This window comes from Phoxinus phoxinus (genome assembly GCF_949152265.1).
Source record: "Phoxinus phoxinus genome assembly, chromosome: 23".
Classification (NCBI taxonomy): domain Eukaryota; kingdom Metazoa; phylum Chordata; class Actinopteri; order Cypriniformes; family Leuciscidae; genus Phoxinus; species Phoxinus phoxinus.
Genome location: NC_136898.1, coordinates 27,464,820 through 27,536,908, shown reverse-complemented (window position 1 = coordinate 27,536,908; position 72,089 = coordinate 27,464,820). Strand labels below are relative to the sequence as shown.

General features: G+C 41.0%; 2 protein-coding genes across 5 annotated transcripts in view; one reads left to right on the top strand and one right to left on the bottom strand.

Moving 5' to 3' along the window:
* Positions 1-25,793: 25,793 nt before the first annotated feature.
* apbb1 (amyloid beta (A4) precursor protein-binding, family B, member 1 (Fe65)) lies at positions 25,794-65,053 on the bottom strand. Of its 4 annotated transcripts, none has more exons than XR_013796192.1 (15): positions 64,707-65,033; positions 57,940-58,681; positions 55,067-55,257; positions 54,928-54,984; positions 54,777-54,853; positions 54,436-54,496; positions 54,209-54,355; positions 48,774-48,901; positions 47,340-47,454; positions 43,844-43,916; positions 43,583-43,663; positions 41,996-42,111; positions 33,608-33,784; positions 27,123-27,336; positions 25,794-26,726 (listed from the first exon to the last, which is right to left on the bottom strand). XR_013796192.1 is itself a non-coding variant. In XM_079600267.1 (15 exons), exons 2-14 carry the CDS (start codon positions 58,670-58,672, stop codon positions 27,175-27,177), a joined length of 2,118 nt encoding a protein of 705 aa, XP_079456393.1. In that variant the 5' UTR covers positions 58,673-58,681; positions 64,707-65,044; the 3' UTR covers positions 25,794-26,726; positions 27,139-27,174. The 4 variants fall into 4 exon arrangements, 3 of the variants coding, with proteins under 3 accessions (XP_079456393.1, XP_079456394.1, XP_079456392.1); XM_079600267.1 differs by having other exon boundaries at positions 27,139-27,336; positions 64,707-65,044; XM_079600268.1 differs by having other exon boundaries at positions 27,127-27,336.
* Positions 65,054-69,400: 4,347 nt separating this feature from the next.
* The window catches only part of LOC306991978 (uncharacterized protein), a 7,380-nt gene continuing 4,691 nt past the window's right edge, over positions 69,401-72,089 (top strand). Inside the window, exons 1-4 of the mRNA XM_079600319.1 lie at positions 69,401-69,854; positions 70,837-71,288; positions 71,539-71,631; positions 71,793-72,089. The exon at positions 71,793-72,089 is cut by the window's right edge and continues 84 nt beyond it. Of these exons, the coding sequence (XP_079456445.1) occupies positions 71,024-71,288; positions 71,539-71,631; positions 71,793-72,089 (655 nt within the window). The 5' untranslated portion in view covers positions 69,401-69,854; positions 70,837-71,023. The remainder of the gene's footprint in view (positions 69,855-70,836; positions 71,289-71,538; positions 71,632-71,792) is intronic.

The window sequence follows — 72,089 nt, the reverse complement described above, 5'->3', positions numbered from 1 at the left end:
TTCCCGCTGGAATTATGTTCCGCCCGGACCGGTGTTACGGTAACACCGGCCCACTTCCGGGTTGCGCGTTATGTCACCATAACAACCCTGATTTGACCGATTGACATCTGGTGCGGAGGATGTGATGTGGCGATCTGCGAGAGGATTATGGAGGCGGGGCAGCTCTATAAAAAGGAAGTACAGAGGCCATGGAAGCAGGCAAGGAAGCAGAGAAAGGAGAGGAGAGGAGAAGGGGTGCGGACGATTCTTCCTGTGTGCTCTCCCCTCGGAGGGGGGTGGACTCCTCCTGTGTGTTCTTCCCTCGGATGTTTGATTTCTTCGGATGGGCTTTTCCTTTGGACGTGTCCCTCGAGAGAAGTGGATTTTCCCTTGCTACTGAACTGATGTGTGAAGGTAACTGAGGATTATTGTGGGGTTGGCTGTGCGGCTGTGGAATGGATCTAGTCACGATTAAATCGTCCTGAATGGAGATGTGGGAGAAGGAATGAGATGTTGCTGTGAGAGAGTCAGTGAAGACTAAGCTACGCTTTATCCTTGGAGGACCGATAAGTACCAAGATCCGAACATTGTTTGCACATATGTACCTGCACCGAGACTGAACATTGACTGTTAACCTGTTAGCCTTCAGCGCCACTTTTGAAAAATCCCCAGAAATAGCATACCCAACCTAAAAAAGATTCAATTAATTGACCCTTTGTCCTAAAAGCTCAAGTACGGTCTCATTTGAAAGCTGACACCTGGCACTTTATTGGAAATGTAGAATGAATTATTGTCATAATGAAAAAAAAAATATGAATAGCTTCAAAGTTGTGTAAGTTATTAGAAATTTATTTTTATGAAACATCTTCATGAAAATTAAATTGAAGTTGGCCCGTCAGCACTCTAGAAATGCACTCCAGCTAAAGACACATGTCTGACCATGTTATATTTAAAATTTGAAGGTGATAAGTCTAAAACTCTGTATTTTGTTAAATGTTTTTCAAGATCATCTCAAATGACTTTATTTTGAATTGACTCTAAAATGCAAACTTGTGTTTATTGTCATCTATTAGCATCTATTCAGTTTATTGTCTCTATTGTTTTGTGGTGCAAACGAGCCCCATTCAGTGTCACTCTCTCCTGCACACATTTACACCTTTCCAGCCGGCTTATGGCCATAAATATTATTTTCCTTTGTCTCCATTATAATCGCTAACGACTGGCTAATCACGGTGTTTCACCCCCTAATTTCTTTCATAATCTTCACTTCACATTTGAAACTGTATCAAATGCCTTTCTTAAATAAAGAAATATTTCAGTAAGCATTCCGATTTAGAAAAAAAATCATAAAAAATAACAGCTAGATGGCAGGTGCAACTAGAGAGCTAGCTAGCATGTTAGCTTAGCACACCATCAATACACGACAATTTATGAGATTAAAACCCTGTTTGAGCTCCAAACTTACTTTATAGTGCAAGTCGAGTGTTTTAAATAATCTTCTATGAGCTTATTTGGCTTCAGAAAAGAAAATCAGACAGAAAATATATGATTTGATATTATTCTGCACTATTGTAAAGTCTATACCGATTAGCATTACATTATACATATAATCTATTATTATAAAAATACCTGACATGGCTCGAAGAACACAGGTAAATCAAATATCATTGCAATCATGTTTATTGTCTTCAAAACATCTTTATCTGCATGTTATAGCGATCTCTGAAAGCTAACGTTAGCTGTGTTTATGTCAGTGACGTCCTGGAAGGTCACAGGTTATTTCTTCTTCGTGAGCTTTCATATTTGGAAAAAACTGTGCAAATGGCGCCCTCAGCCTGCTGTATGGATTGAAAACACAGTACATCAGAGTATCCAGCGCTCTTTATGTATACATCGACGCATTTGGATATAAATTCAATAAATATTATTCCTGTCTATAGAAATATGATGTAAACCTATGATAATATATCAATATTTCTCCAAATCTGCACATTTTTGAGCCAAAAGCCCTGAGGAACGTTGTTTTGTCACGCGTTCTCAAGACAACAGCACCGGAGTTTTTTTCTGAATGGAGCAGCTGACGCTCATAATTCATATTAAAGGTATCGACTCATTTTTTCATTACATAAATCCTGACACAAATTAAGACATAACTGTCACTATAAGTTTCTCAGAATACAATAGTGGTCAAATACTGAAACGTGAGACTTATATATTTTTAATGATGTATAGTTTGTCAAGGTAATAACATTAAATCTGATAGTAACTTTGAACTATTTAAAAAAAAAAACGCTTCAGAGCGTCCTCGCTCTGGTGAAGGTTAACAGGTTAAGCGAACTAAGCACGAGTGTCGCACCGCTTGGGAGAGCGGGTATTGAGTGAGTCATTGAACCCCTGTCTTTCTCTTCTATAAGTGCTGATTCCCCGTGCTAGTGACGGAGTACCCTGACTGCCTCGCTACTGGGTGTGCCCGGAATCCAGCTCGACATGGGAGCTGGCGATCGTGGGGTGAGTGCTGGCCTTAATTCACCGAGTGTGGTTATGCAGTGTCTGAAGTGGAGAGTTTACACGACGATTGCTTGAAGTGGGGTGATAGAGTGGATTGAAAGTTTCATTGTCTTAATTCGCCGTACACTCATCATTCTGAAAGCCTACCCCTGTCTTAATTAACAACCCGGAGCCCAGTAAGAAGAAGTTTTTATTGTTATAACTTGGAGAGCTGTGCATGTTGTGTTGAATCCTGTGGTACAGAAGACGGATCCTTCTGCGGAGACTTCCTGTAACTCCTGTGGAGGACAAAGAGGACATTAGCAGCATCTTTCATCGGTTTTGCCGGAGCACCCCTCTCAGCCGTAAGCCCCCACCAACGAATAAAGAGTACGTACCTGTCTTGATCCTTCCTTTTGTCTTATAGACGACTGATCTCTCTGCCGAGACGTCCTGTGACGCCTGTGGAGGAAAAAGGGGACGTTAGCAGCATCTTGCATCGGGTGTGCCGAAGCTTCCCTCTCAGTCGTAAGCTCCTCTTACCTGATTGGAATATACCTACCTTCGGGGTAGAAGGCCCCGTCCGGGCAAAACGGCCGCCTGCACAGTGCTACGTCCCTCCGGCCCTTCGGCAGAATCCAGTTCTGCTGGAACCTCGGGAAAGGAAGACTGACCGGAATACGCGCCCACCTAGGAGGACCGTTGATCGGCTCCGCATCGTGCGACAAGGCCCGTGCGGCCCGAAGAGTGCTTCACGCTTTCCTGGGTGTCCAAGGCCCGTTCCCGTCCTGGTGTGGGGAACACGGAAGAAACTCTTGAGACTTTCCTTTTAGACTGATTTTACTAAATAAAACTTTGTTTTACTTTTATCCTCTTGTCGGTCTGGTTCCTTCTGGCACGCTCCCCGGGGTGGTCCTTGGTCTCAGCAGGGGAGGGCGCAGCCTGGTTACGGCCCCCCCGACCTGTGACAGAGGGGAGAGGGGAGAGCACACAGGAAGAATCGACAACACCCCTTCTCCTCTCCTTTCTCTGCTTCCTTGCCTGCTTCCATGGCCTCTGTACTTCCTTTTTATAGAGCTGCCCCGCCTCCATAATCCTCTCGCAGATCGCCACATCACATCCTCCGCACCAGATGTCAATCGGTCAAATCAGGGTTGTTATGGTGACATAACGCGCAACCCGGAAGTGGGCCGGTGTTACCGTAACACCGGTCCGGGCGGAACATAATTCCAGCGGGAACTCAGTTCCGCTTCGCTTTCGTCACCTCGTGACACTATTGTTGATTATGTGGGAGTAGAACCGGGACCGTGTGTCACTGATGGACTTGCTGTAGGCCCTCTGATGTTCCCGGTAGGCTAACTTATGAACAGCAAGTCCTGAGTCCTTGAAACGCCGTTCAAGGACACGACCTGTTCTCTTCTGTAGCCGTAGCTCTCTGGTGTACCAGGGGGCTGAGCGTTTGAAGGTGACGGTTCCGGACTTGATTGGGGCATGACGGTCCAGGAGGGTGCTGAGTGATGAATTATTTATGGTTACGGTAACACCGGTCCGGGCGGAACATAATTCCAGCGGGAACTCAGTTCCGCTTCGCTTTCGTCACCTCGTGACAATAGCCCTGGTAACTCCAAGCAACTTTTCTCAACCATAAATAATCTCCTCAAACCTCAAATCCCCTTACACTCAGATAACACGCAGGAGCGTTGCAATATCTTCATCTCCTTCTTTAAAACAAAAGTTGAAAAGATCCGTTCCCATCTCTCCAGCCCCCCTGCCATTCAGCCCCCCGCTGTATCTGCTCCCTTGTGCCCGCCACCTCTTTTCCCTATACACTCTGCCTCCCCAGTTGCATCCGTTGACCTTCAATCTGGGACTTCACAGCTCTTCTGCTGTTTTAAGGATATCACACAGCACGACATCGAAGACCTTCTAAGGAAGATGAAGCCCTCCACCTGTGACCTGGACCCATTTCAGTCAGCTTTGATAAAAAGTCATTGCTCTGCAATAAGTCCCTTGATTACCAAAATCATTAATCAGTCTCTCCAGTCTGGCCAGGTCCCTACTACTCTGAAAACCGCGGTCATCAAGCCATTATTAAAAAAGCCCAGCCTTGACCCCGAAGATCCTGCAAACTACCGCCCCATTTCAAACCTCCCTTTCCTGTCAAAGGTGCTGGAAAAGGTAGTTTCTGCTCAACTACACAATCATCTCATAACTAATAGTCTTTATGAGAAGTTCCAGTCTGGTTTTCGTTCTGGCCACAGTACAGAAACTGCCTTGGTCAGGGTTACCAATGACTTGTTGATGACGGCTGATGCTGGCTCTCCATCACTTCTTATCCTTCTTGATCTCACCGCAGCATTTGACACCGTGGATCACCATATTCTTTTACACCGTCTTCACTCCTCCATTGGTCTCTCTGATACTACTCTGGCCTGGTTTACATCATATCTCACGGACAGAACTGAGTACGTATCTCTGGGTGGTGTTAAATCAGACACACACTCTGTCACCTGTGGTGTCCCTCAAGGATCAGTCCTTGGCCCCACCCTCTTCACACTGTATATGCTCCCCCTTGGTGATGTCATCAGCCGGCATGGTATATCTTTCCATTGCTACGCTGATGACACCCAACTTTACATTAAAACAAACCCAACCCCCTCTGCAGCTCTTTCCACACTTTCCACCTGCCTGGAGGAGATAGAGACATGGATGGCGGCTAACTTTCTGCAACTCAACAGTTCAAAAACGGAAGCCATTCTTGTTGGCACTCCTCACCAGATTAGGTCATCCACCATCACCAGCATCACCTTCTCCGGCCACGACATCCATCTCTCATCTTCAGTGACAAACCTTGGTGTCAGAATGGACCCTCACTTGACCTTTGAGGCCCACATTAAACATCTTTGTAAAACCTCCTTCTTTCACCTCAGGAACATAGCTAAACTTCGCCCCATACTCACTTTCCCCGATGCAGAAAAACTTGTCCACGCGTTTGTCTCCTCCAGGCTGGACTATTGTAATGCACTCCTCATCGGGATCCCAAGCAAGAACATCCAGCAGTTGCAGTACATTCAGTACTGTGCTGCTAGGATCCTGATGGGCGTACGGAAGTACCACCACATCACACCTATCCTCAAGTCGCTCCATTGGCTTCCTGTCCAGTACAGGATTGAATTCAAAGTTTCCCTTCTGTCTCACCAGTGCCTTCATGGCACTGCCCCCTTATATCTCAAACAACTCATCACTCCCCATTCCTCATCACGTCATCTCCGCTCTGGACAGGCCAACCTCCTCCAGCCTCTGAGGACAAAGCTTCGAACTATGGGTGACCGCGCCTTTTGTTCAGTTGCACCCAGTCTGTGGAATGCTCTTCCTGTCCATCTAAGGGCACCTCAGAATGTGGACTCTTTTAAAAAAGGACTTAAAACCCATCTTTTTAGAAAAGCTTTTTATGGCTAAAATTTTTATTTTTTATTTGAATGTCTCTGTTTTTAATCTGTTTTACATTGTTGCACTTTGAGGTCATTGAATTGATGTAAAGTGCGTTATAAATTAAATGCATTATTATTATTAACAGCTACTACACTAGTTACTAATGATTTAATCACTGCTCTCGATAAGAGACAGCACTGTGTATTTGTTGATTTGACAAAAGCGTTTGACTTAGTGGATCATGCCTTACTGTTACAGTAAGCTTAAAAGTATAGGCCTCGGTAATTTGGCCGTGGGTTGGTTTAAAAACTATTTATTGGATAGAACTCAATGTGTTGCTGTAGATAATTACACCTCATCCATGGTAACAGTCAGGAAGGGTGTCCCGCAAGGTTCTTTACTGGCACCACTTCTTTTTTCTATTTTTATTAATGAATGGGGCAGGGAATACAATCGGCGAAGCTACATTTTTATGCTGACGACACAATTATTTATTCCACCGCCTATTATGACTATTGAAGACCTGCATATAGAAAGAATACCAACTTATAAATATTTGGGAATATGGCTAGATGAGAAGTTAGCCTTTGATGTTCATATTAATTACTTGGTCAAAAGGCTTAAGCCAAGATTGGGTTTTCTTTTTCGGGGAAAAAAATGTTTTTCCTTTACAGCCAGAAAGAGAATTATACAAAGTACTTTTTTACCTATTTTAGATTATGGTGATGTTGTTTATATGCATGCTTCTACATATTTATTGAAAAGGCTGGATGGTGTTTATCATGCTGCACTGCGTTTTATAAAAAATTCTTGTTCATGTAGGCTACTCATCATTGTTTGCTGTACAACTATTTGGGTTGGTCATCTTTGAAGGAAATCACATATGTTAGTATTTATTGTGAAGACATTGATGGGTATGCTTCCAAATTACATTACTAGTCTTCTTTGTTTATGTAGAAAGAACTATAGCACCAGATCATCTAATGGGATTAAATTAGTTGTACCTAGGGTGCACTCAGAGCATGGAAAATCCTCTTTCTCTCACTATGGCTCCATGGCTGTGGAATGAATTTCAAGCCATTGCTCCACTAGAAACAATTCCTCCTTTGAATATATTTAAAACTTTACTGCAGTATAAAATGAATGAATCATGTTGCTGTTTTACTTAATTTATTGATTTAAGATAACTATTGTGCTTTGACTGTCTAGAATGTCTTATGTGTTATATGTTTATGTGTGCCTTGTAATATGGCCATCTTGGCCTGGACTCCCTGGAAGAAGAGATTTCTTTTAATCTCAATGGGAAAATAAAGGATAATAATAATAATTGAACAGAGGATACAAACAGTCTTTACAACGAATACTGCTCTGTTGCCGTTTTCTCTTTTGTTTTCTTTCTTCCTCTGTGCAGATACCACTGGATGACTGTCCCGAGACCCATATGCATCGACCTCCTCACCTGCGTATGAAGCCACAAACTTCCAGAAATCGACTCGACCCACTGCTGAGCCAACTATCACAAAGAAAAAGAAATACACAACGCAGAGACTTACCTACGGGAACTTCAGTCATCCATTCAACATGATCAAGATTGTCACACTACTAACCATAGGGTGACCAGACGTCCCGTTTTTCCCGGGACAGTCCCGTATTTCAACTCTAATTTTAGTGTCTCGACTTATTATGAAAAAAAAAAATTCTGAGTGATAGCGTGCGTGAGTACTCCTCTCATAGGGAATAGCTTAATAAAACTAGCAAATCACCTCATAGTATATTTTAGAGAAAAAAAAATCCCATCCAATAAGAGAAGGCAGAAGGACAATTCCATCCAATCACAATTCCCTCCATCAATCTCAACTTGCAGTTAGTTAGTGAAGGCGGAATCCGACGTCAAGTGTAACGTATACGAGACGAGACCACGGATAAGCTTAATTGACTCACTCAAGTTCAAAGATGTCAACGACGATCTTTAGAAAGAGTTTAAATTTCTCAAAAGAGAGTCACAATTAGAGGCAAGCAAATTAAGATGCGACATTTGCGGGGCTAGCTTTACCATTGCTCACGGAGGCTGAGCCGACATTACGCAGCATATGCACACAAAAAAGCACATGGACGCTGCTAAAAGTAAGTGGGCTACTCCAAGTGTCAGCGAATTTTTTGTGAAGCAAAGTTGCGAATCTGATAAAGTACATGCAAGTGAAGGACTTTTTGCATACCATTCTGTTATTCATGGCCATAGTTTTCGGTCAGCTGACTGCACTGCAAAATTGATTAGGAAATTGTATGATCCGAAATTTTCTTCAGCTCGCACTAAATCTGAGGCTATAATATGCAATGTTCTTGGTCCTTTATCAGAGGAAGAAGTTCAGCATGATTTGGACAAGTGCTCATTTGTCACATTAACTGTGGATGCATCCAACCACAAAGACCCTTGTTCCCTGTGCTTGTGCGATACTTCAGAGGGTGTAAAGGTCAAGATAATCGAATTTTCATCTCTGCCAGGTGAGACATCGGATTTGCAAACTGCCTACATTTCCCATGTCATTGAAAATCATGGCCTTGCTCAGAAAATAGTTGCTCTTTGTGCTAACACTAACACAAACTTTGGCGGTGTTAAAAGAGCTGGTAAAGGCAACATCTGGAGAAAGCTGCAAATGCAGCTAGGAAGGGATATTCTGGGCATTGGCTGTAGTGCACACATTATCCACAATACCCTGCAAACAGCAGTGGATTGCTTACCGATTGATTTGGACTGTTTTGCTGTGAAGTGTAAGAATAAATTATGTGGATGTCGAAGATCTCAAAAAATGAAGTTTATTACAGCAAAGTAGTAACAAAGTACAGACAGCACTTTGGGTTCACCGGCGTCAGAATGAACCCAGAACATCCAAATCTCAAACCTTTTATCCTAATACAGTTTACAACTCTTAAAGGTGCCATGTGTAAAAATGTATGTAAAAATATACAAAAAATGAGCTACACGCATAAAAAGAATGAGAAGAAATAAGGGCAATGATGTCATTAAAAAAATGTCAAGTTATAGTGCTGCAGAGATATCAACCTTAATTAGCATTAGCATTACTAGCCACGGCCCGACAGGTGTCGTAATAACAGTTTCGGCCATGGGAGGCGGTATGCGGGCAACATAACCACCAGCCAACCTGCAATACACGAATAACTCGCACAGCTTGTGGGCGTACTTGAACCTGATGTCAATCGTGTGGAAAGTACAGCCCACTACTTCATTTCAATTCAGGGAAGAGAGCGGAAGGATGATAGCGCGGGGGACGGCGAGCGAACTGCAGCGCGTAGCCCTGTTTTACAACGTTCAGCACCCATTCTCACACGCCCGGGATCGCTTCCCATGCTTTCGCACGCATAGCTAGGGGCAAGAATGGTCTCCGTGTTCTGACCGCCGCACTGCGCGGGTTCGAGAAACTGAAACGGAGGTATCAACGCGGCGCGCGCGCCCTCGTTCTCTGAATATTGCTGCTCTCTGATGACAGCAGCCGGCTGTTTCACATCCAATGACTCGGTCGCTAAGGAAGGAGAACAATTTGTGGCGCGAACAGGTCATTAGTAGCCTACTGTATCTTTCAACAGTGTTCGTGTTTTTTTTTTACTATAGTAGAGATGATCGGTTCACGTGCGCTGTCTGATGTTGACCAATGATGTTGACAGAATGCTGTCTGTCAAATTAATTTAATTCAAACAATGTGTATATACTCAAAATGTAATATGAACAAAACGAATATGAACATATTCACTGGTAAAGGTGTAGCTTGAAGATGTCATGTTTCGATTCTGACTCCTGTATAAGTTCACTGCGAAAGAGAATGTTGTTTGCTGGGTTTACAGCTGCAAAGACAATTATACAGAATTGGTGTGCAAACATGTGTGTAAAAACATATTGGATTCATAGTCTCCATAAAATAGTGACTTGTACAACAGCACGAATTAACAAGGCTAAACCTAGAACCATTGATGCATGGCAATGTTTTTCTTCCAACATATTGGACTATATAAAGGAATGACTATATAAAAGTGTTTTTTATTTTATTCTATTTTTTATATTATATATTTTCTTATTAGTTTTTTTTATATATATATATTTTTTTTTACTTTTTTTAATTATTTTTCCTCTCATATTGTTAAATTATGGATAATATGTCTGTTGCTCCCCCTTCCCTGTCTGTTTATTTGAATGTATGTTATTTCTAAAGACAATAAAAAGTTGATCACAAAAAAAAAAAAAGAAAAAAAAAAGATGTCATGTTTCAAAATCACTTGACATCACCCAAAGTTCCTCTGGAGGCAAAACGTCCTCTATTAGGCTTCGGCTATGGCTCTAGTGTTGTTGTGAAGGTAGGGGCGGAGCATAGAGACTATGCCGTTTCTCGTCTGTTACTCTAGAGTAGACCAATTCACTTTATGGAGGTATACTGCCCCCATCTGGTATGGAATATGGAGTATGACTTGATTTTTTTGCCAGACATTACACATGGCACCTTTAATGTAAATTAAGTTGCTCTTATTGTGACAGCTGTGGTCTGTATGTTAAAGAAGTTGAGACTCCCCCTTGTCTGAGAAGATTCTCTGTGTCCCACACCCATTCTCTTTCTACAATTGATTACCATTTGTTCAGGATGTGATCAACACAAATGGTCAACTCTTAATGTAAATGAAATCAGAACAGCAAAAGGTTTAGATGATACAATCTATCTGAAGTGATCACATCTTTGATCTTGTGTTGAAACAGAATGGTCAAATGTTTAAGGTGTCAAGAAGCTATTTGAAGTCCCTGTAATCAAAATGGTGGTTGGTTGCCCTCTGTGTTATTTACATAATACTGAGATTGAATGTAGTTGTCTCTATATGATAATTAAGCTAAGTGAAGGAACATTTTGATATAAATGTATATATTGGAGTGGAAGTTGGATCGGGGCAGACTATAATTTCTTACAGAAGGTATACAAATACTTTCATATCTATACAGTGCGCGTAAAGGAGCTCAAGGAGTTTGTAAGGTATATGCCTCGGACTCTGGGTCCGTATGAATTAGCTCAAATGATCCATAGGGAATTTTAATAACTAATCATGAATATGATTAATATTGTGCATATTACAGTTACATTAAATTGTCGAAAGTGAAAGTGGATTATATGAATATATGAATAATCAATAACAACGAATTATAATTCCTCATTCATATATCAATAATCTTACTTAACTTCGATTATGAGATAATCCTTAAGGGAAATTAATGTAATTATCAAATCAGTGTTCGTCCAGCGACCAACCGTCAGATTAAATGATCAATTTCTCAATAAAGCTATCCTTTCTTATAAACTCCAAGAAATTAACCTTCTTGTCAGGATTCAGGCACGGAGACAGATGTAAGTGAATCTCAAACACAGCTTTATTTACTGGTGACAAAAGTGCAAGGTGAGTATAGTGAATTTAGGTGCAGGTTCCGTGAAGATCTCTTGATGCAGGGGTGATAGCAGGTAAATCAGATAACTTCAGGAGATCGTTGGATCACAGACATCAGAGCTGGAGACAACAGAACAAGTCACAAGGATAAGAGGTTCTCAAGAGGATATACGTTACATCTGTGGAAGCAATGGTTCAGGACATCGGAATCAGGTCAGTTCCTGTTGGAGGCTTGACAAAGACTGAAATAGCAGTGAGTGTTTTATGTGTTGGTTAATGAGGTGATTGATGATGAACAGGTGTGTGTGATTAATATTCTGGAGAGAGTGATTGCAGGTGCGCCAAAGAGGATTCTGGGGTATGTAGTGACAGACGGTGAACGTGACACTTCTGGCCGTGAACATTAATTTTCCTGTGTTTATAAAATTAAAACTACTCAACGTAGTAAATAATAAGAGCTGGTAGCTCGGATCTACCTCATTGACTCGTTTTACAAGCATTTTCACAGAAACAGTTGAATATATTGTTTTAATAAATGCAAAACTACAGAATATAGGCTATTACACAAGATACACTTTTTATATGTCTATGTACATTTACTTACAGTTAACAAACAAGACAAAACGGGTAACAGATGATGAGAGAGTGAGAGTTGGAGAGAGAGAGAGAGAGAGAGCTCTGATTTAGGCTGGTGCTATTTAGAGCCGAAACACACACCTTGCACGCGCGGGAAGCGCTTTACGGAGGTTTTGGTCGTGCGTAAGAGAGAATAAGAGAGAGCGAATAAGAGCGAGGGCAGGGGCGCGCGCTCGATTCGAATGCTGGACAGGGAGAGCGTGCTGACGACGGCAGGAAGAGCAGGGAGCGAGAGAGAACAGGAAGAGCTTTGTCTCTCTTTTTAAAGGAATGTAAGGATAACGCCTTCTCATGGCGGATCATCCAATCACCTTCAGTGATCGGGGAGCGGGAGAATCCCTTTTGTCCTGTCGAAGACCCCAGTCTGTGTAGTTTATGACAGAGCTTTGGCTTAGTCATTTCTATGACTGGAAAGGATTCATATAGTAATAATCATATCATTGCAGTCTATTATCGAGATTCAACTCCGTTAGGTCTCAAGATTTAAAATGATATGAAACACATCAGGTTACGGTTAGGAATACAACGTTTGATTATTATGCATTAGTATAGACATTTAAAGTTCGATTAATGTTACACTTGGACATATATATGCTTTCCTATGGTTTATAAACACATCTTAACACAAAAAGGGATATATTTATTACATTTAAAAGTGACTATTTAGCAGTCCTTTTTCTCTGTGTGAGGACACGTGGGTGTCTTGGTGTGTGTGTGGAAGACCAGATGTTGTTGTGAGGAATGTGTGGTGTCCGGTTACATGTTGGTGTGAGCCATGTTGGTGTCCTGTCCTGTTGAAGTGTGTGTGAGGATCACGATTCATTAATTTGACCAGATGTCAATAGTCAATGTTGCTACATATCCCCCTTTTTGTTCGATAAAGTCGGAGGATGGACTTCATCGAACAACAATCAAATGATGATGATGTGGTCGGTGGCTTGGCACCCCCTTTCCGGGGATTCCGTGTGAAACCTCCCGACACAGAGTTCGTGAGCTTGACTGTGGATGTTTGCATCTCGTTGCGTCTGGTGCAGGATGAAGGCCGAGACGAGTGTCGGGGCGTGGTCGGTGACCGTGGAGAGATACAACACAGTATCAGCTGTGGTCCAGGTTTGGACCCAGGCTTGGAGGGTTGTGTTGACAGGAGCAATGTTCATGAGTTGGGACCCCCTTTTCTCAAACCAGAGATCTCCTTCTGGATCTAAGGTGACGTTGTAGTTCTTAAAGGATGGGAGTTCCAGTGCTGTCTGGTACTCTTTGCTCGGAAGATGGTACCATGACAGGTTACCAAGGTGTGAGATGGCACCTGTCGGTACTTGAGTCGGCATACTCTGGCTGAGCAGGTTTACACGGCTGGTTGTATCATGCTGTTCGTGAGTGACAGTGGCTGTGGGCGCAGGTGTGTTAGCCAGCCATCGTTCACCTACAATCTTTGCTTGTGTTTCTGTGACTTGTGTGCGAGGCTTAGCTTCAGCAGGGCAGCGTGTGTGGCTGACCAGGGGTTGCAACTCGCAGATTCCTTCAGTGTTGTCTCTGAGGAAGGTTTTGCTAGAGCAGAGATAGTGAATGTCTTTGGTCAAGGTGCACCCGTGCAGGTTTGGGGCCGGGTACAGCAGGGTGTCGCTGTCGTGGTAGGCCACCACGTCTGGAGTGCATATCTTGAACTGGGTCCTGCTTTTCCAGGACCCGATGTTGACAATATCTTTGAACCTGGAGGTTTGGTTTGACTCGATGATGGGTAGGTTTAGGAGAAAACCCACTTCTCTCTGCTCGGGGTTGACGTGAAGTGGGGTGGCGCAACCCAGCGAGTAAGAAAGGTGTGTTTGTAGAGGGTCAGCTGGCGTGGTGATGCTGGAAGCCAGCACAGTTCGCACAAGGCTTAAGAGTTTCAGGTACGGTGGGATTCCACCTGTGGCTAGGCTGTCATTGGAGGAGCTAACCTCCCACAGCGTGTCTGTCGTTAGCGCTGTAATCAGCGGAGTCTGGGCAAAGTCTTTCTGGAAGATATTAAACAGCGGTTTCATGGAGTTCACAGTCTGGTTCGCTGCGTTGACACTGGACATACCAATGTTAAACAGAGTTCTGTCGGCAGCTCCGGCTCCGAGCAACGCTCCCAGGAACCGTTCGGATCGGTGGTTGGTGCTTAGGAGTCCTGATTGCATAACAGTCACTTTCTTAAGTTGGTTGAGCATGTGTTCGACCTTGGCTTTGGCATGAGAGAAGGAGTCGTCTGTCCATTGGGCACTTGCCCAGATGTATGGTGCTACGCTGTTGCTAAGTCTGTGTCGTTGAGACTGGCTGTGGGAGTTCCCATGAACTGTGTGACCTGACAGTCTGGCTCTGTGGAAAGTCTCGTGACCTCTGTGATCTGACAGTCTGGCTCGGGTGGCCTGTGTGACTGGATGGGGAGAGGTTCTGGCACTTGAGCCCAGAGAGTTCGCTTTTTGAAGTCCAGTAAGGGCTCGAAACGATCCAGCAGGTCTTTGCCAATGATGAGTGGATGAGTGTTCATTGGTGAAACGTCAGAGTCAGCGACATAAAACCTATTGACAGGTGGATTAGAGTTAGCAGTTCAAAAACTATTTTGGCTGTATGAATGCACATTTAGTTCACAAGTGTGAGATTCAAGAGTTCGATTCTGTCTCTTAGCTTCGACTTTGAGTCTTTTGAAAAGTTGAGATGAGATCACAGTGAGGTCTGCTCTCCTGTGTCTATTAAGGCTTCAAGTTTCACTTCCTTCTCCAGAGTGCAGGCTAGGTAGGGTTTCCTGGTCACCCCCCTTTCAAGAAGGTTTCCCAGAAACTGTGGCACCGGGGCTGTTGTTGTCAGCCGGAGTGAATGGTAGGTGTTGTCAGTTTGTGATGCAACAATGAGTTCACTAGTTGGTGACTGACAAACAGTGTTCTGGGGGGCAGTCGCATGGAGGGAGTGAGTGGAGCTGCTATTTGGTGATGTAACAGCAAGGTTAATGGGTTGCGATTTGATAACAATGTCTGGTGGGTTGTCCCCGGGAGGGACGTGTGGCTTGCTGCGGGGGCAGCTAGCCGGAACAGCACTTCCTGGGACTTTGTGATGTTGGTCCCAGGTGTGATGTGTTGTGCTGTTTCGTGTAGGGTGTGCAGCTGTCAGCTGTGGTGCTGGAGCGGAGCTGTCACTTTGTGGTGTGACAGCTAGCTCTGTAGTCTGTGGGGGACGAGCAGTGTTCGTGGTGCTTGGCTCAGTCAGATGGCAGTCAGACAGGGTGTTGGTTTCAGTTCTTATGCTGAGACATAAGATGTCTGGTTCGTCCTTGTCTCTCTTGCGATGTTTCTTGTGAAGAAACTCTTTCAGCATCCTCACGATCTCTGCTGTCTCCGACGTGGCTGCACTGTGTTTTTCTGGTGTGCGATGAGGCTTGGGCTTACCAGTAGCATGTCGAGAGGGGTTCCAGGGCCGGCTTTCTGGGCTTGGAGTTCTGGACGGCGGGTGATGCTGGTCCCAGAACCTCTTAGAGCGCTCGCTCCGATGCTTTGGATGAGCACCGTCACGGTTGTGCTGCCCTCTGCTGGCTTGGAACGGTCTTGACTCTCTGTGGTAAAGTCTGTGACTGTGGTGCTGTTGGGCACCCTCTGTGTCTAGCTCTGAGCAGTGCTCAGAGACAGAGTCGATTGTGGGGTCTTTTACAGTCTTTTTGGAAATAGTCTTTTGCTTGGTGTAAGCTTTGTTGGGTGGACATGCTACGTGGACAGGCCAGAACGCCTAAGTGATGACTCACTGTGGGATGCAGATTTCGGAGGAACAGCGTCCTGAAGTTGACATCTTCTTCCATACCGGGCTCGTTTCGTGCTCCGAAGTAGGCGTGTCGGAGTCGGCCGTAGTAGGTCTGTGGGTGTTCAGGTCGGGCCTGTTTGACGTCCATGGCGGTGAAGACCCCTTGTTCTGATTCTGGATCAGAGAATTCACGGATCAAAGCTTGTCGCAGCTGCAGGTATTCCGTTTTGACAGTCTCTGGTTGACGGTCTAGGAAGCTGCGCACGTCACGGCTAGACGTAATTCTGAGCAGGTAAAACTTGTCCCAAGCTGTCACGTTGGCGACAGTGAACGTCGCCAACGTGAAAAGTCAGGTGAAAGTCAATGTCTTGAAGGTAAGCATGTACATCATGGCCTCCTGCAAGGTTTGGAGTGAACGTGGGGATGTTTCTGGCCAACTTGTCAAAGTTTGTGGGGGAAGAGCTGTTGCTGGGGGCCCAATCCGTCTGGAGGGGATTCTGACCCTTTTCAGCTCCGCCCCCTTCAGCTTTGGGAGCCGTGCCGCGTTTAGCGGTAAGTGTTCTCTGTGAGGGCTCCCCCTTTCTGCTGACAGGGGTTTTTGTTGGCTGGCTGGTGATATCTGGAACAATGGGCTTTCGCCCCCCTTTTCAGCCCTGGGTTCTTGGCTGAAAGGTTCGTACCGGCTGGTTAGGGGAAACTTTGTGGTGTGTGTTTCCCCTACCCGGTCACTCTTAAGTCTGTAAGAATGGCTCAGTTCTCTGTGAACAATGTCAAGTTCGTCTCTGAGATTGTGTCTCTGCAGAGTAAGCTCATGGATTTCAGCTCTGGCCACCTGTAAGTGTTTTTCACAGGCTGTGGCTTTAGCGTTTTTGTCTCTTAGTTCAGTCTTTGCTCTCTCGAGGAGAGCGTCACTTTGTTGGAGTCTTTCGTCGAGGTCTTTACGGGTTTCTTTCTCCGACGGTTCTCTTTGGTCTGTGTCGAGGCGAAGATCTTGCAGGGCCTTTCGAAGTCTTTCTACTTCTTTCTGTAGCTCTGGATCTGTGGCGTCCTCTTTCTCGGTCTGGAGAAGAAGCTGGTCTAGATGACTTTGGGTGTGGGCCTGGTTCCTCCGGGCCTCCTCTGCTTGAAGCTTTAGCGCTGCTGCTTGCTGCTCCAGGTTGATGTGGCTCCTTTCGCTGAGCCGTGCCTGGGCGACGAGTTTGTGTGCGAGGCTTCCAACGATCTTGGCCCAGTCCTTGTAGCTGTAGCTCTGTGTCGGATCGTGGGTCATCAGTTCGACCAGGTCGGTGTCCAGCTGTTCTCGGCTCAGGGACTCTGTGTCAGCGGCGTCTCTTGGCAGGAAGTCGGTCGTCATGGCTCTCAACCACAACTCGAGTTCGTCCCACTGGGCAGCCATACTGGACGGCCGTGACCTTGGCACACTGTAGGCGAGAGAGAACACAGAACACACACACAAAGAGACCAGTGCAAGTTCGTTTTAAGGTTAACGAGCTATAATCATACGGCTATGCCGTTTATGAGAATTTTGGGGCTAACTGATGCCGACAGTTAGACAGTTCGCGGAGCCAATTAACTTGGGTCGTCTGAGGACCTGCACTAGAGGTTGTGACGAGCAGTAGCCTGGCGGGTCACGTGGTGGCCCCGGCTGCTGGTGGTCACTCTACTGCTTAGTTTCCTTGATGGCTCTCTCAGGTTACTGTTTCTAGGTGAAATGAAAGAAACAAATCACAACAGAACAAAGGATAGAACAGATCAAAGTGAAATAAGATCAAACAATAGTAACACAGTATGTGTTAGAGAGAATAAGGAGGCCTAAGCCTATTACCACTGCCAGAGTTTACGATAGGGCCTACAGGTGAGTGGGGGCTATCGGGGTAGAAAACCTAGGAAGATAGTGAGGCTTGGAGAAAAGAATATAGGCCAAGCACTTAAATGACCGGGAAATATCTAATATTCTGTGGCTTATACTAAGTGTATGGGTTTTACCTTATTTAGTTTGCCTGGGGTGAAATGAGGTCACTCAGGTGGGAGCCGGCGGCGTGGTCAGCCTTCTCGACGGTCCCAAACACTCGACCGCAGTGGACCCGGGCCCTCTGTTACTCTGTGTACCATGGTGCGACCTTCTCAAACAACTTGCGACCTTAAACACAACCTGGCAACGCCAAGGTGTCAACCGCCAGACAGCACGACAAAATTGGGTTTTCCCCGGAACCCTGCCCCTGCAGCAGGCCCTGGTTCAGGTAATTGTCCCGAAATTGCCTTGTGTGTCAGCTGGCGTGGTTGACTTTACCCTTGGAGTGCTAAATTGCTGATGTAGCAGTTGCGTGCCGCCCCAATGGTAAGAGACAGAAGCGTCCGAGGTTCACTCACGGCTAGTGTCGGTAGTGAACGACCAGGTGACCCCGCTCGCTGGAAACCAACCAGAGATGACTGTCAAATCACCACAGTGCCCTAGGGAGAACTACATATGGTACACAAAGAGGGGTAAACAGGTGAAAGTTAATGTAAATTAAGGCTTTCTTGTTTAAACCAAATTTAGTAATCAGGTATGTAGAAATAGAGGCAAAGGCTTTGAAATAATGATAAAACAAAAAGGGAATTATGATAATGTTGGTGATTATCAGAATGACCTAACCTAAAAGAGAGATAAGAAAATTAGGAATAAAAAGTAATAATAATTTTTTTTTTGAAAAAAAAAAAATGAATAATAAAAAAAAAATGAATAAAAATAAAATAATGAAAAGACAGGATGACCCCAGAAGAAGAGACAGGCCGCAGTAGTGGGTCTGTCCCACAAAAGGGGTGTACCTCCTCTCAGCGGTCAACCTGTTTGAACAGACAAACTCATTCAAATTAAATTCAAACTGGTTTAAATTCCAATTTAAATAAGCCTGTGCAGAAATGTAAAAATCAGGGTGATATTTTATAATAATCCAGATAACATTGAAGTATCAGTAATTATTATGAAATAATCAGAAGGGAAATACGAAATAAGTACACACTTCAAAAGAGTGAAGGGAGGAAAAGAGAGTGGCACCCACTTAGTATCCACAAGGCCACGCGGTGGCGCTGTTTCCTTCTAGTGGATGACAGTGGCTGACAGCCAAACACAATTTAAATCCAAAATTTAAATCTGGTTTAACTCGAATTTAGATAAGCGTGTAAGGGAATTGAGAACTCAGAATGGTATTGTACAATAATTAAGATGCATTTAAAGTATCAGTAATTATTATAAAATAATCAGACGAGAAAACAGAAATAAAGCAATTCACACAGAATTGGAAACAGAAAAGCGAGTTGAATGAAGCGCTCTAGCGGGAGGCGGCCACTGGGTGGCGGACTTCCCTCTATGGGCTCTCAATGGCTGGACTGGGATTTAATATAAGTTTTAATTCAACTCTTGTTTGAACCAAACTCAAAGTAAATGTACCAGTCACAAGCAGGAAAATTGTCTAACACAAAATAATATTGCACGAGCAAAGCTGTAACTGCCAATAATTATTTAGAATTTTAGAAGAGCTAATTCACCATTCATTATGACACTTGAATTTGGAATTTAGCAGTACGAGAGCATTATCTGAAACGGCCACGAGATGGCGTAGTTGCGCACATGCAGGCTGACGTCAGTGGGAGGCTGTGCTCACGCAGGGTGACGTCGTTGGGGCGCGTATTTTGAGACTTGAACACCTAAAGGACCTCTGGTGTTTAGTCCGCGGAATTACAACCAATTTTAAATGTGACTCTCGAGAGCTCAGAGCGTTCAGCTCAGTCACGCGCTGATTTTCTGTAATAAAAATCACAAAGGAAGATCTCTACAGATCTTTCGGGTGCTATACTGCACAAGAGCGTGACGCAGGGTTTCTTCGCTGCAAAACACAATTGTGGGCTACTCCCATAGACATTTATCCAAATAGCACGGATTTAAATGTATTAGGTTTTAGATTGATTAGCTACGTCAATGTTAACCAGGAGTTTATCGTTTTGCTGAATGTCACTGGGTTAACCACGCATTCAATAACGACATTTGCATGCAAGGCCTAATATGTTTGGAAGGAATCTCGCTTAGAAACATATTTATTAATACCGGTAATACGCACGTGAGAATTATTCGTTCACAGCGATTTCAACAAATATTAGAAATGTATCGACTGCAGAGATATTTCTTCATCTCTTAACAGCACATTAGTAATATTAAATACTGCAGTGTATAGCATTTAACAGTGCTAAAATTGTCTAGGCATATTTTAATGACTTGTTAAAGTGTAACGTTACTGACTTAGGCTTTTTGCCTAGTCAGTTAGGAGTGAGTTCGCGTTTGCGACTTATCTCATAATTTCATAACACATGTGCACAAAAATTATTAATAACCATATAAACAGATTGAAACTGGATATTGCTCGTAAAACACAAAGTTTGAGAATGCCCGCATTCTCCACCATAAGTGTAAGGTATATGCCTCGGACTCTGGGTCCGTATGAATTAGCTCAAATGATCCATAGGGAATTTTAATAACTAATCATGAATATGATTAATATTGTGCATATTACAGTTACATTAAATTGTCGAAAGTGAAAGTGGATTATATGAATATATGAATAATCAATCACAACGAATTATAATTCCTCATTCATATATCAATAATCTTACTTAACTTCGATTATGAGATAATCCTTAAGGGAAATTAATGTAATTATCAAATCGGTGTTCGTCCAGCGACCAACCGTCAGATTAAATGATCAATTTCTCAATAAAGCTATCCTTTCTTATAAACTCCAAGAAATTAACCTTCTGGCCGTGAACATTAATTTTCCTGTGTTTATAAAATTATGACTACTCAACGTAGTAAATAATAAGAGCTGGTAGCTCGGATCTACCTCATTGACTCGTTTTACAAGCATTTTCACAGAAACAGTTGAATATATTGTTTTAATAAATGCAAAACTACAGAATATAGGCTATTACACAAGATACACGTTTTATATGTCTATGTACATTTACTTACAGTTAACAAACAAGACAAAACGGGTAACAGATGATGAGAGAGTGAGAGTTGGAGAGAGAGAGAGAGAGAGAGAGCTCTGATTTAGGCTGGTGCTATTTAGAGCCGAAACGCACACCTTGCACGCGCGGGAAGCGCTTTACGGAGGTTTTAGTCGTGCGTAAGAGAGAATAAGAGAGAGCGAATAAGAGCGAGGGCAGGGGCGCGCGCTCGATTCGAATGCTGGACAGGGAGAGAGGGAGAGAGAGAGATAGAGAATGGGGGCGTGCCGTGCACGCGCTGAGATTGTAGAGAGAGAATGAGAGAAAGAGAAAGTAAATCACGAATGATCATAGGAATAACGAAATCACAGACCTTTGAGAGAGAGAGCCATCAATGCGTCAAACCTTAAAACATTAAAACTTGTTAGAGTTTTACTTGCAAAGATCGTTTGCGTGCACGAGCTGTGTCCAACCTGCGCGTGTTCTCGGAGCAGAGTGCGCGCGCTTGTGTCACCTCGGACAGGGCGCGAGTTTTGAAGAAGGCCTCTTATGGAAGTGATATTTTACTGAAGGAATTCAGGCTTCGTTCGTTCGACTCGTAGGTGGAAACGAACCAAGGAGAATTTGACAATGAAACAAAAGAAACTTTATAAAGAAAATAAAAAGGGAGGGAGCTCCTGGAAGGAGTCCCTGACCAAAGATTTCACATGCTGACGACGGCAGGAAGAGCAGGGAGCGAGAGAGAACAGGAAGAGCTTTGTCTCTCTTTTTAAAGGAATGTAAGGATAACGCCTTCTCATGGCGGATCATCCAATCACCTTCAGTGATCGGGGAGCGGGAGAATCCCTTTTGTCCTGTCGAAAACCCCAGTCTGTGTAGTTTATGACAGAGCTTTGGCTTAGTCATTTCTATGACTGGAAAGGATTCATATAGTAATAATCATATCATTGCAGTCTATTATCGAGATTCAACTCCGTTAGGTCTCAAGATTTAAAATGATATGAAACACATCAGGTTACGGTTAGGAATACAACGTTTGATTATTATGCATTAGTATAGACATTTAAAGTTCGATTAATGTTACACTTGGACATATATATGCTTTCCTATGGTTTATAAACACATCTTAACACAAAAAGGGATATATTTATTACATTTAAAAGTGACTATTTAGCAGTCCTTTTTCTCTGTGTGAGGACACGTGGGTGTCTTGGTGTGTGTGTGGAAGACCAGATGTTGTTGTGAGGAATGTGTGGTGTCCGGTTACATGTTGGTGTGAGCCATGTTGGTGTCCTGTCCTGTTGAAGTGTGTGTGAGGATCACGATTCATTAATTTGACCAGATGTCAATAGTCAATGTTGCTACAAGTTTTATGACTGTACAGCTGGACTACCAGAAATTACTGCAGCAGTAGCACACGTTTCCTCTCTCTTGGTCCATCTCTTGAACGAATTCTGCACCTTTTTGATGGTCTACGTGCATACTTTCTTTCTCAGGAAAAGTGCCCAAAGTTTCTAAGAGACACATTCAGCAACCCTTGCACAAAACTTTGGCTTAGCAAACTGCAGCTTTCCATCCATCGTGCACTGGAGACAGTAGAGCAAGACAATATATCTGCCACAGAAGTGGCTTTGCACATATATGATCTGAGAAATGTCTTGCAGGCCAGGCTGGAGGAATCATTTATTCCCTCTGACATCAAAACACAGTTAGACACCCTTGTTGAAGCTGGTGACATAAAAGCTGATGATTTTTATTGTGCAGTGAGAAGCTTTTACTCAGCATCAGTGGATTACCTTGATAATTGGAGCTGCTCACTGGAGAATACAAAAGAACTAGAGTGGGTCCTACTGAGAAGTGTTCCAGAATGGAGAGACATTCAGAGCAGCCTCAGCAAATTCTCCTCAAGAATACCTGCTCTCACATCGGTTGACGAAGCCATGCTCTTTGATGGGTGTCGTCACTTGTCACCTCACTGAGTGGAACAAAAACAAGGTGGCTGTGTCTGATAGATGGACAGACGTGTTTAGTGAGATGGGAAGCAAGTCACTCAACTTTGGAGTCTAATCTTTGACTGTGGAGTTTGTTTTATGCCTGCCTGGTACATCTGCACCTGTGGAACGTGTGTTCTCGTTAATGAATGCATCATGGACTGATGAAAAATCCCGACTGAGTGTAACAACAATGAAGGCAATGCTTTTCGTATGAATTAATTTCGGACCGGACTGCTCCGCATTTTATGATAAACTTTTGAAAGACAAGCGCATGTTGGCAAAAATTGGTTCCAGTGAAAAATACAAACCGGCAACAGTGAATGATGCTGTTGCACCATCTTGTTCCCACTGATCTGCAATTTTATGTAAGTCTACATTAATTTTTTTACATAGCTAACAATATTATTAAGTGTAAATACTTGTATGTGTGCAGTAGGTGTTGTGGGTCTGTGGGTTCTGTGTCTGTCCCGTATTCCACTCTGAGAAATCTGGTCACACTACTAACCATCATGGACATCGCGCAAAGTGTAGACTCCAGAAACAACATATTCTTAGAGCTGATGAATATGTCAAGAACGCCTTGTTTGCTGGAAAGAACGTTGCATGGCACACGCACCTTCAGCTTCTGCCATAAACAAAGAAGATGGCTGCATTCCAGGACTCACGTGTGCACAAACATGGTGGCCAAGAACTCGGAGCATTAACCGCGTCTCACAGGTTTAATGGATCCACCAGGGCCCGGTTTTTCAAAAGGTTGAATCCGGATAAAATTTATCCGGATTTAGTAATCCTTTTTTTTGCGATCCGTGATCACGTAATCCAGTTGACTTTTGAGCTAGTTTTTTAAAGCAACATTGGATTGGATCAATCTGATCCGGATAGGAACTTTTCAGGATCACCAAATCTGGATAACCAGTGCTCAAACAGGATAGGAAATCACAATGTAGAACTATATATATGTAAAGAGCAACAAGTAGAATAGCCAGTGTGGGGTCAATATAAGTTTCTTTTTAATTGAAATGAAAACACAAAAAAAAAGAAAAAAAGAAAAGAAAACCCCACCCCATCCTCTTCCAGCAGTCCGCTCATCTGAGACCTACAACACAAACACTGTACATTGAGGATATTTATAACAAGTTTAAAATATGGATGTATTGAATAAAAAAAAAAAATACTTAATGGAGTTCTTAAGAGGTTGCTTTGCATGCCTTAACTACCTGAGAGCGGAACCACAGAAAGCATGCAACACAACCCTTGCCTGTATTGTCCTGCACAACATCGCTACTAAGCGCAATGTCCCTCTCTGTGCTGACAATGATGCACCTGAGCCCCTTGGAGACCCTAACCAACCAGCAAACAGGACGTCCAACAATAGTTAGACACTATTTCTGATTTGGATTTGTTTTGGATTTCAAAAATCAGTGATTGCCATTCTTTGCATTGTTTTGGTTATTCTGTAATCATTGCATGCATCACTAACAAATTTTCTAAAAACAAAAATATTTTCGATTGTGATGAATATATATATATCAATTAGTGACAATAAAATGTATTGTTTTTGGTCAATTTTGACAGCTGTTTGGGGGATTATTTTATGAGGCCAAACTCTTTCTACTTTGCTGTAGGCCTATACTGAAAGGCTGACTACGTTAAAGCCTATACCTAATCACTGTAGCCTGACGAATGAACAAATAAAATTAAAACCTTATGAATAAATAGGATATCTTGTAAGATACTGCATGATCCAAATATAGTATTATTTGATACATTTTTAAAGTTTTCATTACATTTTGGGCATGAAATCCACGCTGAATCCACCCTTCTGATGGGATCAGTTTAATCCAGATTTTTGGGATCAAAGTGATCCAAATCCTACAAAAAAGTTCTGAAAAGCCCAAACTAAAGGTTTGATCCGGATCAAAAAACCGGGCCCAGAGAACTTGAACAAAATCCAACAAGACATTCTTGATCTTTCAGCAAAATTACACCAGGGACCGGTTTTTCAAAAAGTTAAGAGTTTTAAGAACTCTCAAACGGGGGACTGAAGAATAACACATTTTAAGAACCTATTTAATTTTAGGTATAAATGATGAATATTGAGTTTCCAGCAGTAGATTCCTGCAAGACCTGTAAATGAGTCCGATCATTGAGACCTTTTGTTCTGCAAATAGCTTTCAACGCCCTAGCGCAGACGTTGAAGTATTATGCTGATTAGATTAAACTGGTTGTTGCTGGATAGAATCAACTCCTCCCTGCTTTCGTATGATTTGATTTCGACTGTCTGGACGACCTGCAGACGCGCTCAATAAAGAGTAACTTCTGCTTGAATGTGATTCCAACGTCTCCTGGTCTTTGCTTGGAAGAAGGAAAAGTTTCCTACACTATATAATCTATCGCTTCGATAATTCAAAAGTATAATCGGACACAATGACATTGCAGTAATTATTACAGTGAAAGCAAAAGTAAAGTTTTATTGTAAATAACAATAGTTGTTTTATTTGGGGTTAGATTTTTTTCACATGAAACACCCCCCTCCCCCCCTCCTCAAAAACACCCCCGGCTTTAACAACTGCCTTAGTATTTTAATTAAACTGAGAAAACTGCAGATAAGCGTTAAATGTATTTTCAGTTTTTTTTATTTCATCCAGTCACATATGTATCTATATAACATTAAATTTACATTAAGAAATCAGTTGTCAACTCCCCCTAAAAATGTAATGGTTAAAACATTCTACGCAAGCGTTTGCAGGACCGATCCTGTGTCTGAGTATCACAGTACAAAGCTAATGTACTGGAGGCATTTCTACATGTTACCAGTCAGTGAAGATTTATGCATAAAGTAACATTTCCTTGTTTATAAGAAACATCTTGTGATTTTATAGCTGTGCTTTAGCACACAAAGTACCCTTCATGATATTAAGGGGAGAGAATGGCATTTTCTTTGTTACATGTAATGCAGAACATATGCGGAGAATGTACGCTTATTCTACAATAAAGTCTTTTCAACAGCGTTAACAAAAGCAGCGCATTTTAAGCATCACGATCACATCTAGACTTACACACTAAATGTTAGAGTAAAAATGAAGCATTCGGAAACACAGATCAGATTGAACAAGTGCATTCAAACATTTATCTTTACCAACTGGACATGAGAATGAGCCTGGACGCGGGTGGACAACAGAGCGGCACTATTAGTGTGTGTGTGTACATGAACTACAGTTAACAACATGATATTAATGAACTCTTACACATTCTTCAAAGTTTAAGACATTGCCGTATGTTACAATGTGTATCTGACAGAAATAATGTTTATATACAGCAGGACCACTATGGTTGCAAAGCATTTGAGATATATTTCCAAAGATTGTTTCCGATACACAACATGTAAATTGTGCAGATAATCAGACTTACAATATACATTTTTTTTTTTTTTTGTGAGAAGGAATGATTTCAGTGAGTGTAGAAACTGGACCGGGACAAATGTCTCTTGCAAAGCAGTGTACGTCTCTCACACACACACACACACGGGGCTGATGTTCGGGCCGCGCAACTGTGATACAGATGAAGCATCCAACACACAAACACACAGGGGGAAACATTACAAGATCATTAAAACAAAAGCAGGCTTTCTAATGAGCAAATCCACTTTGGAAGACTAGGATATGTTAATGCTATTTCATTACACATTAGTAGTCAAATTCACACACCGGCAGAGTGGGTAATGTAAAGTAATGTGTAATATAATGTAATTGTGTTCATTTGTTACACAAATCTAGATCAGCAAAGAAATGATGGAAATTAAAAGGCTTGCAGTCAGCGAGGCAAGTCAAATAAAACGTGAAACTGCACTTATTTCCATAAAGTGAAAGTCTCATGTTGTTCAACATTTAAAACAGAAATCTTGTTCTCCACAGAAGACAGAAAGGCATACAGGTTAGGAACGTCAACACTGGGCATTTTCAGGGGGACCAACGAGGTCTGGTTTGTATTGATTCTGTGTTCTGTCCCGGTGTTGAGGTTGGGGAAGTATCAATTCTTTAGGATAAAAAAAAAAGCAGTCAAAGCTAGCACAAAAAGCCACAGGAAGAACAACAAATAATAAATAAGCACATTGCATAGTGTATAAGCTTATTTTAGTGTTTTGTGATCGCATGCGTAACGTTTAGTGTCTTTAGGTTGAGTAGGCCACATAACACCCACTACAGTGAAAACCCAATCTTGCTAACTCACATTCATTCCCTGTGCTGCTAAATGTGCTAAACGGTCCCGTACACAACCGTGGGAAAGCCAATGAAGATGTAGTGTGTGGTGTAGTGTGTGTGGTGTAGTGTGTGAGATGTGGTGTGTGAGATGTAGTGTATGAATGTAACTCTCGCTCATATTGTGCAGGAGGACATGAAGTGACATGAACAAGCCTCTACTTATACACACACACAGCGAAACACACGTGATGCAGTGAGCACTGCTGAGGACGGCTCCCTCCTCAGGGAGTCTGCGCGCCGGATCTCTTCAAGCTACCCAGCAGGCTCTGCACACCCTTCTTCACGCTGGAGCCGACCCGGCGGGCCACGGAGTCGGCAGGAGGACCGGGCAGACACGAGCCACTGCTGGGAGGCCGAGCGTCCAAACACTTCTGGTACCTCAGCTGGAAACCATGGAGGACATCGGTTACAACATTTCAGAGGAACAGCAACACGTCAACTCGATTATACAACTTAATCGAGTTTATACAACTTCAGCAGTCACTCGATTATACAGCTGTGACATACAGATGGTACTCAACCAGAATGAGACTTTTACCGCCGCCGTTCCCGCGGCGGTAAAATTGCGGGGGTGTATTTGCTGGCTTTGACCGCTAAGAGGCGCTACAATCGCAGACTTTGAAAAGTGTCAGTTTATTCTCTCTATTGCGTAATCTGCCGCCGCGCCGCGGCTCATTGAGAAGGATTGAAATGTGGTAAAACAGATCAATTCAAGTTAAACATGTAGTTAAATGAATTCATATAATCACAAGACTGAAATTAAATGTAGGCCTAATACATTTAATAAATAATGAAAACATTTCAACACAAAACATTGCAATAGAAAAATATTAGGCTACATCAATGAGGCTTTGCAAGAGCAACGTCTTATCAGCGGACCGACGGTAGCGCAGTGGACAACGCAACAGCACGAGCTTCACGGAGCTTCAAGCGATGCGAGATCGAATCTCACTAGCTTTGGCTGACAGCGTTAAATGTTTTACCATTCTTGATGCTTAGATAGGTAACTGTTTATTGAAGTCAAGCGTTTTGTTTAATTATCAATGGCACATTACAACATAAATTTGCTACTTTCCAGTAGAGCCGCTGCACAGACGACAAAACTGATGAAGGAAGATTATCAGCCGATCGCGTCAGAAAATGAAAATGACGAAGCTATCTTTAATCTGCTAAATTATTGTTTTGTGAATCATCCACAAAATTGAGATGACTGACAATTGATACCCGCCATAGCAAAGGAAGAAATTTTTAAAAACAGATCCTGGACATTTCAAGGTTTAAATAAAGTGTCGGGGGCAGTTTATTTATTTAAAACAGGGTTGCATCGAGTTAGAGTTTATTAAGTAAGAAACAGAATCTTATTCTTGCGACATTTTAAATCTGTATTGCCAAAGAAATTGCAGCTAAATAAACAATTAAAACAGTAAGCTAGTCTACAAAACGAAAATAGTTCAAAGCAACATAAATTAAGATTTTCTTTGCTTCTCTCTCGCGCTGGATCTCTTTTATTTTAGTTTATTTAGTCTCCCTGCACTGCGCGCGCCGGGTCTCTCTCGACATTAAACGAGATTTCAGGGTAAAACCCCATTATACAGCTGATAATACTGATGTCGCTGTGTGTCATCCATACAAATCACGAAAAAAAAAAACTGTAACATGATTTCAAACAGAATGCCTGGTTGAATTCACCGTACAATAAAACGAGGTGGATCGAGAATAAGCGCTGTATCTGCTGCTCACTTGCATTCGTTTAGTTGGCAAGAACGCGTTTCGTCGATAGTTCATGTTTAGATAATGCCAGATTGTTGACACACACACTCAAACGTGTTAAAATTCTACAAAACCAGTTGAAACAAACGGATTGAACACTTCAACTGAAAGTGTGTGTGAAACCTCTTTAAATAGTACAATACATAAAACTACAATATTTATAATTTAAGGGCCTACATTTGGACACATCGAGAGATATATCTTTAAAAGTATTTTGCCTTTGCCTGGTCATCAGACTCACTCTCGATATGAAAGACAGAACATTTAACACCTCCTGAACCCCCAACCCCCCACAGGCTGAGTTAGAGACCGACTTAAAACAAAGAGAAGACGCAATTCACACTTAATTCTAGACATAGCATTAGGCTAGTAAAGTGTTGATAATTAAATAATTTAATTATTTAGGCTACATGTAGGCTAATAGGCTAATATTTCTGTCATAAAAGTTTATTATTAAACATTTAATTATTTCAATAATTGAAGAAATAAAACACTACCTCGGTTTGGGCCAGCTTTTTCCAAGCAAACCTAAATACAAACGCATGTTCATTTGTTGTCATGAATACAATGTTCAACTCAATGTTAAATTCCAAGGGGATCTTTGGATCCTTACAACCAGGGTGCGCGATTTGTGAATTAGCTATTATTATTTTTTTATTTATAAATCTCGAACCACAGTGCTTTGTGCTGCTGCTAAACTAAATAACATTTATATAATATTTATGAACTTAAGTGAAACAATATCGCAACATTTCGACAAATAAATTATCTGATCTATTTTTACAATTTAATTCAGGGCGATTTAGCCTAGACATTTAATTATAGCGAGATTTCCACCCTTGTCCGTTCATCATTGGGAAGCGCTCACAGCTTTTGAGTAGGCTAGATCTGCACCTCTCTGTTTCATACGGATTACCTAATCAGATAACATTTATTAAATATTTAGACATTTAAAGGCTTTAGACATAGCCGATTTCTTATCGTGACTGAGCGGAGGAAAGTGGCTTTCGGTTCATTTTTGTGACGCGCAGTTCCCGGAGACAGAGATGACAGATAAACTTTTGAATAAAAGTTTGAATATGAATAAAAGTTTACAGTTTTGAACGATGTAGGCTACTCTACTCTGATCTGTATGACTAAAAAACTACGGAGTAGCCTATTAGGGCCTAAGTTATTTTAGATGTCTGTTATGAGAAAAATAAATCCGCGCAGCCGCGTCTGTCAAACACTAATTCAACATGCCAGAATAAAACCCGACTTTAGAACAATGGATAGCGCCATTTGGCGTGGTGTGCCAAAATACTTAATTATAAACTTCAATATTTCATTCAAAATAATCTCAAAACGCTTTGTGACATTTTGAAAGCCGTGCATGCATTAAGGCACTGGAACTGAAACTGGTTCTGATTTTATTGTTAGTCGTTTAAACGTGCCTGTTGCATATCTTTATTTTATATATTTTAAATGGTCTATTGGTGAAGTAATTTATAGCATTGGTTACTGTGGAGGGAGGGGGGATTAAAATAATTCAGCAGAAGCAGGGATGTTTAGACCAGAAGGAAATCCCCGTCCCCCTGGAAAATCGCACCCAATTGCTTAGTTAAAACCATGTTTTACAAACTCTATATGAACCACAAAAAAAAGGCTATCCTGTATAAAAAAATGTTTTGTTTGTTTGATTGTCTGCATTAATAATAGGCTATGACATGCATTAATAGGCTAATATAAAATGTACAATAATCTCTATTTGTACGGGATTCGAACCCGTGTCATCCAAATAATCGATACACTCGGCCATGAATTTACTCATTTAGAAAAGCCCGGTTTATCCAATCTGTTCCAGAGAAGCGCTCATCATTCATCTCATTCCTCAATAGAGTAGTAAACAAATAATCAGCTTCTTTGCACCTAATTTATTTTTGTTCGTTATTTTTGTTATTATTATTATTTTATCACGCTGCTCCCAACGGGTAATAGGCTTATGTCGCCCACCGACGTCTAGGCGTAGGCTACAATATGAAATAAAGGCTATATTGTTCTCGTCTCTATTTTTAAATTATGATTCTATTTTTCTGTCCTAAACAATGTTCTATAGTAGCCTATTTCATCTGTTAATTGACATTAACCCAGCTTACATTTCAAAATACGGCAATAGCTGCTGTTTTGCACAATGTCCCTCTGCGCCACCTGGCGGTCATTTCGCGAATGACTTTGAAATGCGACTGGATTATTTTTACCGCGGTAGTTTTGCCGCGGTGCCTGTCGCGGCGGTAATAGGCATTCTGGTTGAGTACCATCTGTACATGTGTTTCCTGCTCAGTGTGGTTTCCTGCTCAGTGTGTGTTTCCTGCTCAGTGTGTGTTTCCTGCTCAGTGTGTGTTTCCTGCTCAGTGTGTGTTTCCTGCTCAGTGTGTGTTTCCTGCTCAGTGTGTGTTTCCTGCTCAGTGTGTGTTTCCTGCTCAGTGTGTGTTTCCTGCTCAGTGTGTGTTTGCCGCTCAGTTTGTGGTGTTGATTTACATTATTTGTAGATTATTGTGCAGAGTGATCTGGGGCCGTATTCACAAAGAATTTTAAGGCTAAAAGTAGCTCCTAACAGGGGAATTTAGGAGCAACTCCTAAAAATAATGGGCGTGTCACTCCTAACTTTAGGACTCCTAATTTTTTTCACTAAGAGTAATTCACGAAGCATTTTAGCCCTAAAAGTAGCACCTAAGTCTGGGACAGCTTAAAAGAAGTCGAGAGGACTCCTAACTCACTAAGACCTATTCACAACGGGTCTTAAAATCGCCGCGCGACGCAGTGTATGGAGACACTCAATGACACGGAGTTATTACAAAGATACCGCCTTAACCGTGAGGGAATACTGATTGTTGTGGATCTTGTGAGGGATGCAATAACAGCGCCAACTAATCGCAACAACCCAATCAATGCCGAATTTAAATGTATGATAACACTTCGCTACCTGGCAACGGGGAAAATGCAATTGTGTAATACACTCTGTAGACCCCATATTATTCGACAGTTCTTTTTCGACAAAGTTTTCCTTTAGACATTCGCCAACTCCAAAGAAACAAAGCCAGCTTTATGGATATTGCCGGTGTGCCCGGAGTGGTCGGTGCTATAGACGGGACACATATTAAAATAATGCACGTCAAGATGAGGACATGTTTGTGAATAGAAAGAAAACCCACTCCCCAGATTGTGTTCGATGCAAACTTCACAATTCTCGATGTTGTATCCGTATCCCAGTGCCGAATTTCCCTTTTATTACGTTTTTTTTTTTTCAGCACCAACTGGGCCAGCAGCAGTGACTGATCCTGCGTCCAGTTGGGCTTTCTTTTCCGTTTTGGCGAGTTCATAATCTACCGTCATTCAACTATTACATTACTTCAATAGGAGCAACATTTCCTTGCTTTAAGTAGGGTCTATTTAGGCTAATAGGATGTCAATTAACCAAGCAAGTGTTAATGCAAGTGTCGTTTTTCATTATTAGGCAAGTGGCGGTTTTCATTAGGGTATTAGGCTACCTTGATTTAATTTAATTTAATTCACAACTTTTCTCTCTCTCTCTGCCTTTTTAGAATTACACTTCACTGGGGCCTGCACAAACATGTCATTATATATGCATTTCGATGACAATACTATTATTATTTTGTGTAGGACACAGACATAGATGTCGTAATTCCATGATTTGGTGCGTCTGTGTTGGTTCGCATGATGGCCCTGTCATCTAACAACCAATCACCGTGATCATTGCGAGGAAGCTCGTGCATGAGAATTGACGTCATCCATAGCAACGAAGACTCACTCTTAGTTTAGGAGTTGTAATTTTTCCTTACTAAGAGTAGGTCTGAAAGGCGTTGTGAATAACTTTTAAGAGAACACTCCTAGCTAAAATCTTTTAGTGCGATTTAGGAGTACTCCTAGTGGTAAGATAAAATTCTTTGTGAATACGGCCCCAGATGCATTTTAAATTATTTCAAAAAGCTTCATTGGCGAGAAAGAACTTTATCACAAAAATGCCAATCTCACCATGTTTTGGCCCTGGCATAAAGGAGCAGCTATATATAATAATAATAATATAATATAATTTGGTGATGATCCGTGTATTCTCCACCAGGATGGGACACGTCACAAGGCAAGAGTGATAATGAAGTGTAACTGTACTCTAGATCTGCTGTAAAGCCTAAACACTCTCGGTTACTGTAATCTCTGTGATCTCTGTAAAGCTGCTGTGGAACAATCTACAGTGTTAAAAGCGCTGTATAAATGAAGGTGACTTGACTTTGCATACACTGGACGTTTTTGCAAATAAAATCCTTTAAAACGTATTAAATTCTTATCATTACTATCCAGTATACTGCTACAAATAATCTACAAATCCGGAAGCAGCAAACTTTGCACAAAAAAAGTGTCAATAAATGATGCCAGTACTTTTGTTCCCAAATGATCTCATTTATACTGTTAAAGCTGAAGTGTGTGATTCCAAACACCACAGTTCATTGAATAATCCCATGTGAACTCAAGTATGAGATCTGCAATGGAGGATTAACAACTTACATTGTGGGTTCATTCCCCAAACCAAGAACATGACATCAGAAGACGTACAGTATACAGCAAAATCATATGGACTAATGTATGACTCTGTTATGGAGCATCACAGAACATGCATGTAAAAAGGCACATCATTTTTAATCATAATATGTACATTATTGTGGCAATCTTAGCAAAAATATCACTCGCAAATGAATATTTTTGGACCGTTTCAGTCTGAAGCCCAGCACTGTGTGCAACAGCATGAACTATCTGGATCTCTTTCACATGTGCAGTGGAGAAGTAATGTCACTGACAGCAAACGAGATGATAAACCAGACATGAGCTCACCATGCAGGCAGCCTGGACGGCCTCACTCAGACTGGCGGCGTTAGGGTCACACCAAAACATGTGACAGATGAAGTCTCCAGGACCCTCCGCCATGATGAATGCAAACGTGTGCACATCCTTCCCGACTCCCATGAACGCCAGGAACCGCACACGACACTCGGAGAGCACTTCCTCGGACTGTGTTGGGGACATTGAGAGGTAATATCAGTGAAGGGATTCAGCGAAGCAGATTGTTACAATATTTTACAGTATGTGTGACCATCACAGTATTACACACAGTTGTGGTCAGAAGTATTGGCACCCCTGGTAAATATGATTAAAGATGGCTGTGAAAAATTATTCACAAAAATCGAACCTTTCATTGAAGTTAAATAATAAGTGGGGAGAAAATCACATTATGAAAAAAAAAAATCTCCAAAACACGGCCACAATTATTGGCACCCCTAGAATTTTTTTACGAGTAAAAAAATCTCTGAAGTATATTCCCACTAATATTTACATTCTTTAGCACACCGGGGTGACTAATAGGGATGTCACGATAAAAATATTCCATTAGTCGGTACAGATACCATTAAAATGTTATGGTTCTCGGTACCAATTTCGGTACCACAGCAAAATCTGTTGGAACTATTTTTCTATTTTATTTAACTATTTGACTAATATAATTATTTCTATGATTCTGTCAATTTCTTCAAGTTAAGACAAACTTTTATTTTGACGGGTTGCCATGAGTTTCTGTGTCTGTGTCAGAGTGTGGATCGGGCCAAATTTTTCTGTCCGAGACCGACAGTTAAAATCCCCATTTTTTTCTCATACTAATAATGACACACGTATGTTTGTTTGTGTGGAAAGCCGCTTTTATTAAAGGGATACTCCACTTTTTTTGGAAATAGGCTCATTTTACAACTCCCCCAGAGTTAAACAGTTGAGTTTTACCGTTTTCAAATCCATTCAGCCGAACTCCGGGTCTGACGGTACCACTTTTAGCATAGCTTAGCATAGATCATTGATTCTGGTGGGTCCAGTAGCATTTCTTTCAAAATGACCAACGAGATTCAATATTTGTCCTATTTAAAACTTGACTCTTCTGTAGTTAAACCGTGTACTAAGATCGACGGAAAATGAAAAGTTGCGATTTTCCAAGCCTATATGGCTAGGAACTACTCTCATTCCGGCGTAAGAATCAAGGAACTGTGCGGCCGTACCATGGGTGCAGCAGCGTAATGATATGACGAAGCACCTGAAAATAGTCCCCAGCTCGGTAACTTCCAACATGACCGGGACTAAGTTTGTGTAGTTTTTAGGCGGCAAATTAGGTTTGCTGTGCGATTAGCCATGGTTAACCATAAATACGGTTCGGGATCAGCACCAAAGTAAATGTCATCTAAATCGTCTCTCACAAATGTCTCCATGCTACAAGGCACGCTCCCTGTGCAAGCAGGTTGTCACGTTGGTTTGTTGACGGCAAGTGCTTCGTCATATCATTACGCTGCTGCACCCATGGTACGGCCGCACAGTTCCTTGATTCTTACGCCGGAATGAGAGTAGTTCCTAGCCATATAGGCTTGGAAAATCGCAACTTTTCATTTTCCGTCGATCTTAGTACACGGTTTAACTACAGAAGAGTCAAGTTTTAAACAGGACAAATATTGAAACTCGTTGGTCATTTTGAAAGAAATGCTACTGGACCCATCAGAATCAATTATCTATGCTAAGCTATGCTAAAAGTGGTACCGTCAAACCCGGAGTTCGGCTGAATGGAATCGAAAACGGTAAAACTCAACTGTTTAACTCTGGGGGAGTTGTAAAATGAGCCTATTTCCAAAAAAAAGTGGAGTATCCCTTTAAGTAACTGTAGGAAGGCATTCGGAAATGTCCACAGATGAGCGCATCAGTGCGCGGAGCAACAAGCGCTCTTAACACAGGCGCGCATGCACGTGTTTGTGTGTATATATGATACGACGATTTTTTTTCTCAAATGAATATGGAAGTAAATTAATGCCAAATGTTTTTGAAACAAAAAGCCTGTTGAATTGCACTACTTGAAAAAAATATGCATTGCATTAACCATGCATTTTAATGCATTGTATTTTTAGGGCTTGCATTTTTTATGGGCTGAAATTCCACCAGATGGGTTTGGTGAAGACATGGATAAAAAGTACCCCATGCCCACAGTTAAATATAATGCTGGATCTTTAATGTTGTGGGCCTATTTATTTTTTGCTGGAGGTCCTGGTACATGGATTCAAGCAAATACCAACAGATAAAAAATCTAAACCTGACGGCCTCTGCTAGAAATCCTGTAATGGGCCGTGGTTAGATCTTCCATCAGAACAACGATCCAGATTCAGATTATTTTATTTAAAGCCATGTCAGCATTCAAGGCTATTTTCATGACAAAAATGTAATTACAAAAATACAAATACCATATAAATACAACAAAACCTTTTCAACAACGATCCAAAACAAACATCAAAATCAACACAAAAAAGTGTCACTGAGAACAGAATAAACCTTCTGCCATGACCATCCCAGTCCCTGACATGAACTCTATAGAAAAAGAGTGGGCTGAACTGAAGAGAAGTAGCACCAGCAAATCTGGAGAGGTTCTGTGTGGAGGAATGAAGGATCTAGAGAGATCTGTGTGGAGGAATGAAGGATCCGGAGAGATTCTGTGTGGAGGAATGAAGGATCTGGAGAGATCTGTGTGGGGGAATGAAGGATCTGGAGAGATCTGTGTGGAGGAATGAAGGATATGGAGAGATCTGTGTGGGGGAATGAAGGATATGGAGAGATCTGTGTGGAGGAATGAAGGATCCGGAGAGATTCTGTGTGGAGGAATGAAGGATCTGGAGAGATCTGTGTGGAGGAATGAAGGATCTGGAGAGATCTGTGTGGGGGAATGAAGGATCTGGAGAGATCTGTGTGGAGGAATGAAGGATATGGAGAGATCTGTGTGGAGGAATGAAGGATCTGGAGAGATCTGTGTGGGGGAATGAAGGATCTGGAGAGATCTGTGTGGAGGAATGAAGGATATGGAGAGATCTGTGTGGGGGAATGAAGGATATGGAGAGATCTGTGTGGAGGAATGAAGGATCTGGAGAGATCTGTGTGGAGGAATGAAGGATCTGGAGAGATTCTGTGTGGAGGAATGAAGGATCTGGGCCCGGTTTTTCAAAAGTAATCCACTAGGATTTTGGATAACGGATTGGATCAAATCTTGAAAATGGGTTTTTCAAAAGAGAAAACGGATTACATAATCGGATTAGATCACGTAATCCAATCTTGGTTTTGATCCAATCAAACCTTTAGTTTGGGTTTTTCAGAACTTTTTTGTAGGATTTGGATCACTTTGATCCCAAAAATCTGGATTAAACTGATCCCATCAGAACGGTGGATTCAGCGTGGATTTCATGCCCAAAATGTAATTAAAAACTTTAAAAATGTATCAAATAATACTATATTTGGATCATGCAGTATCTTACAAGATATCCTATTTATTCATAAGGTTTTAATTTTATTTGTTCATTCGTCAGGCTACAGTGATTAGGTATAGGCTTGAACGTATTCAGCCTTTCAGTATAGGCCTACAGCAAAGTAGAAAGAGTTTGGCCTCATAAAATAATCCCCCAAACAGCTGTCAAAATTGACCAAAAACAATAAATTTTATTCTGTCACTAATTGATATATATATATATATATATATATATATATATATATATATATATATATATATATATTCATCACAATCGAAAATATTTTTGTTTTTAGAATATTTATTAGTGATGCATGCAATGATTACAGAATAACCAAAAAAATACAAAGAATGGCAATCACTGATTTTTGAAATCCCAAACAAATCCAAATCAGAAATAGTGTCTAACTATTGCGTCCCTTGTTGCACGTCCGTTCTGGCAGAATGCAGGAGGTTGGTTAGGGTCTCCAAGGGGCTCAGGTGCATCATTGTCAGCACAGAGAGGGACATTGCGCTTAGTAGCGATGTTGTGCAGGACAATACAGGCAAGGGTTGTGTTGCATGCTTTCTGTGGTTCCGCTCTCAGGTAGTTAAGACATGCAAAGCTACCTCTTAAGAACTCCATTAAGTCTTTTTTTTTATTCAATACATCTATATTTTAAACTTGTTATAAATATCCTCAATGTACAGTGTTTGTGTTGTCTCAGATGAGCGGAGCTGGAAGAGGATGGGGTGGGGTTTTTCTTGTTTTTATTTTTTTGTGTGTTTTCATTTCAAATAAAAAGAAACTTATATTGACCCCACAGTGGCTATTCTACTTGTTGCTCTTTACATATCTATAGTTCTACATTGTGATTTCCTATCCTGTTTGAGCACTGGTTATCCAGATTTGGTGATCCTGAAAAGTTCCTATCCGGATCAGATTGATCCAATCCGATGTTGCTTTAAAAAACTGGCTCAAAAGTAAACTGGATTACGTGATCACGGATCGCAAAAAAAAGGATTACTAAATCCGGATCAATTTTATCCAGATTAAACCTTTTGAAAAACCGGGCCCTGGAGAGATTCTGTATGGAGGAATGAAGGATCTGGAGAGATCTGTGTGGGGGAATGAAGGATCTGGAGAGATCTGTGTGGAGGAATGAAGGATCTGGAGAGATCTGTGTGGAAGAATGAAGGATCTGGAGAGGTTCTGTGTGGAGGAATGAAGGATCTGGAGAGATTCTGTGTGGAGGAATGAAGGATCTGGAGAGATCTGTATGGAGGAATGAAGGATCTGGGGAGATTCTGTGTGGAGGAATGAAGGATCAGGAGAGATTCTGTGTGGAGGAATGAAGGATCTGGGGAGATTCTGTGTGGAGGAATGAAGGATCTGGGGAGATTCTGTGTGGAGGAATGAAGGATCAGGAGAGATTCTGTGTGGAGGAATGAAGGATCTGGGGAGATTCTGTATGGAGGAATGAAGGATCTGGGGAGATTCTGTGTGGAGGAATGAAGGATCTGGGGAGATTCTGTATGGAGGAATGAAGGATCTGGAGAGAGTCTGTGTGGAGGAATGAAGGATCTGGAGAGATTCTGTGTGGAGGAATGAAGGATCTGGAGAGATCTGTATGGAGGAATGAAGGATCTGGGGAGATTCTGTGTGGAGGAATGAAGGATCTGGAGAGATCTGTGTGGAGGAATGAAGGATCTGGAGAGATTCTGTGTGGAGGAATGAAGGATCTGGAGAGATCTGTGTGGAGAAATTAAGGATCTGGAGAGATTCTGTGTGGAGGAATTAAGGATCTGGAGAGATCTGTATGGAGGAATGAAGGATCTGGGGAGATTCTGTGTGGAGGAATGAAGGATCTGGGGAGATTCTGTGTGGAGGAATGAAGGATCTGGAGAGATTCTGTGTGGAGGAATGAAGGATCTGGAGAGGTTCTGTGTGGAGGAATGAAGAATCTGGAGAGAGTCTGTGTGGAGGAATGAAGGATCTGGAGAGATTCTGTGTGGAGGAATGAAGGATCTGGAGAGATTCTGTGTGGAGGAATGAAGGATCTGGAGAGATTCTGTGTGGAGGAATGAAGGATCTGGAGAGATTCTGTGTGGAGGAATGAAGGATCTGGAGATGTTCTGTGTGGAGGAATGAAGGATCTGGAGAGGTTCTGTGTGGAGGAATGAAGGATCTGGAGAGATTCTGTATGGAGGAATGAAGGATCTGGAGAGATCTGTATGGAGGAATGAAGGATCTGGGGAGATTCTGTGTGGAGGAATGAAGGATCTGGAGAGATTCTGTATGGAGGAATGAAGGATCTGGAGAGATCTGTGTGGCGGAATAAAGGATCTGGAGAGGTTCTGTGTGGAGGAATGAAGGATCTGGGGAGATTCTGTATGGAGGAATGAAGGATCTGGGGAGATTCTGTGTGGAGGAATGAAGGATCTGGAGAGATTCTGTGTGGAGGAATGAAGGATCTGGAGAGGTTCTGTGTGGAGGAATGAAGGATCTGGAGAGATTCTGTATGGAGGAATGAAGGATCTGGAGAGATCTGTATGGAGGAATGAAGGATCTGGGGAGATTCTGTATGGAGGAATGAAGGATCTGGGGAGATTCTGTATGGAGGAATGAATGATCTGGGGAGATTCTGTGAGGAGGAATGAAGGATCTGGAGAGATTCTGTGTGGAGGAATGAAGGATCTGGAGAGATTCTGTGTGGAGGAATGAAGGATCTGGAGAGATTCTGTATGGAGGAATGAAGGATCTGGAGAGATCTGTATGGAGGAATGAAGGATCTGGGGAGATTCTGTATGGAGGAATGAAGGATCTGGGGAGATTCTGTATGGAGGAATGAAGGATCTGGAGAGATCTGTGTGGCGGAATAAAGGATCTGGAGAGATTCTGTGTGGAGGAATGAAGGATCTGGGGAGATTCTGTATGGAGGAATGAAGGATCTGGGGAGATTCTGTGTGGAGGAATGAAGGATCTGGAGAGATTCTGTGTGGAGGAATGAAGGATCTGGAGAGGTTCTGTGTGGAGGAATGAAGGATCTGGAGAGATTCTGTATGGAGGAATGAAGGATCTGGAGAGATCTGTATGGAGGAATGAAGGATCTGGGGAGATTCTGTATGGAGGAATGAAGGATCTGGGGAGATTCTGTATGGAGGAATGAATGATCTGGGGAGATTCTGTGAGGAGGAATGAAGGATCTGGAGAGATTCTGTGTGGAGGAATGAAGGATCTGGAGAGATTCTGTGTGGAGGAATGAAGGATCTGGAGAGATTCTGTATGGAGGAATGAAGGATCTGGAGAGATCTGTATGGAGGAATGAAGGATCTGGGGAGATTCTGTATGGAGGAATGAAGGATCTGGGGAGATCTGAAGGATCTGGAGAGATCTGAAGGATCTGGATGAAGGATCTGTATGAAGGATCTGGAGAGATCTGTTTGGAGGAATGAAGGATCTGGAGAGATTCTGTATGGAGGAATGAAGGATCTGGGGAGATTCTGTATGGAGGAATGAAGGATCTGGGGAGATTCTGTATGGAGGAATGAAGGATCTGGAGAGATCTGTGTGGAGGAATGAAGGATCTGGAGAGATTCTGTGTGGAGGAATGAAGGATCTGGAGAGGTTCTGTGTGGAGGAATGAAGGATCTGGAGAGATTCTGTGTGGAGGAATGAAGGATCTGGAGAGGTTCTGTGCGGAGGAATGAAGGATCTGGAGAGATTCTGTGTGGAGGAATGAAGGATCCGGAGAGATCTGTGTGGAGGAATGAAGGATCTGGAGAGGTTCTGTGTGGAGGAATGAAGGATCTGGAGAGATTCTGTGTGGAGGAATGAAGGATCTGGAGAGGTTCTGTGTGGAGGAATGAAGGATCTGGAGAGATTCTGTGCGGAGGAATGAAGGATCCGGAGAGATTCTGTGTGGAGGAATGAAGGATCTGGAGAGATTCTGTGTGGAGGAATGAAGGATCTGGAGAGGTTCTGTGTGGAGGAATGAAGGATCTGGAGAGATTCTGTATGGAGGAATGAAGGATCTGGAGAGGTTCTGTGTGGAGGAATGAAGGATCTGGAGAGGTTCTGTGTGGAGGAATGAAGGATCTGGGGAGATTCTGTATGGAGGAATGAAGGATCTGGGGAGATTCTGTATGAAGGATCTGGGGAGATTCTGTATGAAGGATCTGGAGAGATCTGTGTGGAGGAATGAAGGATCTGGAGAGATTCTGTATGGAGGAATGAAGGATCTGGGGAGATTCTGTATGGAGGAATGAAGGATCTGGGGAGACTCTGTATGGAGGAATGAAGGATCTGGAGAGATCTGTGTGGAGGAATGAAGGATCTGGAGAGATTCTGTGTGGAGGAATGAAGGATCTGGAGAGGTTCTGTGTGGAGGAATGAAGGATCTGGAGAGATTCTGTGCGGAGGAATGAAGGATCCGGAGAGATTCTGTGTGGAGGAATGAAGGATCTGGAGAGATTCTGTGTGGAGGAATGAAGGATCTGGAGAGGTTCTGTGCGGAGGAATGAAGGATCTGGAGAGATACTGTGTGGAGGAATGCTCTCTGATCTCTTGTCATATGTTCTCCAAACTCATCGGGCATTATAGGAGAAAACTCAGAGCTGTTATCTTAGAAAAAGAAGGTAGCAAAAAGTATTTAATAAAAGGGTGCCAATAGTTATGGCCAATGTGTTTGAGAAAATCATTAATTTCATAAAGCATGCATTTCACAATGTGCTTTACCCCCCAGTTTCAATTATTTTACTTCAATGAAAGGAGTGATTTTTGCGATTTGTTTAAATGAAAAATCAAAAGGATAAACAATGCAGATTTACTCCTACAATCATATTTGATCATATTTACCAGAGGTGCCAAAAACACTGACCAAAACTGCATGATACTGAAGTACTGCAAGATTGTCAACAGACACACACTTTACCTCAGAAGTTATAATGGTGAGTGTAGCGGACGCCACGTTCACTTTCACCGCTGTCCAATCCTCCTTGTCTTTGCTGTTGAGGGCCATCTCCAGCGCTACATTAATAACCTCCATGCCTTCAGGAGACACATACCAACACAACTCCACTTTGATTTCTGGCAGCTACATATGATTTGAACATGACAACAAATAGATGTTATTTTGAGTGCTCAGAGGTGTTACATAGGGCTGTCGCGATAACCGCAACATTGAAATACCGTGATACTGACAAGCTAACCGCAGAGGAATGCAAGCAACCGCGATATTCACGTTTTAATTTTCATAAGGCCCTTCTTAAAAACGCATCAAGCCAAGGCACTCGAGAATTGAAGTAAATGTGTATATATATATATATATATATATATATATATATATATTAGAGCCGGGACTTTAACGCGTTAATTAAGATAAATTAATTACACAAAAAATGATGCGTTAAACATTTTTTAACGCATTTTAATCGCACTTATTTTTGCACCGCGGAACGTTTCTCACTGGATGAGTTTACGCGGACTGATTATACTGGAGCACCAACTAGCGTTTATAACTTCCATAGACAGTATATAAACGATAACTTCAGACAACAACAAACCACAGTGAACATGAACAAAGAAGCTGACGAGACCGCTTTGTTTGGCCCCGTGGATGGGACATTTTGTTATAAAAAACGAACGGATGGAAGCGTCGATAAGAGCATGGTTGTGTGCAAGCTATGCAACAAGGAATTCGGAACGGCTATTGCTACATTTAATGGCAAAAAATAGCACTGGTCTGCTGGACTTGGTTGAACAAAAATAAACAATATTTTGTTGCTTAAGCTTATGTATTCAGTCATTATTCAATGGTATACTAAAAATCCATGTGAAAAAAATTACTTCTCACTGTTCTCAGGTCAAATATTTATATGCGATTAAAATGCGATTAATTTCGATTAATTAATTAAAAAGCCTCTAATTAATTAGATAAATTTTTTTACACCTTGTCTAATTACATCTATCTTTGAATGTATCAGCGTTTTTGAATGGTTTAGTGACTCAAAGACGGTGCAGCAATGAAACTGCTGAGTGATCTGCAGAGACGAGCAGTGCTGGAGAAATATCAGCTGAAAGCCTCTCCTCAACTGACATTCGATATAACGGTTACATATAACAATAGTCTAACAAGCTTATTGTCAGGTTTATGTTCTGGTATGCGTACCCTTATTATTACATTCTCTTCTGTTAACTTCACTTCCTGTTTCAACAGTTTAGTTTCGGTTACATGGGTTACTGAATATGTCCTTGTTTTTGTGCCTGCTGCCCACAACATGACACTTATTTATATAGCAATAAATAAACCAATGAATAAATGGCGGAAATATCACATATCGCGCTATTGAGCCACTCAAAATTACCGCAATTCTCCTTCACCACGACAGCTCTAATGTCATAGCCACATAAAAACATGCGACAGCGTTTTCTGCGTTTTGGTGCAGAAAATAACAGGTAAAGTGTGCATTTGTATATAATGGCATGAGAGTAAAGCGTTAACAAACAGACGGCATCCTACCAACTGGCTTTGTCACCGGCACACGACCCAAATACCAAACCTGGAAGTGCTGGGCCAGCTCATTCTTGGGAGCTGGGAACTCTGGAGGAGAAGAGATCAGAATCAGTCACAACAGCATATTTCCATGATCCATTACAATACTCGTATAGAAGTGATGTAAACACGTGATGTCAAACCCAACACTTTCAACAGCGTTACATACTGTCTAACACTTGAGACCATGCAGAAAACAAAAGCTGAATACAGCATCGGTCATGTTACCCTGGAAAGGGATGTCCCTGAGTCTGGACGGATCAGTGTTCAGTCTGCCGGAAGACTTCCTCTGGGCCATGATCTGGAGAAAAAGATAAACAAATAAAGCTAATCATTAATAAAAAGCACATGGATATTACTCCATTACTAGTCACGAGTGATGCTTGCGCGTTGGGGTCTCGATCTCCAAATTGATCTCACAGCGTAAGCCACACGGCGTAAGCCACACAGAAGTGGCGACACTAGTGTATAGAGAGTATTAAAGGCTGAAGTTGCTATATCGTGTATATGATGTTAAAAAAAGTTATTTGCAACATGTCATGAAAAAGTCGGTTTTGTCTTAGATGAGCGTATCAGTTCGGCCAAACCAGATCTGTGTCAATGTGGTCTCGGTCTTAAAGTGACATCAGCCTAATAAACCTGCCGCTGTCTGTCATTAATGTTAACCAAACAAAAAGCAAAGAGAAATCATTCACAGAAATCCTGATGTGTGGGGGAACCGAGGACAAACGCGAACGTACTCTGTCGATTGCCAGGTTCTCGGATTGTTTGTCCTCATGTTTGCGGTCTCTCACATTTTGAAAACATTATAAGATTTGAAATATCTTTTGGTGTGGCCCCAGCATTAATTAGACACACTGAAAAGCAGGTGACAAATAATTCAAGTCATGTGACAAGGGAAACAAATATATAAATATTAATATATAATAATATATAAATAAGAGAGAAAAATAAAATAAAAAAATCTTACAATACACTAAATATACATAAACCACAAGAGTAAACAAACCTGACAATGACAGAACCGATATTACACTCTCTTACTAGTAAGATATAATACATTATAAAGCCATATCAAAAATATAACAAGATCTTACTCGTTAAAAACTAAGCCTTTAATAATAATAATAATAATAATATAGCTGCAAGCAGCAATCACCGGGGCCAAGCGCAAGCAAGACGACAAGACATGCCAAAGTGGCTGGGAGTGTGAGACCAACTGCAGCTAGGAGCAATTGAAGACATTTGAAGATGAATTTTGGCAAAATGGTTGAAAAATCACATACAATAACTAAAAATATGATTATCACTTTCGACCAATAGGTGGCGCAGTTACGAAACTGATGTGATGTGGTCAGAGTGAAGTGACAATGACACATACAAAGTTTGGTGTCAATATGTCAAGGCATTGCAGATATAAAGCCTGAATAGTCATTTTGGCATCATGCCTCAACTTTGTCACTGCGGTATACGAAAACGGTTTCGTCTATCGACACGAAATCCATAACTTTTACTCGGCACGGTCTGGAGATGACACGATACGATTTTGGTGAAAATCGGACGTTCGGTCTAGGAGGAGTTCGAAAAAGTAGGTTTTAAAAGAAAATAAAGATGGCGGACAGTGAAGTTTGGCTGACTATGGCAAAATTGGTATCTATGTTTTCAGCATAACCCAAGGAATCTATTAAGATCAGTGTCATTACAATAGGCAAATGTATGCAAAAGTTATTAGCATTTTTGGAAATTTAATTATAACTTTTGACCAAAAGGTGGCGCTGTCTTGAAATCTTTTGAGTACCTTCAAGGCCTTGTACTGATGACCCATACTGAGTTTCGTAACGATACGTTCATGCGTTCATAAAATACAGCATTTTAGCACATAATTCAAAATGGCCGACAGCCAAAATGGCCGATATGGGAAAATTGAATATCAGTCAACTCAGTATGACGCCCTGAATCTATCGAGACCACTTTTATGATTTTTGGACAAACCGTTCAGAAGTTATAAGCAAAAACATAAATTCTTCATATCTCCGGACCAGTAGGTGGCGCTGCGCCGAAACGCAGCATGTAGCCTCAGGTCATGCTTGTGATGACATGTACCAAATTTGGTCTGAATCTGATAAAGCGTTGTGGAGATACGGCCTTACGTCTGTTTTCGCAAGCGCAACGTAAAATTAAATTGCGTGGTATTCGTGAACGGTTTGACAAATCAACTTGAATTCCATAACTTTTTGTCGTCATGGTCTGGAGATGATCTGGTTCAATTTTCGTGAAATGCGGAGCAACGGCCTAGGAGGAGTTCGAAAAAGTAGGTTTTTCGGAAAATTCAAAATGGCGGGAAAACTATTATGACGGAAAATGACGTCATAGAGTGCAATCGAATCATCGTGAGCTCAGGAATCAGAGGAAAAAAGAATTTTGTTGATAGGCCTTACGGTTCAAAAGTTATTAGCATACAATTTCTGAAACTTTGGACAGGTGGTGGCGCTAGAGGGAATGAGTTAGAAACACCAAAATTGGTGTATTTGATGTTGGGACTGTCCTCTATCAGAATGTCAAACCAAAACAACTTTCCCGCATACGCTTCTATGGGCTGCCATAGACGCCCAGTCGGAAGAAAAAGAAGAATAAGAACCGGAACAGATACAAAAGGTGCCCGCACCTTCAGTGCTTGGCCCCTAATTAACAGCAGATGTGGAATAAATAAATCACTGTGGAAAAGGCAGACATTCAGACTTGATGATGACGAAGACTTTAAACTAGAAATCCAAAAACATACCCTTTGTAACAACTTCTCATAATCAACTCTTAAGGGTTTGTACTGATGTTTGTAAAGCACTGGCATTATGGTCAACTCGTTTAAAATGAGACGATATACCAGTACGCATATCTCCGGTCCTAATTTTACTACGATAATATTTACCAACATCTGCAAGACCACAAGGGCACGAATGAGACCGATCACATGAGTAGAGGAGCAGGTAATACTGCGCATCACAATATTGCGGCCAGTGTGCGGATGACTCGAATAATTGCATGTGTGTGTAAAGGCAAACTGCTATGATCCCTGGGGAAGAGTTCACTGCCTCGCTTCACACGGGAAAGATTATCTCCCATATATACACATATACAGTACATGTGTATTTGTGTACACACACACACACGCACGTTACAATTTTGATACATATATCCACATACATTATTTACACATGGGTATTAGGTATTTAAATACGTTTTTCTTACATCCTCATGTAAGCTAGTTGTCAATCCCTCACTGAGCAATGGCCTAGTTTAGGTCTTCAGAACGGTTTTGTCACTACAACATAGGGATGGGCGATATGGCCTAAAATCCATATTGCGATATACATTGCAGCCTCTTGCGATAACGATATACATCACGATATATAAATTATAATAAACCTATTTCAGAACAGGTTACACAGACCAGAAAAAAAAGATGCTAAGAGCAGAAAAACTGATGTCTTCTCCGTTAAAAAGCAACACAACAGCGCATCTTAACATCAGGCACACACAGAGATGTTGTGTTTACACCACTATTTTGTGAATACGCGCTGGTATTCAGTGACATGTTTAGTTTTGAGGTGGTAGAACTGATAAGTCGTGTGTGTTACCGAACTGTTAGTCTGTATAGTTTGATTTTGCTCAACGTCTTCAATGTTTAAAGAAGAATATGTTCAGCCAGCCGCTCAGAACTCCTTACCTTAGAGCAGACGTCATGCATGCTTGTGGCGATGTGTTTTGCAGGGGTGTCACACCGAAACACATGACACTTGAGCACATGCGTCAACTTGTCTCGAGCCACATATGCAAAGTCCCTGCAATAAGAGAAGAAACAAATCTAAACAGCTGCATGTATTCATAATCATTTCAATTCCTCCACACCCATAAACCTGTGTGCACAGTAATGACAGTAGGGATGAGGCACTATGGGAACACGCTCTGGCTTGAATCCAACAGTACCAGCCTTCTCTGCGGTGTTGCTTTAGTGATGCCTTTTAAGACCGTGGTCATGCTAACAGAGACGGATTTCCTAGTGAGGGAATCCATCAGAGACTGAGCACGGCTGGCTACGCAGCGTCTTATTCGCTACACAGGAAACCAATACTACAAGACTGCCCGACCACGAGGTAGCCACTCGCTCATCAGCACGCGAGAACGAGACTAGCGAACACAGTGACCAGGGCTGCCCGTGACTAAAGAAGTTTGCTATTCGATTAGAAGTTGTTCACTTAAGCCAATAGTCAACTAAACGCACGTTTATGTTATTCATTTCATTACTAAAAGGTGCAGTATGCTAGTGTACAGCTAGTGGTTGAACTGGGTACTGCAGTCCAAAATCAAACTACTGGAGACCGTAGTTTCTGCCGCCCTGTCCTGCCAGACTCGCTCACACGTGACCAGCTTGAGGACACAACAGGAGCGGGCGCTATTGACAATGGAAGACGAGGACGCACTGTAAACTGAGTTGATTTATCCACATTTTAATATGCTTCAGTTCAGAGAGATTTTTAGACGGATACAGAGGCTTTTTAAAGTTGCAATCGAGATCCCGTTGCAAATCAGGTTTATTGGCAAAATGCACAGACAAGTCATTGAAATAGCTCAACTCAACTAATGTTTCAAGTGGTTTCCCCAAATTTAACTGAAAAGGCAACTTTTAATGACTTCTGCCGTCTCTAAATTGCACTGCACTGACAAGCTGATATTTATATAATTAAAATGCAGTCTTTGCCATTCGAAAATCACACGAAGCAATATCGCGATTCTCATTTAATGTACATAGTGCAGCTCTAGACTAGGGCATGACACTTCTACGTTGTCTTCTATAAGCTGAACAGCTGTGGCATCAGTGCATGAACAGTAGTTAACTGTAAAAGAGCGCCATCAAATCTTTTCCAGAATTGTCCTCTTGTGTTACAGATGAAAGTTGAATTGATACTGTAATAACTAGCACACAGAGCAAACACTACGATACAATATAATACACAGCAACACACTACCTCTCCCTGGGATCCGGGATGCAGCAGGACAGACAAAATGAAAACACAATTACAAAGTAATTCAGCATCATCGTAATAATAAAAAATAAGCATCAATGAGAGCATTGCTGTCACAGAAGCTGCTTCAGACTCACCGGCCATCATCGCGTCCCACTCCCCACACACGGATGCTGACGATTGGCTGAGAATGGAGCAGTGTTCGTCCATGAGGCTCAATCAGATTCAGAGTCTCATTCTCCAGCACCAGCAGCATTTCCTTGCCCTACACACAGCACATTCAACACACACTATACTCACATCCCAGATGCCTACTCCACATGCCCTACACACAGCACATATACGACACACACTATACTCACATCTACACGTACACAGAGCACACAGCGTGACATAACACACAGTGCAGGGTACTCCACTTGACTTCACATTTCTCTTTCATTCATTGCCCACGGAAATGAGAGGTAACCCCACCTTTGTATCATTTAAGAAACAGCTAAAAAGATGGCTGAATAATAATCAAAAATGTGAACATTAGGGCTGTCAATCTTCCTCTATAATACTATTCGAATTTCATTCCTTATTTTATTTAATATTCGAATAATATTCAAATATTAAATGCTCAAATTCATCCTATTATTAATATTTGCGACATTACACAGGCTTATGAATCGTCAATGCCACTATAGCATTTGGTTGTTGCACGTTCTGTCCACTAGAGGGACAGCTAACATTACAATAAACATTTAGAAACGGGTGATCGCGTTTTTTTTATTAACAAGAAAACAGTGGAAAAAAATGAATGACTTTAATTTGGCAACTTTAATGGACATTTTTCCACTGATCAGTTGTCTGCTGTTGTGTCAGAGTTTCACAACTCTGTCAGTGATTGTTGCGCGGCTAGGAACCGTGTACCATTGGCTCAAGCTCGAGAATAAAATCTTTAAATCCAGACCCCTGCGTGATGTTGATCGGTCTCATATCTTTACAGATAAACCGTGTCAGTTTGTCTGTAATCGCCTTTTGGCAGACAGCTGGTAAGCCCCCGAAGAGAGAGGCAGAAAAGACGTCATTCTTGCCTGTTTTAGCAGCGGTTCCTTGGACAGATCGCCTATAGCTCGTCAGGGTGTAGCGTTGTCAGATGTGCCCTAATGGTGCGTTCACACCGGACACGAATAGCGCGTCAGGCGCGAGTGAATGCAATGCAAAGACGCGTTACGCTCTTGACGCGCGAATGGACAGTGGTCAAGCGTATAACTAGACGCGGCAGGCTAGAATTTGACGCGCTATTCGCGTCCGGTGTGAACGCACAGTAAGGTTGCAAGTTGAGGAGTGATATTTCATTTAGATTTAGCATATTCTGCAAATTGCCACTTCTTTATTTGTGATTTTCCCATTTATGATTTGAAATCCAAACACATTCCACACATCGCTTCTCAAATTGTCAGAGTGGTGATCTCCGTTTCCGTGGAGACAGTCCTCGCCGCCATTATTGACAGTATTGTTATGACGATGCAGCGTGGATAACGCGCACAATTGTGTTACGATTAAAAAATGTATTGTTTATCAGACGAAACAAAAGCATTTAATTTTCACATGCGTGTGTAAGCCAAGTTGGCGAAAAAGGCAAGATTGCATATTATATTAAAAAAAAAGCAATATTCGAATAGTAACTTCAGCATTCGAATAGTATTGATTTTTTAAATATTCGAATTATATTCGAATTTCGGAATTCGTTCCAACAGCCCTAGTGAACATTAGGTAAGAAGGTAGATTTCGATAGGTAGATTTATTTATATTTTTATACAGTAACAAGTAGATTTATTTATATTTTATACAGTAATAAGCATGGCATGTCTATGTACAGGCATTTACGATAGGTACTCTTAAAGGGTTAGTTCACCCAAAAATGAAAATAATGTCATTAATGACTCACCCTCATGTCGTTCTAAGCCCGTAAGACCTCCGTTCATCTTCGGAACACAGTTTAAGATATTTTAGATTTAGTCCGAGAGCTTTCTGTCCCTCCATTGAAACTGTATATACAGTATACTGTCCATGTCCATAAAGGTAATAAAACATCATCAAAGTAGTCCATGTGACATCAGTGGGTTAGTTAGAAGTTTTTGAAGCATCGAAAATACTTTTTGGTCCAAAAATAACACAAAATAAGACTTTATTCAGCATTGTATTCTCTCCCGGGTCTGTTGTCAATCCTTCACAGTTACGCTGATGACTAAATCTAAAATATCTTAAACTGTGTTCCGAAGATGAACGAAGGTCTTACGGGCTTAGAACGACATGAGGGCGAGTCATTAATGACATTATTTTCATTTTTGGGTGAACTAACCCTTTAATGTTTTGTAGCTTTATGTTTATTAGTTGTTATGTACAGGGGTGCACATAACTGGTACGCAGGTACGCATGCGCGACAAAAATCAGGAATGCGTAATGCCACTTGTGTTACTACGCGCCTTTGCGTACTGTCGCCAAAATGCAACCTAGGCAGTGTTAATTTATTTTTTTCACAGATAAAAACGAGATGATAACTAAATAAAAACCTTGTTTTAAATGACGACCACTATGACGAATAAAAACTAGACGGACATGTAAGGGAGGGACGATTGGGGAAGTGATCCAGTCAGAACTGATTTGCGTTTGTGGAAGATGCGCACATTTGAATTGTAGCGTGCTGATCTACCGAGTCGGCATGCGCTTCATGCATGTCTCAAATCGTTAAAAAATGTAAACGTCTGGGAGAAAGAGAAGAGCAGACATATGTATAGATCTGAATAAGAGTGACGACGCGAAAGACAGCTTTATTCGGTATGTTTTTTTGTGCGAACACACACACACACACACACGACCCGAAGCGTGCAGTCCTGCACATAGACGCTGCGCGCAAGGACTGAATCGAGCTCTCTTTCGCGTCTGAATGGACAAATACACACAACATTATGTCTAAATGTCCGTTTTGGAAGGAGTATTCACGTAAACACAGTCGGTTATGTCTTTACAGAACGTACCGTGCATCCGTGCAATTGGATCTGCACACTCTTAAAGTGACAGTGCGTAATAAACCTAATGGCTTCTGTACACTTAATATTGATCAAACAACAAAATAAAAAGAGAAAATTCACTGCTCTTTAATATCTTTAATAAGGATTAATTATATTTAATTTATACAAATAAATATATCTGAACCATCAAATAACACTTCAAATTATTTTTTTCCAAAGGTGTTTTCTATCATTTTAGGTCGTTCTTTTCACGCTGATGTAAATTTAAGTGTTCGTTTATTTATTTTTTATAAGTTTGGTTTTAGTTAGTTATTTTATGCTATAAAAACGGAAATGTGACGTCATGATTGACAGCTGTGGCCACGCTACATATGGGGTGAGTACCAAACACCATCTCCTGGTCCTCATCTGAGTAACTCACTGAAAAAGTTATGTGCACCCCTGGTTATGTATGTTGTTGTTGTTTTTTTTGTTTTTTGTATGTCTGGGACTACGGATGGAAACTAGCATTGTGCTAAATCCGGCGTATTTATGTCAATTCCGATTGTACGTTCATTAATATGCCCTGTCCCATCTAAATAAACAGATTTAAAAAAAAAAAATCTTGTCTTTCATTCTTTTGCAGTTTTTTTACAATGCTTTGTCAAGGATGTGGCACTTAAAGGGTAGTTCAACTAAAAATGAAAATCAGCCCATGATCCACTCACCCTCAAGTCGTCCTAGGTGTGTATGACTTTCTTCTTTCAGACGAATACAATCAGTTATAATAAACACTCTGACGCTTCCGAGCTTTATAATGGCAGTGAATGGGTGTTTCTGTTTTTAAGTCCATAAAAGTGCATCTGTCTTAAACCCGTTTATCCCGAGGTTTTCCCGCAGCCTGCCGTATCCAGATCTGAGGAAGGACCTTCGCCTGGACCCGATGACAACGCAGTGCTGAAGTGTCCATTAGCCTCTCCCTATGGAGGATCCCTTTACCACTCTACAGATAAAGCATTGGGGAAGATTCGCGTATCTCCCCCGTAGTGATAAAATAAAATAAAATTCTGTATCAAATTTATAGGCAGGACAAGTAGTTTGTATAGACTTTGTGGAGAATTACAAACATGCGCACATATATTCAAACGCACATAACTATAGAATTAATTCTTGATGCGCACGTGAGCGCCATCAGTGTTTCTCACAGGTTTAAAGTCTGTGTAGAGAGAACGGTGTCGCCTTAGCGGCCCCTAATTGAATAACTAATGATCGTTGCGACGGAAGTGAATCAATCAAAACTAACTTTAGCTGGAGAATAACATTATTCAAGAACCGCTATAAAGCCAAAACAATCTGTTACCTTAAATTATATGTTCATCTCTGTAAAGCAGCTTTGAAACAATCTACATTGTTAAAAGCGCTGTATAAATGATGACTTGACAGAATATGCTACTGAAGATAGTTAACGCCACATCAGCTACATAAATTACTTCCTTTGAACATGGATGTGCCTAGTTGTTTTATTGAAAAGTGGGAACTGTGTATTATTGTATATACATACTTATAGCTGATAACGTAACATTGTTGTGTTAAAGTAATTTAGTTTTTTTGCATTTCCATTATTTGCCTATCTTTCTGGTGCAGTTTAATACACAGTATATTTTTACAAACTTGAATTTGGGCAATTTTGCAATAATAATAAATGTTTTCCTTAAAGGGGTCATGACGGGTTTTTTTATTTTATTATTATGTTCCCTTAGGTGCAATTATAGTATTACTATAGTTTTTTTTACAAAAAACTTTTAAAATGTAGTGATTTATGACCTTTTCCCTGTTTCTCATCCTCTGATTCACAGTGTCTGTTTTGAGGGTGTTTCCCCTTTAAGAGTTCAGTGTTAACGCCCACTGTTATGATTGGCTGACGTCAGTGCCTATGCATCAATTATTAACGCCCCCAGCCAGAACATTTGCGGATTCAGCGTATTTAAAAAGTAGTTTAAAGTTTTAAATACATTACTTACAGTTTGCGTCGTCGTTGTTGAGCCCAGAATAGTCGGCACGGACTTATCTTTGAGCAACAGTTTTCTGGCAAAGCCAGCATCATTTTGGGATTTGTTCTCAAAACAGTCATCCTTCAAATGTATAGAACAAACGCTTAAACTAACACTGCCGTGACTGAGACGTCCGCAAAAAATAAAGTGCATCCATTTTCCCCTGACGACTGGATCTTTTCGTACAGTGACGTCACTTCTTACCATGGATCCAGAACGAGCTGTATTTAGAGCTTGATTAAATAAATGATTCGTTTATAATGGGGAGGACATCTTAAGCTATGAAACTTGCAGGACGTTTTAATGGTACAAAGACCTCTTATATACCAAAAGATCAAGGCAAATTTGGTTTCTCATGTCATGACCCCTTTAATGTTATGTTTTGTTATTTTACGGATGGTAAAATCGTAGGTATGGTGTTGGGAGGGTGGAGGCACAGAGAAACTTTTGATGGTCACGTCTAACTGCTAACAAACATAGCCCATGTCTGTTTGAATCCTTCATCCAGACACATGCACTCACCTCGCCCCAGATGCCAGCCGTGTCGTCGAGATTGTGCTTCTGGTAGGACAGCTGCCGGATGCAGTTATTAACGGCGACGCTACTCCTGCCAGGAGCCATTTCCTCCTCGGAGATCTCCACCCAGCCCAGAGATCGCACCGCAAAGCACTGCAAACACACACACACACAAGCATGAAGAACACCCACGTCTGGATGAGGTGTATGTGGTCCGTCATCAGTGCGTTTACCTTCGCCCCCTCGGCACTGCTAACATGAGACTGCTCCTCTTCCTCTTCAGACTGAGAGAAGCTGCACACAGCGAGAGGATGACACAGAGACGGGTCAATGCTCCAGTGGCTCAAACACTACAGCCCAATCCTGCTCCTGCCAGCAGTTCTGTGCTCCTGAAGACATGAACCTGCTGGTCTGATCAGGACTGGAGCTGAACTTCCTCCAGGAGCAGGACTGGGCTTCAGTAGCCGTAACGTGAGAGGCTTTAGATAAGAAATGTGTAAATGCAGCGCCATGTAAAGGTTATAGTGGCGTGATACGGTGGCGTGCTCAGCGGGATGTCTGCTTGATCTTGTACCTGAGATTGATGGAGGCGTAGCGTAGAGTCGCTCCCTCAAACTCCTTCAGGCTTTCATCAGAAGCTATATCCTCCTTCTGAGCGAGAAAAACAGCATTATAGTGACTTAAGAAACCAGAGTCAGGCGTTTGTACGTCTGTGAGGAACCTACCTGCCAGAGTTCTTCAACACTGAATGTGTTCGGTTGTGAAACACCGCTCCATGTAATCTAATTAGAAATGTGTTCATGTTTAAAGACATAAGCATTCACACGGGTTACAACAGTCCTGATGTGATACAAGCGTGCGCACCTGTGGCCCGTCAGCCGGTGTGAGCGCGGGCGAGGCGCTGGCGGGGCGCTCCTCCAGGGGCCCGGGCGGCTCCCACTGTGTGGTGCCTGTGGGAATGTGCCAGTAGTAGGTGCCTGAGGTGTCCTGCACTCGCATCCAGCCGGCGGGCAGGTCCGTGTCCGTCTCAAACGCACTGCCATCCCAATAGGACTCTGCAACAACAATCAAACGTTTCTTTGGGCCGGTTTACACCTGGCACTCACATTGAGTCATCTGATCAAAAGCTGTCAGGTGAGGCGGATGACCTGCAGTAATGTGGATTTCAGTAGTTCTCATTAGCTTACTCGCCAAAAACAGTTACAAGTATTCTCCCTATACAGCTCTGCTACACAACATGAGTAGGGTTGTAACGGTATGAGATTTTCACGGTATGATAATCGTCTCAGAAAATATCACGGTATCACGGTTTCAGGGTATACGGTATTAAACCATCATCGGTATTAAATCATTATTATTATAATCATCATCAGCTACAATGACTCTTAAATGAATTAAACCAGATGTTTTTTTGGTTGAACATATGGTTTATTAAACAGAACCATAGATATATACAGATATATAGCCAATGCGACATCTAGTGTATATATCTTTCGATCCGGTGCCAATTTCGATACCTCAGTTTCGATACTGGTTCCTAACGATACTTTTTTCGATACCAATTTTATGAAATCCATTTTAACAAGATTACATAACACATGGTTTTATTTTTTCAGTTTGACTCGTGCTCCTTAGCCAGTGCACAAAGGAACAAAAAAAGCACAAAGGAACAAAAAAACTTTTATAAAGAGCTCATGCTCACCAAAGCTGAATTTTTTATATAAAAAATACAGTGAAACTTAAGTAATTTTGTGAAATAGTATTACAATTTAAAATCTTATTTGAATATATTTCAAAATGTAATTTATTCCTGTGATGTCAAAGCTGAATTTTCAAAATCATTAACTCAGTGTCACATGACCCTTCAGAAATATGAAAACAGTTTGCAGCTTAATATTTTGGAGACTGATCAATTTTTTCATGATTCTTTGATGAAAAAAAAATTCAAAAGAAAAGCATTTATTTAAAAACGAAATATTTTGTAACATTACATGTTTTAATGTCACCTTTGATAACTTTAATGCATCTTTACTGAAAACAAAATCTGACTAACCAACACATTTTTGAACGGCAGTGTACATTCAGTAGGTTATTATTAATTGCAATATAAACACTGCAGAGTGATCAACAAGGTATCTCTTCATTTACCAGTCGAAGACGGAGCAACTTTCTGCTCTTATGTTTACTCCGTGCACTGTCAAGGTCTTCATCATGTTTGTCGCGGTACCGCTCTTCGCAGCAATTATTTTACCGCAAATACTGCATCAGTTGGCATCGAGCCTGGAGAAATGTACCCACACTTTTGATCGAATTTTCCACATCTTTAAGGTATTATGTGTGTGCTCGCGTCTCATATGAATATGTGCGCGGAGAGTTTGTGTGTGTGTGCTCGCGTCTCATAAGTATGCGAGGCGAGAGTTTGTGCGCGCGCGTCTCATATGAGTGAGTTCCGCCCGTCTCGTGTGTGTAGAGTTTGCGTGTATGTGATTTGATTTGATTTATTGCACAGCTATATTTTAGATGTATTCATCTATCTATCAAATCGCGCATTTTACGTGACATCTGCGTTATTTTGTAAATTCCCTCAGCAACACGGAAATAATACGGCCTTAAGTTATAAATGGAACTTTATCCGCAGGGAGGGATGGTGTTCGCCAATATTGGAGAACATGTTCGACGCATTCCCTCCTTTAACAGCCATTCTTCGTCAACATTTCTGGACACAACTGGATATCCATCTTCAAGGAAAGCCCTGCGTTGCGCGTTCGTTTTTCGGATACCCAAAGTATTCCCACACTGCAGATTTTAACTTTTTTTGTCAGCAGGGATAGAGATTAAAATATCCAGCCGCTGTCTCAGACATTGTCTCCGCTGCACATGTGGAGTCTAAGCAGTCAAGTGGAAAGAAGTTTCGCGCAAAACCGGCAATAAGCAAATATTCACGATATGATAATCGTACATGTCAATATCGTGATAAACCGCCATACCGGTATACCGTTACAACCCTAAACATTAGCCTGCTGTAGTAGAGCAGATGTTGAGCAGATCACTGACATCAGACAGAAGATGCTCTGTGAAGTCTTGAGATGTTGGCCATGATATTATTGGTTACTCTTTACACAGGTAAAGGGGAGTTGAGATAGATGTTCTTTACCGCCATCAGTAAAAGCACTGTAAGCCACAGGCAGCATCACAGCCACAACACTGCAGAACATCTGATCTGGACCAGGGTATCAATCTAATCCAACCAAACGCTTGATTCCCAAACATCTGTTAGGCGTGTTTGAGGTTTAGTGAACACCGTTTAAACTGAATACTCTTTATTTTTCTGTGTTATTTTCATTTTTAGCTCAAATACAAAACAAAATGTGATGTCTATTTTGCATCATCGGTTGGGTCGATTGAATGTGCGAACAGTAGTTTGAAGCTTTCCAAACATGTCACTTTAAAGCCCCTCATTACTGGCAAATACTTTAAAGCCCGTGTTACTGGGATGCGTCAGGACAGATGAGCGTACACTGTAAAAAACAAATGTTGGTTTAACTTAAAAAAGCAAGTTACCTTGTTGCCTTAAAATTTTGAGTTCGTTGTAATTAAAAAATGTAGTTAATACAATGAAGAAGAATGGTTTAATAAACAGAAACTCAAAATAGTGTGTTATCTTCACACATTAGTTATCGAAGTTGATTTGACAAAAGATAAAAAGTTGAATGTGTGATCCGCTGAGCTAGCTGTACCTGGCTCCTCGTCGGGGGTGCTGCTCGCCGTGCTGCCCTGGGACAGAGACATGCAGCTGGAGTCCTCGTCGCTGGTCACGCCGGTCCGGCTCCTGCCGCCGGCCTCGCCGCCTCGCTTCTGCAGCTCGGTGTTCACACACACACTGCCGTCCTCGTCCTCTCCCTCGGCTTCCTCGTCTCTCGTCTGCTGCTGGTTTTCCCGGTTGTTCTCCATCATGGCGGCAGAAGAGTAAATGAGAAGAGGCTCATGGGCCGGCCAGTCCTGCAGGTCGGAGCACAGCGCTTTCAGCGTCTTGTTCTTCTCCTCGTTTCGCCGCTGGGAGTTCTGGTTTGGGTTTCTATCTGTGGATTCGTTCTTGTTTTCAAGCAGGTTGAGATTCTGGTCTTGCTGCTGCTCTGCTAACTTGCATATTTGGTTCTGATCTTCCTTCATCCACTTGGCGTTGCTCTCAGAGACCGGAAGACCATGCTCATTTTCCTGATTTCTGCTCCACTCATCTTCCTGGTGCTGCAGGGACGCATCATCGTTCTCCAGTCCTCCCATGATGCCTTTGAGGAGCTGGATGGAGGTCGTGCTGGCGTAGTTGTGGCGAGTCTTTGGAGAGAAAGAGGTTGAGCCAGGAGTATCTTTCAGGCCCAACTTTCTTTCATAAGATAAGCAGAGGTCAAGGGTCAGTGAGGGTGGGATGTACGTGTTTTCATTGAGCAGGTCTGAGGGGCTCTTCACAGACATGACACCGAGCTGAAACACACACACACACACACACACAAACACACACCTTCACTGTAACGCCATCAAAGACATGAACAGTTCACACGAAACTCACTGTGAAAACATGCTAATCCTGGGCACTAAACTTCCTCATTTCACATGTCGATATTACGACCACAGCTAGGGATGACTGATCTTACACTCGTGCTGGGCGGTTCGACCAAAAATGTATATCACAGTTTTTATTCAAAGTTATGCCGGGTTTCCGGTTTATGGCGTTTTTAATTTTTTTTCATGCAGTAAATTGACTTAGGATGGTCTATTTGACTGTCATTACTGAATATTGTAGAATAATTGCATGGCCCCAGAAAATGATGCTGTTGTTTACAAATAAGAGCCAGTCATGATCCTAATGAAGTGAGGAATCAGAATGCAAAGACAATTGCAGTCACAATACAGAACTTTTCCTGTGCAAATTTCACAAAAATATTTATGCTAATTTTATATACACAAAAAAATAAAAAAACTTTTTTATAAATAATCTTTATTTAAATTTTGTCTTTTCGTTTTTCTTTATTTAAATTTCGTTTTTCTTTATTTAAATTTAGTTTTTTCTTTATTTAAATTTAGTTTTTTCTTTATCTAAATTTCATTTTCTTTATTTAAATTTAGTTTTTTCTTTATCTACATTTAGTTTTTCTTTATTTAAATTTCGTTTTTCTTTATTTAAATCTACCCTTTACTGTGTCAGTAATTTCTTAGTCAGAAATATTAGAGTACCTTAAGTTAAAAGTATTGCTTAATTTAACAGACCTGTGTGTGTGCGTTTTATATCACTAGTGCAGTGTGTGTTCTCGGAGCATAAGCCCTGCCCGCTCGCGCTGTTCTGTAGTTTACTAAAAGTTTATTAATTATGAATGTGTTGCGTCTCGCGTGTCCATCTATATTGCACCATATGCGACGCACTCCCTTGTGAAGTCGATAGGATGAACTGTTCTTGAAACCGTTTTAGGTTTTTTTTGGAAACCAAAAAACCTCCAAACAACAGCCCCGGCTCCTCTTTTTGGCACAAGTTCTTGTGTGTTCATGTTCTAGCTCTGCAGCATCCATCTTCCCTGTGACGTAACACCAGAGCACTGCTGTGTTTACGCACCACGCCTCGCAGTCGCTGCTAAGAAGTGCAACACTGAAACAGTGTCGCGCAGCGTAACGTTCGTTACGAACATTGTGTAATTAAATAGCCTACATCGGTATGGCGGTATATTAAAAATTGATATCGTAACGAAAATATACACCGGTTTTCATTATGAACTGGTATACCGCCCCCTGATCGCTCTCAGCACTGACGAAACCTTTTTCTTGGATTGGGTATCGATCAGATGAATCTATCCAAATCTGATACTGTGTGTTACAAATGGTACGAAAAGGACAAAAAGCTTTTATAAAAGCACAATGAAAGATTCAGTGTAGGGCTGCGCGGTTAATAATTATTTTTGATTTTGGCTTCCAACGATTAAAGAGGTCATGACATGGTTTTTTTTATTTTATTATTATGTTCCCTTAGGTGCAATTATAGTATTACTATAGTTTTTTTTACAAAAAAATAAAAAAATGTAGTGATTTATGACCTTTTCCCACCCTGTTTCTCATCCTCTGAGTCAAACAGTCTGTTTTGGGGGTGTTTCCCCTTTAAGAGTTCAGTGTTAACGCCCACTGTTATGATTGGCTAACGTCAGTGCCTATGCATCAATTATTAACGCCCCCAGCCAGAACGTTTGCGGATTCGGCGTAACTGTTTAATAGTGGGTGATGCATGCGAAGCGATGGCTCTTGCAATGATAAAACCTTATTATGTTTGAGCCGGAATCAGAGGAAAATGAACCATCACCACAACAACGAAGACTGGATCAGCCCGTGTCCACATGGAAAGTGAAACTATTTTGAATTAATAAAAAAAATTAACCCGAGACACTTGAAAACAGATTATTGTTGCATAATTATCCTATAGCTTAATTTGCTAACAGTTTAACATTATTGAACTAATTCCAATGAAATAATAGGCTGTACCACGGACAAAAATGCATGCACAGGCCATCTTTGAAGATGCAGCATTGATAAAGGCAACATTTTTAATTTTCTATCACATGTAGGCCTACTAGAAAGGCGACATATTTTCAAGATTCTCTTATACAAATGTGTTTATATTAGCCATGGTAAAAAGTAAGTTTGCGTCGTCGTTATTGAGCACAGAATAGTCGGCACGGACTTATCTTTGAGCAACAGTTTTCTGGCAAAGCCAGCATCATATTGGGATTTTTTCCTCAAAACAGTCATCCTTAAATGTATAGAACACTGCCGTGACTGGGACGTCCGCAAAAAATAAAGTGCATCCATTTTTCCCTGACGACTGGATCTTTCAGCGTATTTAAAAAGTAGTTTAAAGTTTTAAATACTTACAGTTTGCGTCGTCGATGTTGAGCCCAGAATAGTCGGCACGGACTTATCTTTGAGCAACAGTTAAACAGTCTGTTCTCAAAACAGTCATCCTTAAAATGTATAGAACAAACGCTTAAACTAACACTGCCGTGACTGAGACGTCCGCAAAAAATAAAGTGCATCCATTTTTCCCTGACGACTGGATCCTTCGCAGCGTATTCAAAGATGTTGTTTGTCCACAGCCAGGAACAGCACATCTGCGGCATCGTAATCTCCCTGTACACAGACCCACTCGCTCTCCGTCGACTGAACACTAGTGAGGCGCGCGGGCGCGACAACGATACGAAATGAGCGTAGTTGTCTTGTCTTGCGCTAAAAGCGTAGTTGTCTTGTGCTGGAGGCGGTCGTATGCAAACGCTGGTACGTCACTTCTTACCATGGATCCAGAACGAGCTGTATTTAGAGCTTGATTAAATAAATGATTCGTTTATAATGGGGAGGACGTCTTAAGCTATGAAACTTGCAGGACGTTTTAATGGTACAAAGACCTCTTATATACCAAAAGATCAAGGCAAATTTGGTTTCTCATGTCATGACCCCTTTAAGAAAACAAGATAATCGAGGTAAAGCGATCATTGTGCCACGTTCCTTTCCTTCAGCGGGGTGCAAAGTTTGAGTCTCACGTGCGCACTTCAACGGCAAAACACACAAAAATGTGTCAAAATGCAGAGATTTATGCCTTGAGTGAATGTAATATCGGTTTTATTTAAATTTTTGATTTCGAAAATGAATGGGGAAAAAATCAAATGTTACAGGCGTCTCCTGAATTCATCCGACTTCCATATGCCGTCTAGTGTCTGTCTAATACTGTGTTGGACAGATGGTGAACCGATGAACCTGAGAACGCGAGCGCTGTGAGCTCAGGCTGGCGTTCTCAGCGCCGTCAAAATAAAAGTCACAACAACAAGCACGTCTTACGTCACTTCAGAGTTCCTGCTGGCGGACGAATGCAGCAAGACAGCGTTGCTAAGGGAACCACCCTCGTGGCTAGTTAGCGACAAGAGTTTTTTGCAAGACAAAAGGTGTAAATAAAATAATATAGACAATGAACAATTTTGACATTTAGAAATAGTTCTGGAGATTTGTCCTACAGTCCTGATGATTTCTGACGCACACAGGCAAGTCTATTTTCCGCCCGTTTAGACTGAGCTAAGATACATCTGCTGCTAGATTAAATGTTTATCAGTAAGACACTACTTTCTTTTTCTTACCATATCACAAAAATGTTTTACAGCTGTAAATTTCTATTTATTCTATGGATTCTATTTTTTTTCCCACTGAAATGATTGTACTATATTTTAGTTCAATAATGATTTGTATTTTGGGAGGATTTCATTGTACTAAATTATATTTATGCAGTAGTTATAATCCATTTATTCACTTTTTAAGCATGGACCTAAAAAAATAAGCCTAAAACTTAAACTGTCATTAGCCGCGTTTCCACCGAAATTACCCGGAACAATTTTTCCCAGGAACTTTTTTGCCCCGGACCGGTTGCTTTCTGCGTTTACACCGCGGTCTAAAGTACCGGGAAGATTATAAACTGCGCGACTGCTCCTCCCAGTCTGGATGGACAGTAATCAGTTTTGAGCACCACACCGCCACAGACTGATGACGGGGCCGACCCGACACAATTTAATTTAACATTCTGATTCTGTCAGTTAAAGGGCTCCTATTATGGGATTTTGAAATGTACCTTTCATGTAGTGTGTAACATAGATCTAAGTGAACAAAAACATCCTGCAAAGTTAGAAATATGAAAGTGCACCGTATATAAAGTTATTGTCTTTCAAAAGTAAGAGTCGACTCGGAGTCATTTTTATGAATCGTTAGAAGACCGAAGCTTTTTCTCTGACTAGATGACGTCAACTTGTCAAGTTATTTGAATACGATACGCCCACTTATTGCGCTCCAAGGCCAGCAGGGAAACATCATGGCGACGAGACGCTGTGTTCTGAAGTGCGGCTCAAAAGCTAACTTTTTTCATCTGCCCAAGGAGGAGCATTTGAAGACTAAGTGGCTACAATTCATATAACTATACCACAGAAGTATAGTCCGAGCCTTGTGCTTTGTTCGCGCCATTTTGAAGACGATTGCTTTACCAACTTAAATGCAATCAAACTTGGATTCGCGAGCCGCTGATATTGAAGGAAGGTTCAGTTCCAAGTGTATTTGCATCAGCTTCCTCCTCCGTATCACAACCTGTAAGTGTTATTAATAATTGTTGCTTTTATGTTTATTGTAGCATGCTTAATAATTATTTTGTTTGTTGTGTAAGCACCGTTTAGCTTCTAGGTCTTCAATGACAATTGTATTGAGATCTGTGAAGTGTTTGTCGTTGTTTTCGGAGTTGTCTTAAAGAATAGAATAATACCTCGTAGTAACGTAACTGCATTTTTTTTTTTTTTGTAAAAACGTTATGTTTATGCATCGGGCTAATGCAAACAAAGACTGATTGTGCTTTTACAATATGAACTCTGGGCTATGCTCACTAACATAACATTAAATTCTTTATCTTATTTTTAGTTTTTTACTACAAACTACAAAGCAGTGGACTATAATCATTATTATAACACGATTTAATTGATAAAAGCATCATTGTACTCCGTGTTAAACAATAAGTATTATCTCTGTAAACACTGCTGGGTCATCTGACCAATCAACGCAGATTAGCGTCGCGCAAAGGAGGGGTTTGGAAAAATGAGTCGTTGAACGAATCATTTGGGAGTCGGTGAGCAAATCAGGTAAAAATAAATGCATATTATACGACAACAAAAGTGTTTTTTGTCATTGCATGCACGTAAAACTGTTGTTGGGGACTCCCTAAACAACATTAGGAACATTTTAAATGTCATAATAGGTGCCCTTTAAGATACAAATTAAACAATGCTGTATATTTTTTCAGATAGATTCACAGCTTAAATATACAACCATGTTGAATTTCAGCCCATAAAAATGCAAGCCCTAAAAATACAATGCATTAAAATGCAAGCATGGTTAATGCAATGCATATTTTTTCAAGTAGTGCAATTCAACAGGCTTTTTTATTTCAAAAACATTTGGCATTATTTTACTTCCATAGTTATTCATCAGAAAGAGCTCCAAAAATGTTTACTGTGCTCATAAAGAAATATATTAGCTATAGAGCCCTGGACCTTTAACATACTTTAGTGTGTAGGACATGTTTAGTCCCTTATCTCAAGAATCAGTGAAATATATATATATATACACTTTTAAAAATCATACAACGCATATTTGATCAAACGGCATGATGACAATATCAAAGCCTGATTCATAACATCTCATCTGCCTCTGACCACACACACACACACACACACACACACACACACACACACACACACACACACACATAGATATATAACGTTAGATATAACTTACGTATACATAAACACAAGATTACAGCAGGACTAAAGAGGATGGTGGATATGATCTGTGTGCTGATGTTTATCTGTCGGTCACTCAATCGCATTCACACATTCATCATTCACGCGATACGCGATCAACACAACGCACTCACTGTAAAGAAACATTCACTCACCTCAATATTAATAAACGCCTCTCATGAATGTCGATGGCCGTTGATGTTTCAGAAATCCTCAGTCTCCGCCATCACCGTTATACAGCTCAAGCTAAAGCTAACGCTAACGCTAGCCCACGCAACGCCCGAGACGCGACGATGACGCAGGTAGAGCGATGCCGCTAATATTGCAGACAACTGGGAATCTGGATGTTTCCCATATCCTACTTGGGAACAACGCCTTGAACGCCGCTAGAATTCGGACATCCAACATGTGAACTCGGGACAGATCGATCAACCCCGACCTCAGCGAGGCGCGTCATTTGACGTCACTTCAAAGATGGCGACATGTCCTGTTTGCTTTTCGGGTTCTTTTTTTTAGTCATAATAAGTCATAATAAATCGCCTATATGTTATGTCAATGGTCTATGGTATATAACATAACCTGTGTCAAATGGAAATAAAAAAAACGTTAACATTAGACAATAATTAGTGTGCAAAATGTGATTTTATGTTGTGTGCAGAAAACGTCAATAATATAAATTTGGAAGGAAATGTTGAAGTAAAATATAATAAAATAGTAGAAGGAATTATTATTTTTTGCAGCAATATAGATTTATTTAATGACAATGGAAACAAAGATTGAAAAGATGTACAATGGTGGTCTGAAGAATGCACAGTGGCAATTAGAGAAAGGCATTTTGGATTTAAAAAAGATTAATAACTCAAGATACAATGTAGAGCATCAGAAGGAAAGGGCAGTTGCAAGAAATTAAAAAAAGAAAGGCTTTCATGGCAGGAGTTCAAATGCTTTATTAGCATTCATCAGTTATACACTGAGTATTGTCCTCATTCCAAAAATGTACCTTTGAGAAAACAAAGTGAACAAAGTTTCTAATGTCACTTAATTTACTGAAACTTTAAAAGATCCTTTTAAATAGATAAAGGATCATAAGATACAAACTGCCTTTTTACTTTGTACAGCACTGAACACTTTACGCCCCAAACTGAGCCACTCATATCTTTATAAAAAATAAATATGAATATTGTCTATATTCTATTGCTTTATAACAGTTTAGTGGTTATGCTCTAAAATGAGCCACCTAAAAACAATTAATATATTCTTAAAATTGAACCATAATAAACGTATTATAAGACGTGCTTTAGAAAAGCAGCTATGCCCTGAACTGAACTGTTCATAAAAATCATTCTTAAAGCAGAACAATATCAGACAGAGCATGGAAAGTGTTTATAACAGCTTATAGTGTTAAAGGGATAGTTCACCCAAAAATGTAATTTCTGTCACTAATCATGTCGTTCAAGCCCGTAAGACTGCCGTTCATCTGTCGGAAGATATTTTTGATGAAATCTGAGAGCGTTCTGTACCTCACACCCCTGACAGCGGCGCAAATAACACTTTACAGACTATAAAACTAATCCATATGAATCGAATTTAAGGGTTAATCCACATTTTCCGATAGTTTCCGATAGGGATAGTTTACCCAAAATGAAAATGTGCAGTGAATTTTTATTCACCCTCGGGCTATCTATGATAGGTGTCTTTTTTCTTCAGTAGAAATATAAAGAAGATTTTAACTGAAACCGTGGTCCTTGGTGATTCATATAATCATTATAATGCACGTCCATGGCTACCATCACATTGAGAGTCCAAAAAACAAATCTAAAAACAGGCTAAACAAAATTAATATAACAGATATTTTTCAGAAAATGTATTTGTGGTGGTGGACACTACGGAAGCGTTTTCACTTGAGGAACAAAAAATACGCAGACACCTCAAGACTATAGATTTTGTCAATACGCCAAAATGTTGTGACATACAGCATAATGATCTCATTATCTCTAACAACTGTTCCATAACAGAAGCAAATGGGCGATAACCATTAGTTATTTAATTAAATTATTAAATTAATTTGTAGATCACAATTTTTCCTATATATAGTTGACTTTTTAAGAGATAAGTGGATCTCAGTATAAGTAGTTACATCTACAACAATAACATGCAACACAAACATTAATGAGCTGTAATATTAATCCTGTCATATGGATGTTGCACAAACTGCTATCTAATATTGTCATGTTCTGTAAGAATACTTTGCATTTAGTTTGTTACTTTCTCCCCCTAGTGGTCATCTGGGAGTAATTCATTGTGTTCATATATAATTCTTACATTGCTTTCATTGGTTGATTTTATCACATGATGCAGTCTGATCAGGAAACACAGTAGTTATATTCCATGCGGTCAGCTTGCATCTCTAGTCACTTTATCCTGTCTTCATTTCTGTTTGTGCCTTGGGAAAGCATCGCTTGTAAGTTGTATTTGAATTTATAGTTAATTACATTGATACACATATGTCATGTAAGAAGTTTGTGATGTTACTTGAATATTTGTTAACATGTGAAACTGTTATAGCCTTTCAGCGAAGAGGTCTCCAATAGTGATGGGCAGATCGAGGCTTCGTGAAGCAATGAAACAGTTGAACCAAATGGTCCATATTGTTTCGAGGCTTCGAATCAATCCGACACCCGTCTCCACGGTGACACCTAGTGGTCACTTGCAGGTGTTGATCCTGAAACAACCTTGACGAGCCATTAAAATTGTTGTTGTTTTTTTATTATTGTACTTTTCTAATATGTGAATCTTGTAACATATAGACTCATCACAGTGCATAATGTTATTTTGGTCCTGCAAAATGAATATTAATAAAATAAATCAAGCCACAATGTCTCACTTTTTTAGATATTTTTATTCAAAAATATTAATTTCTCTGCTGTGGAAGGACTTAGCCTACTTCTTTTTTTACAGATAATTTCTCCAGCCTTTGAAAAAATCCTCTCACAAGGGACACTTGTTGCTGGCATGCAAAGATATTTTTTAGCCAGGACATACAAATGAGGAAAGATTACTGCTCTCTCTTTCCAGTAAGTTAGTGGATCATGAGTTCTGGGCAAATACGCATCGTTGATGTATTTTTTCACTTCCACTGTGGCATCAGCTGTAGCATTGTGTATCATCTGGGTTTGATGGATACGACGAGTATCAAAAAGTTCCCATAAACTGTCCTGTGTTTCTACTGGTGTTGATGTTGATGGGTCTGATGTTGACATTTCTATCCCTATCTTTAATCTATCTATGTATCTATCTATCTATCTATTAATCTAGCTGTCTATATATATTTATATCTATGTATCTATTAATGTGTCACTATATGTATACTCTGTCTCTAGCCTATCAGTCAATGTGTTGTGTAAATTTAAATGTAAGCCTAAATATAACTAAACAAATCGCACTATAAATGTCGTTATATCACCAAAAATCGGCTATCTCAATATCAAACTCCTCTCACAAAAACCCACGAGGTCAATATGCGTTGATTTCACTTTTATACAGATGTGCGATCGTGTGGTCTGTTTCCGACCGTGTCAATCAAACGCTGATTCGGCGGATCACACCTGATGAAACACTTAGTGAAACACTTTCGAGGCTTCGTTTGGCCATAGTCACGTGACATGGGTGTTTTGAATCACGCTTCGGATCAGTGTTTCGAAACATCTGCGCTTCGGGATCTCGCAAAGCTTCGGAACGAGTGTTTCGCGTCAGCCATCCCTAGTCTCCAATAGTTTGTTAGTTTAGCTGTTGAGCTGCACATACTATATTTACAAGTTATTTACAGCTATAAGTATTCCAGCTGAGTGTAGTACATATACTGTATGTTACATCTTTGTAGCTTAAAAAGCTTTAAAGCTTCTTTTGTCCAGATTAAACTATAGGGAACTTTTACTGGCCGGGGACTTGAATTGGGACTGGCTAAATGTTGTTTCTGATGAATTTAAATCTTTCTGTGATTCTATCAGTCTTAGCCAGTTGGTAAATGTACCTACAAGGCCTAATCTAAAAAATCCAGATAAATCTACTTTAATTGACTTGATTCTAACAAACGTCCCTCATAAATTTTTATCCATGGGTGTCTTTTGTAATGATCTGAGTGATCATTGTGTTATTGCTACTTCGAGAGGCAGTAAAATACCCAAATGTAAATCGCAAATTATTAGAAAGAGGAATTTAAAAAGCTTTAATGAACAAGCCTATCATCATGATCTATCTTTGATTAACTGGGGACAGCTAGGCCTGTTGCCTGACGTTGAGCTTGCCTGGACACTTTTTAAGGAGAATTTTGAGAAAATTGTAAATAAACATGCTCCTTGGACAAAGCACAGAGTGAAGGGACGGGAAAACCCTTGGTTTTCTCCAGAGTTGCCAGACATTATCCATCAGCGAAATGTGGCATGGGCTAAAGCTAGAAATGGTGATTCTGCCACTGACTGGTCCATTTTCAGACAACTAAGAAATAAATGTACCTCTCTTATCAAAAAGGCTAAATCAGAATATTATTTATCAGTCACAAGTGAAAACCTTAATAATCCACAGAAATTTTGGAAAGTCATCAAGTCTCTTTCTGTGAATAAAAGTAATGAAGCCCTCCCAAAATTTGTCTTAAAAAACTCTCTCCCAGTCTACGACAGAGTTGATGTCTTAAATTGCTTTAATGAGCATTTTGTATCAGTTGGTTCTCTGTCCGAGTCGACAGGAGTAGTCGCTGTCACTCCATGCACATTCTCTCCAGTGTTTTCTGGAGAGCCTTATAATTTTGTTTCTTTTACTGTGCACCAACACAGTCTCACTCCCTTCTCGTCAAATGTCTGACGCATGGTCAAGGGACCATGGCGTCACTTTTTAACGCACTGGGTATACCTTTGCCGTCATTTTTCAACGTGCAGGGTAGTCCGATAGACTTCTATAGAACCCAACAGCGTTGAAATTTGACGTCTTGGGTCAGCACACCGCAATCTGTTGTCTGCAATGCATTATGGGTCAAGACTACGTCTACAATAAATACAACTAAAAAGGAATAGGCTACAAAAAATGATCTATGCCAGGGCGAGTCAAATGGCGGCCCCCATATCATTTTTATCTGCCCCTCCAACTGTTTTTTTATGTTTAAAAACCCTCGCAATCTGATATCAAAGTGCCCTCTGCGCACAGGTTTATAGCGCGTTTATCAGCGGTGAGTTTAACAACGCACATGGTGTGCAACTGCATTCAGCGGTGAGTTAAACAACACTCAACTGCAGGTAAAACGGCATTCAGAGGTGAGTTTGACCTAAGAAACGCTCAACTGCAGGTAAAACGGCATTCAGAGGTGAGTTTGACCTAAGAAACGCTCAACTGCAGGTAAAACGGCATTAAAAGGTGAGTTAAACAACGCTCCAGTCGCGTGCAGTTTAAGCGTTTTCTTGTAGGACACTGCTTTAACTATAGCATCTGGATAACGTATTTTTTTATCTGGTTTGTTGATTTTACTAAATATATATAATATGCTACGATTGTGTTCAATTAATCTTTTTATTAATTTTATTTTTTATTAAATCCTCTAAATTAATAACGCTGACGTCACCGTATGGGCGATCCCAAGGTCCATTGCGATTTTCCACTCGGTAAGTAGGGTTAATTAATAGAGATGGATACTATTCTTACATTTATACATCAAAAACTGTTGAATCAGGACAAGAAGTTGTGTTTAGAAACTTTAGATTTGTAATGTGGCCATTTCTTATGACGATATAAATGATAGAAGACATTATAAAAATATAGCTTAGTTTCTGCACCAAATGTGCAGGCTAGCAAAGTTAGCTAATTGAATTTAAGTTCATTTGTGTCGCATATAATCATGTAATGTACAATCATAGGGGAATGTAAGATTTTCATAATGAGACATACCAAACAATGGTAAGTGTTAGCTGTATCTGCGTTGGGATTCTTCTTGTGGTTGTGCTCTTTGCCCAGTGTTTTGTGGCCATGTATACACATGCTTGTCAGTGTAACTTATAATTGTGCTATCCTTGTTAATACAAAATTATAATTAATAACATAAACAGATTAAAAAATGCCACCGATTATCAGCCAAACTGGCATTTTGAATGGTTGGTCACCACCACATCCCAAAGCATGGGCAAACTAGACCAACATTTTCTCAAGTTCTTAAACCTTTCAGTTAAGCAGTATGTATGTAGTTGTAGGCTATGTAGTATGATCTTCAATTTTGAATTTATATAATTTTCCTTCTCTCAACAGGTCCCCTAGTCCCTTCATCATTTACTTCAGTAAAACTTCAGCTTCGTTACAAAGCAAAAACAAAGGCACTTTTAAGAGCCACGTTTGTCTAGTTAATTGTTGTCAGTCCGTCTGGTTCTCTGTTGTTCTTGCTCTTTTGCTCTTCCCCCCTATCCCTTTAGTGTTGTCTTGTTTGTCCTGGTTCATCATGAGTGACAATTCCAATTTGGAACAGGTCCTTAATGAGCTTGATGAGCTTGTTGAACATTCTATATTAAATTATGAACTCCAGACCTTGGAAGATTCCATCAATAAGATGATGCCGGGAGAACAGGAGGCAGCACCATCCACCAGCCATCAACCAGTCCAGAAGGCTCCACCATCCACCAGCCATAAACCTGTCAGGTGGCTGAAGAGAGACAGTGAAGGAAATGTTGTCTATGGCAGACCAAGATCATCCCGAAACCAAACGGGTCAGTTTTCTTTTTTCAGTCATATTACTTAATGGAGAACTCAAGGATTTTTCACATATATCTAAAACAGAGATATAGATTGTTTTACCACTTGGGATTGAATACATGAATCAGCCATGTGTCTGGTATGAGAAATGAGGTTTTTATTACATACTCATCCAAAGTGGTATAGACAACGAAATAAGCTTGTCAAAATATATGGAATTGTAATCCTGTTAAAGGTTGATTTGGGTTTTATTTTCTGCTACAGCTAGTCACAGCTACAGTCGTAAGACTGGTGCTCATACTAGGATGTTGGAAAGCAGCGTTGAGATAACCAACTACTGTCCTCCTGACACTGTTGGTATGTTCTTTATTTTGTCTCTATTAGTTCATTATGTTTATAGATTATAATAATTAGAATGTAAATTACATGTTTTTGCGACAGAATAACCAACAACATCCATGTTGCACACTTTGATAGTGTAGAAAATTGTTTTTAAATTTGATGTACTATTTTAACAGAGACTTTCCTTGAAGAGCTAAACCACTCACAGGGTGATGACTTGGATGATCAGGAAACGGCACCAGCACCACCACGAGCTTCCTCAGACTGGTCTACTCGAAAAAGTCTCCTCTCTGAGAGGTGGGAGAAAGAGAGACCTGGTCTGGTGAATACCATGGTGGCACAACAAAATGCGACAACTCAGATCTGCCAACAATGTGGCAGCAGTCCAGCTGCTGTCCGTTGTCGTGACTGCCGACCACAACCATTCTTCTGTGCTGATTGTGATGTCAGCATACACCGAAACCACGTGTTCC

Excerpts from the sequence above, each read along its gene's own strand:
- apbb1 (XM_079600266.1), bottom strand. The coding sequence starts at position 58,672 with ATGTCTGTGAAGAGCCCCTCAGACCTGCTCAATGAAAACACGTACATC. Across the intron at positions 54,497-54,776 it reads TACGCCTCCATCAATCTCAG|CTTCTCTCAGTCTGAAGAGG; the intron begins GTACAAGATCAA and ends CGCTGTGTGCAG. Across the intron at positions 33,785-41,995 it reads TCACCATTATAACTTCTGAG|TCCGAGGAAGTGCTCTCCGA; the intron begins GTAAAGTGTGTG and ends TCCCCAACACAG.